We start from the raw sequence: 71,613 nt of genomic DNA on the forward strand, positions 1-71,613 counted from the left end.
AGCCAGGGCCTTGTAGGACGTAGAATTGCAGAGCGTAGGCTTTCTGCTAGTTTGTAGTACAGAAGAACGTCCTTGTGAAGTCAGTGATACATGCCATGAACTCATTCATGATCGATCACAGCCAGCAATGGCCAGCGTATGATATTCCTCTTCTAGATTGTGACGTCTGAAATTTTTGCTCAGCCCGGCCCATTCCTTCAGCCACAGCTCAGCTCCCAGTCCAACCCGCGACACCAGCTCAACCCGACCCGTCTCCCCCTCTTTCTCTCGCTGGCAGTCGGACCCACCCGTCAGCTTCAACCTCGCGCCGCACCCGCGCCCGCAACCGCCGCGCGCAGCTCGCCGATTTCGCCGGCACGTCCAGTCCGCCCGCACCCACGATCTCTGCAACGGCCTACACGTCCCGGGGCTTTAAGATACGCCGCAACCCCCTACGTCCTCTCCACCCCGCACTCTCTCATCCATTTCCCGAGCGCCATTGTTGCCATCGCCGAGCTCGCCGAACGCTGTCCGCCGCGTCCGAGCCTTCCCCGACACACCCGAGACCGTCGTCAGCTTCGCCGAAGCTCGAGGGTCCCATTTCACCACGTGTCGACACCTCCCTGCCGTCAGAGCCACTGTTTCACCAAGCACCGGTAAGACCCGCTGCCACCTCGCCGTCGATAGCGCTAACCGAAGCACCTCGTAGCAAATTGACCCCCTTTTTGGCACCACGTGTTCCCTAGGAAGCTTCCCCGGCCATCGGTTTCGCTCCTTCGTCGCCGTAGCCGCTTTTCTTCGAGCTTTGATCTCCGCCGCCGTTCTTCTCCGTCGCCGACCATCGCAGAGATCCCGCCGACCGTCGAGAACCCCCTGGTGAGACTCCCCATCACCTTCTCGTTCATTTGCGCCAAAAATCGTCGAGTTTGGTAGCCTGTAGCAGTAGATCGAGCCTCACCGGCGATGCTCCGGCGAAACCCGCGGCAGTGCCGCCGTCTGTGAAAGTGCATCTAGGCCCCCCTAAGTGAGTTTTGGCTAATTGATGACAAAAAGATTAAGGGACTAATGAGTTTATTGAAGCTATGAACATGTTTTAGTTCTATTGGTGAAGTTATACGACATTGGCGTCCCTCAAAAAGAAAAGAGAAACGAATTGTAGTACTCAATACGATTTAATTTAATTTTATTTTTAAAATTGAGTTTAGGAAAGTCGTACTACCAAGAGGGATGCAATTGATAGTTTTGATGGTGTCTCAGTGCTCAAAGTGACCTCTTAGAACCAAAAGTTGAGAGACACATTCACTCACAGACACCGGAAAATAGGCTAAGTTGTTCTGAGTCCGGAGTCTTCGGAGTACACCGGATACTCCGGTACCTAGTGTTTTTGGCCGGAGTCTCAAAGTGAGACTCTGCCAGAGAGTGTCAGTTTTGATTTATTTTTAAAGTGTCAGAGTCTTCGGTGTACACCGGATACTCTGGTATCTGGAGAGGCCGGAAACTCTGGCAGGTCTCTGGGACTATTTTTTGTGTAGCTTTAAGTGCCACCCGGAGTCTCCAGTGTACACCGGATACTTGAGTCAGTTCAACAGAAGTGTAACGGCTAGTTCTGATACTGTTCTAGGCTCGGTTTTGAAGTGCCACTCGGAGTCTCCGGTGTACACCGGATACTCTGGGTTAAGTCAACCAGAACAATAACGGCTAGTTTTTTAGGGACAACTATAAATACTCCCTCACCTCTATGCATTGAATGCTTTTGGCTGTTGCTGCTAAGCTACTTCTTGACAAAGCCTCCCAAAGCATTCAAGAGTTCCTCCAAACATCTCTAGTGCTTAGATTATTGCAAGATTTGAGAGTTAGGGTTTGGAAGAGAGATTTGAGTTAGTAAGTCAAAATCCAATCTTTGAGCATTGAGTTCGTCGTCAAGCTTTCATTTATGATCTTTTTCTCTTGGAGCCTCGTGCTCCTAGACGGTAAGGTGTCGCCCGTAGAGCACCCAAGGATTGTGGAGTGCCACAGAAAGTTTGTAATCACCCGTTGACTTGAGTAAGAACACCTAGCTTGATCTTTGTAGTCGCTAGAGATGATAGGGTTGAAAGAGACCCGGCTCTTTGTGAGCTCCTCAACGGAAACGTAGTCACTTCTTAGTGAGATGGCCGAACTTCGGGATAAATTCTTTGTCTCCTTTACTTTCTTGCAAGTTTTACTTGTTCTTGTTGTTTTGTGGGATTTTCCTAAATCCTATTGTTGGTGAGTGTTCTACTGCAGGGTGTTGTTGATAAGGTCATCATACATCTATTAGAACTTGTGGTAACACTTAGACTCAAATAGACTTGCTTAGATTCATTTCGATTTCACGCACCTGTATAGGCCGGATAATTCGGATAAGACCGGATACTCCGGATACCGGAGTATCCGAACTCTGTCTTAATCCGCTGCTGAGTTTTAAATTTCAGAAACGCCTATTCACCCCCCTCTAGACGACATCAAGTACATTCAGTCCGCCGACCCCTGTTGCCGCCCCTCCTTCCCCAAACGCCGAGAGTCGTTGGATCTCCCATCGACGGCCCAAATTAGATCGGCCAGACCCCATACCCCTTCGGTCCACCGTAGACCCATGGACCCAGTCCATGGTACTGGTCCACTGTCCCGGTCAGCATCATCGTAGGCACGTCAGCATCTAAGATGAGTCAGCAGCCGTGTGAGCCGCCACGTCAGCCCACCGAGCCCAGTCAGCCTGCTGGCGCAATAAATAGGTTTTCTAGTAAAAAATAATTCACTTAATCCCTGAAAATAGGTAATTTTACATTTAGCCCCAAACTTTTCTATTTTCATAAATATACCCTTGGTTAATTCTGTATTATACTTTTAGGCCCCTGAACTTTTGTATAATTACAAATAGGTCCCTAAATTTTACATATAGGTCCCTAAAGCTTTCTATTTTTACAATTTAGTCCCTATAATTTTTCAGAAAAGCCCCTGTAGATTAAAACTATCACAACTTTTTCATACGAGCTCCAATTTAGACGATTCTTGCTCTCACGCGATCGTAGCAGCGTGTACTGTCAATTAGTAACCTTTTTAGAGTGCTTTGCCTCAGTTTTGTGTGGTGTACTTAGCTGTTGTATTTGTTTGCTTTCCGGTGTGCGCAATTGCCACAGGAGACGAGTAGTGTGTCAGCTTGCAGGACCATGCATTCGAGGACTTTGAGTAACCTACATTCAAAGGTAAGTATCCTTGACCACTTTGATACCATTGTAGGATAATATAGCTTTTATTTTTCCTAGATGTATGCTTGTATAATATGGAATCCCCTCGTTAGGGTTTTACTAGATTTTGTGTGACTTTCTTTGTAGCCTTTGAAGGGTTATGGGAAATAAATAGGGTAGTTGTGCTAGTGCTATCATGGTTCGAGTAAATATTAATCTTGACTAATGTTTATGTAACAAGAAATTGGATATGGTAATTTTGTAGTAACATGAAATAGGGATCACAACTGGATGGCTAGTTTGAGGTGGAGCTGCAAAGCAGGGTTGTGTTTGTTCCTATGTGGGATCCTAAGGACCGGTTTGTGAAGCCTGTTACCCGACATAACAGCACAACCACGAGGCCAATATAGGTACGGCCGGGCCAAATAATTAGTTACCCTTCATGTTCTGTACGCAACAGTGGACGGTTAAGTGGCACAAGAGGGGCATCTGCAGTGGATGGAATCCCTGTTAGCGGTGAAATCTTAGTGTGTGCATATAGATTTAGAGGCGCTTTATAATGGCTTTGTAGTGAGACTCCGGCTCTACACCTCGGAAGTGTAAAGTAAAACGGGAATCACGACTCGTGGGTAAAGTGTGCAAACTCTGCAGAGTAATAAAACTAATCGATCAGCTGTGCTCACGCTTAAGAGCGGGTTTTGACTTCTTCATAATTAGTGGGGATCCTGAATGGTTGGTTTGGGTAGTCGGGTGGTGGAAACCCTGATGAGTTGGTAGCTAGATATGGAATATCTGGTGAGTCTGGTAGTTGGATAGAATCCGATGAGTTATTTCCTTTATTTTTGGAGTTACAACCTAGTAAATAGGTTGCTGTGTCTTTTGAGTCATAGTTTAGTTTGGTATAGTTGCAGTTATCCCGAGTTTAGCTTTTTCTTGTCATAAAGTAGGCATTTCATGTTTTTCCTTCACTTGTTGAGTATTCTACCTACTCACTTTTGCCTTCTCCCAACTTCAGGATGCTACTCAGAAGGCGAAGTTTTTCGAAGACGTTCGAGACGATGGTGCTGAGTTCTAGATGAAGGAATGTGTCGCTCTGAAGACCATATCCTAGGTTGGCGTTCTCTCGGACAACACCTGTGGATGGATGCAAGTATTGCTGCTGTTGGAAGATTTATTAGTGTTTTCTTTTAGGCCTGTTGGTCCTTTTGTAAAAAATATTTTTGTTAATTAATGATACAGTTATGTTATCACTGATGATGTTATTGTATGTATGAAAATTTAATTATAGCATACATGCGAAATACATATGATTTATTTTTTGAAAATCGGGTGTGACATATATCGTCAGTTGTCCATTTCGTTTTGGTATCTTTACCTAGTCTATCGTTCTTGAATGAATTGACCGCCGACAGTAAAATCTCGGCATCATCTGTAGAAGAAGCTCGATCGGTTTCGAATGGTCTGCAACTAACGAGGGCCGTTTGATCGCTCTGTAACATCCGTCCCGATCGTTGATGCGTCGGCATCACATTGTCAACGTCAATGGAGAACGGATGAGGCTGCACTGCAATGGTGCTGCGTCAACGGTCAACGCCAACCTTTTCCTCGCCTCGGTGCGCTCGTCCCAAGACAAGCGCTTGGTCATCACCAAACCAAGAGCTGACAGAGAATGACATGCACAGAAAATAAGATACATAATCCCTCGAAAAGAGAAAAGATACACATGGAAAATCACAGAAACAAATAAAAGACATTATTAGAACTTGAATGAACAGTAGAGCAGAACGAAGTTAGAGTGTTTTCTATTGATTCACTTGTTTTTATAAGAAGGGGTGTCCGTTAGGGAATATCCCCTCTCCAATGGGCAGTAAGGTAACTATGTAAAATAGTTGTTTGTCAAGATTTGATCAACTGTAACACTCCGTTTGGATCGATTTGTCCTCCGTATATTGTTTAATGAGTAACTTCTCCAAAAACCTATCTAAAAATATAAGGAGAATTATGATTGTAATATATTATTGAAAACTCTATAAAACCAAGTGGGAAAATTAAGAGGAAATGATATGGTATATATGCTTGTATTGATATTACCTTATTAAAAATCTTATATGAGAAACCTTGATAGAAAAAACTTATAAAGAAAAAGAGTACAATATGTATGATATGATGATCATGAACATATTATAATCTAGAAGTTTACTCCCCTGAATGTTGCAACTCTTAAAGTAGTCTTTGTGAATAAATCTGCAAGATTGTCACGTGATATTATTCGCAAAGTATTTATCCCTTCATTTTTCTGTAATTTATGAGGATAAAATGATTTTGGGCAATATACTTTGTGATATTGCTCTTTATATAACTTGTACATATTTCAGCAATACAAGCAATATTATCTTCATAGATAATGATAAATGATTCTGATGAATCAATACCACATAATTCTTGTATGTGGTTAATCATCCTGTGATGTTATATAATTTCACGTGATGCTTCATATAATTGTAGTTATTTAGAATGATTAGTGAACATAACCATGAGACTATTTTGATGACTTCATTTAGAAGTTTGTTCCACCATATATAAGAATACAAAGTTTATCTGTGATTTGGTATTATGGGGATTAGATAAATAGCCAATATATCTTGGGTTTTCTGATAGAATAAATCAAGATTATTTTGTACCTTAGAGATATCTGGGGATATCCTTTACTCCTGCTCAATAGCATTTTGTTTGAGTTACGCTATATTTAGTTAGCAAGTTATCTGCAAATATAATATCAGACATATTATAATTTGTAAGATACATTAGCGCTCCAAAAGTACTGAGATATGAAACTTCAGTTCTTAATATCTTTTTCTTCGTCATACCGAGATTTGAATGGATCTTTACCATTTCAAGGGATTGAATGACCAAAGATATTTTAATACATATAATATATCGATATTTAATTTCTTGAATATCTTTTGGTATATAGACTAGTATACATGTATTCCGAAGGGAATATGCTCAAGTTGTAACCTAAGCTAAATTTGGTTTTACTCAAATATTACATCTCAAATTCTATCTTAAGATGATTGCAATTTTCTTGTGTATTTCTGATGATATTGAGATCATCTATATACACTGAGATTATACAAAATCCAGTTGAGGATTTCTTTATAAACACATATGAGCAATCACCATTATTTGAGTAACACTTCTGCAGAAGGAACTCATTCAATCGGTTTGTGACATATTTTATCTGACTGTTTTAAGACATAGAGTGACTTTACAGAAGATATGTTGCGATACTTTGGAATTCAGAATTTTAAGTCCTTCAGGGATTTTTGTTTACATTTCTGAAATCAAGTAACCAGATTATGCCAATAATATTAAATATTAGAATAGATGCTATGTAACATCAAAATTGATGTCGGTTTCTACGCGAACCCTTGTGCTACAAGTATCACTTTGTATCTCACGACTTTATTGTTTTCAATCCGTTTTGATCTCATTGGGAAGGTATCTTGGTGAGTAGGTATTACTGATGTAAATACCCCTCTTTTCTTAAACGAGTATAATTCTACCTCGATTGCCTCCTTCCATTTGATCCAGTCTGATCTACCTCGAGGTTTTTGGCTATTTTGAGGAGAAATAAATGTCGACAATTAAAGTCTTTCACTTGAATCAATATAATTTATGGATATTTTATTTACTCATTTCAACTCCTTGTGATTTCCCACAACAATGGATTTAAGGTATTATGATATCCTAGCACCTAGAGTAGTGCGCACATTTGTACCGAGTCTTGGATGTAGAGCATTAATAGGCCTTGGATATTAAGTATCTATAAGGTGTCTCTATCAACTTTAGGTTGATTTGCATTTACTATTTTCAAAGTTAACTTTCTTTATTTCTACGGATTTAAGTAGTTTTATTAGGCTCCCCAACGGGCGGTAAGGTAACTACCTAAAATGGTTGTTTGTCAAGATTTGATCAACCGCAACAAGCATGAGCGAGTTAGGAACCAAAATCGATTGTCACCTAATGCCACTCTCGATGCAACATCACGAGCAAATATCTAAGGGGAAATTCCTTGTATGCCATTAGAAAAACTTCCTCTTCCCTATGAGCCACTCAAAATTTTGGACTTCCTTCATTGCCATCAATTTTATCTTTCGTTCCTTTTTACCATTCTGTTCACATTTCCATTCAATCCCCCGTCAAATTCACCATTCAACGGTTCTTCTTCTTTAAAAATTAGTGGTTTTTGTTTCTCCAAAAATCCTAGAACTTTTTTATGTGTTACATAATCCATGTGAAACCCATTTTAATTTGATTCACCCCAAAAGCATATGTAGAATTTAAATTAAAATTCTCCAAAAAAGCTACTTTATAACTTCTAACAATTGTTAGGGCCTGAAATAAAATCCCAAAAATTTGAAAAAATTTACTAATATTATTATTATGTGATGGAATTATTTCTAAAATTATTTACAACCCTAGGTTATATAGTGAAAAACTGAGTTCCTTTGTAATGCTTTATTTTTATGCATCGTGATAGAATAGATGAAAATAGAGCGTTACAAAGGAACTCACTTTTTCATCATATAACATAGGTCCCAAAAGATTTTTAGAAATTAGTAAATCACATAATAAGAATATTAGTAATTTTTCCAATTTTTTGGGATTTTATTTGGAGCCCTAACAATTGTTTAAGTTATAAATTAGCTTTTTTAGAGAATTTTAGTTTAAATTCTACACATGATTTTTTTAATATAATTAAAATGGGTTGTACATGGATTAGGGAACACCAAAAAGTTCTAAGATTTTTAGAGAAATAGAATATCACTGATTTTTGGAGAAACAGAATCGATGAACAGTGAATTTGACGGAGGATTGAACAAAAATGCGGATAGAATGGTAAGAAAGGAACAAAAGATAAAATCGATGGCAACGAAAGAAGTCCAAAATTTGAGTGGCTCCTAAGGAAGAAGAAGTTTTTCTAATGGGATACAGGGAATTTCCCTAATATCTAAAGGTTGCCACCTCATATAGATACAAAGAAAACATAAACTATTCCAATACATTGTATCTAAAATATGGTCTAAATAATTAACACACTTTATCTCTCCTCACCTCATATCATATAATACATAAGCTACCTCAATGCATGCTTATGCTATATCCATCTCTTAGATTTTAAGCATAGCTACTATCTTACAAAAGACATTATCTTATTCTCTTTTTCATTTAATTCTTTGTCACATTATCTTTCATCCTACATAACTACCTAATTAATGCTTAAGATATTATACACTATCGAGCATTGGGAATGACATAACATTGCATTAACAACTGCTTATCTATAGCCATACAGCGTTAGTTATGGATCCACGTCACGGCTCACAATTAGTCATGTCCGTTTCTTAATTTAGGCAGAAGAAAACGAGCACAAAACTTTTTTTAATAAAGAAAAAACTGAATTTTGATTCCATTTTCCATTGGTGCTCATGCGTTGATTCAACTGGGGAATATTATAATCGGGGGCTAGTTCGGTTCTTGTCTTCTCCGACGCATCATCTGCTGATCCGCCTGTGGATTACGGGCCCCATGGCTCACATGGACGCCGCGAGCTGGAGGAGCAGAGCTCACGCCGGTATGTTTGTTCCTGCACCCATGTGCGTCTGTGGCCGACCAATTTCTGTTCGTGCGGGATGGCATTGGAGATTCTAGATTTCTAACGCGATTCTGGATTCCCATCGTGTGTTCCTCAAATCCTTTACGCGAGGCCATCACGTGTTCCTTGGCCTTTGCATTGCGATGTGCATGCTTTTCGATCCCCTTGCGTTTCTGATGTGGCATTGCTGATTGCATCTTCTTTATGCAAAAGTTGGAGGAGGAAATGGGACGGCTTTTCGCCGTGATTGCATCGTCGCGTAATGGGCTCGGAACGGAGAGGTGATTGGAAGGTTGAGGGCGTTGCGATCTGTTTCAAGATCTCTATTTCAATTTTTATGCAGTTTTGTGGGGCAAATTGTGGTGCTTTTGTGTGGGTAGATGGAGTGGGGAGGGCACTTGCATGGCACTAGCTTGATGGCCTCCTTTTTACATCTGGTTCATACTTCTCTTTCCCCCTCCACTTTTGTGTCATTTTTTGTGGTTCTTTTCCTCTTGCCTTTTCGAAAGATTTATTTCCACAATGAGGTAGGATTGGTCAAATTTTCTGAGAGAGAGCTAGGATTGGGTGATTTGGTAGGTGAATTGGCCAAGTGGGCACAAAAGAAACGAGAAGGGAGAAGGAAATGTTGCTAAATTCCAACGGAGTAATGGGGGTCTTTGGTTCATCTTGTTATTGCAGCCATTGTTGCTGCATTTTGACGTGCCTTCGAGCTTGATGGAAGCAAAGAACCAACCCGGCGAGGACAGGCCGCCGGCGCAGCCCGAGCCGATGGACTCGCCGCGGGCGGCGCAGGCGGCGACGCGGCGCAAGAAGATGACTAAGCAGCTGACCGGGAAGCGGGACGACACCGCGATGCACGCGGCGGCGCGCGCCGGGCAGCTCGGCTCCGTGCGGGAGATGCTGTCCGGAAAGACCCCGGAGGAGCTGGGCGCGCTGCTTTCGAAGCAGAACCAGGCCGGGGAGACGCCGCTGTTCGTCGCCGCCGAGTACGGGTACGTGGCCCTGGTGGCCGAGATGATTAAGTACCACGACGTCGCCACTGCCGGCATCAAGGCCCGCAGCGGCTACGACGCCCTCCATATCGCCGCCAAGCAAGGGGATGTAGGTATTGATATGTCAATGCCATTGTCGCTAGTTCATGTCATCTTGACTTGAGATCGATGTGATGCGATGTCGTTGCATGCAGACGTGGTGAGGGAGCTGCTGCAGGCGCTGCCGGAGCTGTCGATGACGGTGGACGCGTCGAACACGACGGCGCTGAACACGGCGGCGACGCAGGGGCACATGGAGGTGGTGAGGCTTCTGCTGGAGGTGGACGGGAGCCTGGCGCTGATCGCGCGGAGCAACGGCAAGACGGCGCTGCACTCGGCGGCGCGGAACGGGCACGTGGAGGTGGTGCGGGCGCTGCTGGAGGCGGAGCCCAGCATCGCGCTGCGCACGGACAAGAAGGGGCAGACGGCGCTGCACATGGCCGCCAAGGGCACCAGACTGGACCTCGTCGACGCGCTCCTCGCCGGCGAGCCGTCGCTGCTCAACGTGACGGACAACAAAGGCAACACCGCGCTGCACATCGCGTCACGCAAGGCGCGCCACCAGGTGAGTTGCAGCGTGCAGGCATGCCTTTTTGACTGATGCGCCAAGTTCGTGAACAAAATCTCATTTTCTGCAGATCATAAAGCGGTTGCTTGAGCTGCCGGATACGGACCTCAAGGCGATCAACCGGTCCCGCGAGACCGCGCTGGACACGGCGGAGAAGATGGGCAACGCGGACGTGGCCGGCCTGCTGGCGGAGCACGGCGTGCAATCTGCGCGCGCCATCAGCCCCGGCGGCGGCAACCCGGCGCGCGAGCTGAAGCAGCAGGTGAGCGACATCAAGCACGAGGTGCACTCGCAGCTGGAGCAGACGCGGCAGACGCGCGTGCGCATGCAGGGCATCGCGAAGCGCATCAACAAGCTCCACGAGGAAGGGCTGAACAATGCCATCAACTCGACGACGGTGGTGGCCGTGCTGATCGCGACGGTGGCGTTCGCGGCCATCTTCACGGTGCCAGGCGAGTACGTGGAGGACCCTTCCAGCCTGGCCCCGGGGCAAGCGCTGGGGGAGGCGAACATCTCCCACCAGACGGCGTTCATCATCTTCTTCGTGTTCGACTCGGTGGCGCTCTTTATCTCGCTGGCCGTGGTGGTGGTGCAGACGTCGGTGGTGGTGATCGAGCGCAAGGCCAAGAAGCAGATGATGGCGGTGATCAACAAGCTCATGTGGGTGGCGTGCGTGCTCATCAGCGTGGCGTTCCTGGCTCTGTCGTTCGTCGTCGTCGGCCGCACCGAGCGGTGGCTGGCCGTGGCCGTGACCATCATGGGCGCCACCATCCTGGTCACCACCATCGGCACCATGCTCTACTGGGTCATCGCGCACCGGCTGGAGGCCAAGCGGATGCGCAGCATCAAGCGCTCCTCGCTCAGCCGCTCCCGGTCCTTCTCCTGCTCCGGCATGTCCGAGAGCGAGTGGATCGACGAGGAGTTCAAGAGGATGTACGCCATCTGACGACTAATGCTGCTTTAATCTCGTACATGACCATGCCGACGTTGCCGTGCCGGGTTTCAGCAGCTTGATCTGAACTATTTGCCCCGTTGCTGAATTCTAATGGGGCGTATGGCTATGGAAGCAGCTGTCACGGTCAGCGCAGTTTTTATCTTAGCTTTAACAAGAGATGAATTGTACAAGCGAATAACTAACGATTGCAACTACGAACGTACCATTTTTTTTGAATCAAGGAGCTTTATTGCTTAATTTGTAGCAGGGTTATAATCGAGAGAACGATGCGTAGTCGACGCTTGCTTTGCAAATGTGCGCAGCCTTATTACAAGAACGACTAATAAACCAAAAAACTAAGAAAAAATTCTGCTAACCCCTGATTTCATCTAGGATTGAAGAAATCTCTGATCTTTGTTGGTTTGATTTGTTGCAAAGATCTTCTGTAGTAACTTAACTAAGTAGGAACTAGGCCGAGATGGGCTGATCTATCGGGCCTTGATCAGCATATTGGCCCAGATAGGGCCCACGGCCCAGCTCAATGGCGATGGTTTTGGAACAGTAGCTACCGCCAGAATGGTTAACGTACGAAACATATACGGCCAAATCTTAATGTATACAGATAAGAAAGAATATTAATGTATATTTAAGCTGAGTCATAAAATAAAGTGCAATTGTACCGGTAAGAGCCACGCCATCTCAAAGATTTGGTGATGTCCAATAAACATTTTTTATAAAATTGGATTAGGAACCACACTATAAACTTAGGACGTCTCCAACAATCCGTATCAGCTACTACCTCTGTTCTCTTTTAGATATCGTTTTAACCTTTTACACATAGAACAAAGTTACAATAAATTCTTTCATACACGATATATTTACCGCTCTCGATTTCTCCAACATTCAATCAATAGTATATAACCTATCAATCCACCATGCTTATTGAATTGAAACTCCATTTTCTAATAAACTTTAATATAGACACTCTAGTAAAATACCACCGTAAAAACCTAAAATGACATCTATTTAAGAACAAAATAAAATTCCTAAAACGACATCTATTTGAGAATGGATGTAGTAGTTATAATAGAGGTCACATCAAATTTTTATCTATATTGAGGAGAGAATAAATGAAGATAGAGAAAAACTAGTTACTAATTAGTAGACTGTATACTCATTAAATGCAATGATATTGTAGTCTATTGCATGTGGGTCTACATTAATTTTGCTATTAAAGAAGTTGATTATTGTATTATTTATTGGTGTTATGTACATTCTTATAGATAGCAACTACCTATATTGTTAGAGATGCTTTTATAGACACCCCTTTGATTCCATATAAAGAGCTTCTTCAATAATATAGTCAACCACTAGTTATAAAAATTATCCATATCATCTATAGATAACACAATAAACAACTCATTTAATGAACTAGTTATATTGTTTCCTCCAAATTTAATACAAATACACATGTAATAGGGTATTAAAAGTTTGCATACGTATTGGAACGCGCTATAGACTAACTACACATTAGTAGCTAATTTTTCTCTTTCCTCACATTACCTCTCCACTACATAGATAAAAATATGATACGAAGATCCTTATAACTAGCTGACATGAATTGTTAGAGACGCCCTAAATTCATCTTGGTGGATACTATAGTTTCTATTATCCATTAGTAATTGCCATAACTAGGTGGTGGTACATTTACTTTATTGATTAGGCACATTTAAATAGGAGCAAAATCGCAAATAGGGAAAAAAGGAGTTAAAACGGTGTATTAAAGTTGTTGGACTTATATTTGTAAGAGGAAGACTAGATTGACTTGCTTTAGAATTAGAGGGAGTAGTTCTGTTTTGGAGACTAAACTTCATTATATACCCATAACATCTAAACTATATAATTTAAAGTTCAGTCTCGATAATAAATTCCCTCTACAGTATAAAAAATACATATATGTATATCACTAGTAAAAGCAGAGTAATAATTTAATTCTTATTAAAATTATTACTCCCTCTATCTAAAAATACAAATATTATGTTTTGAATTATCTTTTCCATAAATACAAGGCTTATTTAAACTTTCAATGTAAAAGATGTGTGTTGTTTCTATATGCCCCAAATAAATAGCTACATTTTACTTTGAATGCTTACAATGATGCATTGAATATACTCCTTTGGGGAAAGTATTTAGGGATGGTCTAGTCATTTTGATACCTCCTTAATAAATGTGCAAAGAAAATATATGTTTTTTATTTTTGGATGGAGGGAGTACAAAAGAAGGCTTGGAAAGCACCATGTTAACTCTTCATTTACCAATTGTTTAACGTGAAAACTATTAAACATATTGACTTTATTTTTTTGTGAAGTCTTACCTTAGCACAAAATTCCAAATGTACCATTCTCAAAAGTAATTATCTTAAAAAAAATATAGAATGATGATACTAAGAAACTAAAAAACGATGCATACTTTCTTCAGAATATTCTCAACATTACAAGGTTAGAATGAGAAGCATCTAAACAACTATATTCCCCAAAGATGTTTTTGAGAAGATATTTTTGCAAAAGAGCGATTGGATTGTTGCTATGTAGCAATGATGCATCGATTGACTTCGGCTATAAATAGGATTTTCAAACATTCTTGTAAAGATAAGAACAATCCATCATGTAGCATATATGAGTTGTAAGTACATATCTTGTGATTTTAATTGGTGAACCATTAAACTTCTCTTCTATCTCCAACCCCAAACATGTCAATAATTTTCTCTAAAATACAATAATATTCTCTTATCAATAACATTTATGTAGAATATGGTAGAACTAAAAGAAAATAAAAGTATGGCTTGTGTTTGTATAATGACGGATTTAACTTCCCAAGTTCAACTGCATATCAAAACTAAGCCTCTGCAAATATAAAATAATTATAAGATCTATTACGATGTAAAATTTTATACGACTAGGATTTTATGTATTCAATATTTGTGATGCACCAGACTTTAGTTGAGGCACCACATATTTTCTTGCAAATTCTTTGATCAGCAAGAGATGAGAGAATTTATTTCTGTCTATAATCTTCTTATAGTACAAACACACCTAACATAAGTTTTTTCTTTTCTTTTGTAAAATGATATTCAAATAAGAATTTCACTAAAGTATAATTTAGTTTTTGTCTTTGCTGATATGAAACCAGAACACACTCGTATGTACAAAAACCAAAATAGTTACTAGATATACACTTTACTTGAGTAGTATTAATTTTGATTAATTTGGACATATAATTGTGTCAAATGCTTTTCATCATGCTCGTGTGACCTTGCATCCGCTTACAAGTGTGGAAGTTAAAGGTGTATCAGTCACTAAGCTCATGTTATTATCTCTGTTACTTTATGAAATTGAAACTTTTTTAATCTGCAAGAAGTTTGGTAGATCTAGGTGAACTTATGTTTAAAAAAGCCTTGGAATATTTAAGGGGAATTTAATGATTATCTTCTTATAAATGATTGCTGTAAAACTATGAACTCATGTATGAGTGGGATGGGTGTCATATACAGTCATAGAACCCCCCCTCGGCATCCTCAGATTCACGCGTTCTTCCCTTCATAACCTTCAATGCCATGAGGTTACCATGTGGTCGTGGTTTGGATTCCCTTAAACGGCGCCAAATGTTGGGATCTTGATCGTAACACAGTGAACAGTAGACTCGTAATAGTGAGTGTAATAATTGTTCCTTCTTGTTATTACAACGGTCAGGTGAGGGTATTTATAGCCATACCTCAACCACTCCAATCGTTATTACATTTGTGTCTCTTATTTATAGGAATATTTCTTTTAACACTAAGGGATATCACAGGATATTCTAGGGGCGTTACTGTTAATGTACATTTGCAGAGCTCTATCATAACTAGATCCGACATGTGTCCTAAGGGACCCGCATCAGGTCCTCCTTCGGGGCTACTAGTGGATTTCCTCTTGTCATCTTCCCCCGAATTCTTGCTAACCCACAGGTTCCTCTTAGGGTATGCCTTCGTTCTCTTGTTGAAGGTCCTTGCGCCGCAGCCCTTTGTCCTTAGGGCATCATTGTACCTTTCGTCATCGGAGCTTCGTCTCATCCCTTCATCCTTCGATCCTCGCGTCCAGGCTTCGCCTCCTGGACTTTGCTCTGCTTCTTCCCTTCGGTTTCCCTTCTTCATGCACTCCCTTCGGGATCATCACTTGCGTCCTCGGACCTCCAGTTCTTCATTGTATACCCTTCGACCTAATCTCTACAGGGCATAGGTGTCGGTGACATGGGAATCAGGGGTCCTCGAGTCCCGAGGCCAGGACAGCAGTGTGCCACGTGGCGCCCTCTCTCGGGAATTATCTCCTCGAGATCCAAGAAGATCAAGTTCCGGGAGAGGGTGCTCGGGGCCATGAACAGTGGTCTCCGAGCACCCGAGTTCCTCGATGATAAAAGGAGTCCCAGTTCCGGGAGAGAGTGCTCGAGACCATAAATAGTGGTCCCTGAGCACCCGAGTTCCCTGATGACAAGAGAAGACAGTTCCGGGAGAGGGTGCTCGGGGCCACGAGCAGTGGTCCCCGAGCACCCGAGTTCCCTGAGGACCCGAGTAGCACAGTACCAGGAGAGGGCGCTCGGGGCCATGAACAGTGGTCCCCGAGCACTCGGGTTCCCCGAGGACCAAGAAAAGGGCATATCCAGGAGAGAGTGCTCGGGACTGTGAACAGTAGCCCCCGAGCACTCACAGTTCCCCGAGGGACTAAGGAGTCCTCCGCCGGTGGTCCCCACAGGGGCTCAGCGGTGAGGTGTCATCTGGTGAGAGGCCTGATGCTGCATTTAAGAGGGCGCGTGGCGTGTCACCTCCAACCACTCCTCCCACGCTTGCTGTCAGTTTCTGCCACGGTCTGGCAGGGAGGCGTGGGGGCATTTAATGCACGGGTCCCATCGCACGTCATCCGGCGCGCATCGGGATAACGTCGCAGGGCTCGAGGCGTAACACCTCCCGCCCTGCTGTGTCAGGCTTGCTCTGATCGGGCGGGCACGCGGGGCTGCTCGGTGGCTGCCCGGCGGGCCCTCCCGGCTGCTCCCGCTGAAAAGCAAAATGATGACGACGAAGACCAGACGGGGGCGCGTTTTCAACCCTCCCCGTCACCTCAAGCAGCAGCCTATGATGGTTACTTTCCATTTATGGTGTCTTGGAACTTGCGCCAATTCTTTTTGGGCACGCCACCCGCCCCGGCGGGTATAAAAGAGGGGCAAGCTCCCCGGAGTAGAAGAGGCGAACGAAGATCGGACAGAGCACGTCAGATGAACTCCGGTCGACGACGACGGAAGAAGCACGAAGCTCTAAACTTAGACAAACATTCTTGTAACACAGCAGATCCTCAGAGAGATATTCTCAGAGCATTTATAGCATACACACAGGAGTAGGGTATTACGCTCAGTGCGGTCCGAACCTATCTAAAAATCCTCCGAGCATTTACTTCCTCCTGCATCCGATCCTCCCCTCCACCTGCATCTCATTTACTCTAATTTATTTCACGTACAAAGCGGACTCAGAATCATTCCTAGCCGAATCTCAAAGGGGTCTCTTCGGATCCCTACTTGAGGAGTTCACCATCCGACAATAGGGAAAACATCTGTATCGATATTTGTCTTGCTACTTTGCCTGTGGAGTTGATTGATATGGCAGAAATCAGCGAGCATGAGTCAACATGGTAAGACTCCCCCAACTGGAAGAAAATATATGGTGTCATTAATACTCCATCAAATGAAAATGGGCCCGATTTTAAACGAAATCTAAGAAGAAAACTTCTCAAGTACTTACAACATCTCTGCGATACGCATCTATGAACATGTGGCTAGCATATGCACTTTTAGCAGTACTTGTGGGGCAGTAGGAAGGATCATTGAACAAAATAATATGTCATGTCTTCTGAAGCAGATGACTAATAGTCCCTCTAATTCCAAAATTAATCAATCGATCCTTTATTTCCAAAAGAGAATTCTACAAATACAAGGTCATCGGCAACTCAAGTGCATCTTTTTTCTTTATTCTTCTTGTTTTGCCTCTACTTAAATGCACTGTAATAAATGGATCAAGCATGCCATACATTGATTATAATAATAATTGTTGGGTTAATAGGTTATTATATGAATAAGTTTAAATAGACTTATATTTGAAAGGGGTCAGTAATATTCTTGCGCCAGTACCAGAGTCAAGAGAAGTTACTGCCATTTCAGAGCAGAACAACAACAGTAAAGACACTGCACTCCGTACAGAGACAAAACTTCTCAGTTTTCAGCGACCGGGAGGAGTTGACCTTGGGGTCCAAACACAGCTACGGAATCATGCTCTAGCTTCGCCCCTGGCTACGGTTTCTTACTCCCCTGGACGAACGGTCTCCTGCAGAGTGGAGACGCACGTAAAGCCTGGCCTGGCCCTCCCCGTCTCTCCGACGAGACTACGACCCATGCACACCAGCGTGTCGCGCATCGGTATCCTCGCGCGCAAAGAGTCTCGGAAAGCATGGCTAGTCTCGGAAAGATTGGATTGTTGCTATGTAGCAATGACACATCGATTGACTTCGGCTATAAATAGGATTTTCAAACATTCTTGTAAAGCTAAGAACGATCCATCATGTAGCATATGTGAGTTGTAGTTATTTTAAGATGTTATTGTAAGTACATATCTTGTGATTTTAATTGGTGAACCATTAAACTTCTCTTCTATCTCCAACCCCAAACATGTCAATAATTTTCTCTAAAATACAATAATATTTCTCTTATCAATAACATTTATGTAGAATATGGTAGAACTAAAAGAAAATAAAAGTATGGCTTGTGTTTGTATAACGATGGATATAACTTCCCAAGTTCAACTGCATATCAAAACTAAGCCTTGCAAATATAAAATAATTATAAGATCTATTACGATGTAAAATTTATACGACTAGGATTTTATGTATTCAATATTTGTGACCCACCAGACTTTAGTTGAGGCACCACATATTTTCTTGCAAATTCTTTGATCAGCAAGAGATGAGAGAATTTATTTCTGTCTATAATCTTCTTATAGTACAAACACACCTAACATAAGTTTTCTCTTTTCTTTTGTAAAATCATATTCAACTAAGAATTTCACTAAAGTATAATTTAGTTTTTGTCTTTGCTGATATGAAACCAGAACACACTCGAACAAAAATATGTACAAAAACCAAAATAGTTACTAGATATACACTTCACTTGAGTAGTATTAATTTTGATTAATTTGGACATATAATCGTGTCAAATGCTTTTCATCATGCTCGTGTGACCTTGCATCCGCTTACAAGTGTGGAAGTTAAAGGTGTATCAGTCACTAAGCTCATGTTATTATCTCTGTTACTTTATGAAATTGAAACTTTTTTAATCTGCAAGAAGTTTGGTAGATCTAGGTGAACTTATGTTTAAAAAAGCCTTGGAATATTTAAGGGGAATTTAATGATTATCTTCTTATAAATGATTGCTGTAAAACTATGAACTCATGTATGAGTGGGATGGGTGTCATATACATTCATAGAAAAGTAATTGAATAATATAAAGATATTCAAATGTAAAATAATAATGAACTTCGGTAACTTCATGCGTAATTTCAAAATTGAACATAGTAGGAGTATGCAACAAAACAAGACCTTTACTGCAGGGTGTTGCCTTTGTGATCCTCTTGAGTGTCTGGTGCAATTACCTTGGATGCTATAGATCCGCCTTCCGTAGCCTTACTGACTCCTTGTATCTCAACTGGGGGGGGGGGGGCTCGCCCGAAGCTCCAGCCCCTTCGGTCACCATGGCTTCTTCTTGGTGTGAGGGTGTTGTCGAACCCCCCTCGGCATCCTCAGATTCATGCGTTCTTCCCTTCATAACCTTCAGTGCCATGAGGTTACCATGTGGTCGTGGTTTGGATTCCCTTAAACGGCACCAAATGTTGGAATCTTGATCGCAACATAGTGAACAGTAGACTCGTAATAGTGAGTGTAATAATTATTCATTCTTGTTATTACAACGGTCAGGTGAGGGTATTTATAGCCATATCTTAACCAGTCCAATTGTTATTACATTTGTATCTCTTATTTATAGGAATATTTCTTTTAACACTAAGGGATATCACAGGATATTCTAGGGGCATTACTGTTAATGTACATTTGCAGAGATCTATCATAACTAGACCCGACACGTGTCCTAAGGGACCCGCATTAGGTCCTCCTTCGGGGCTACTAGTGGATTCCCTCTTGTCATCTTCCCCCGAATTCTTGCTAACCCGCAGGTTCCTCTTAGGGTATACCTTCGTTCTCTTGTTGAAGGTCCTTACGCCGCACCCCTTTCTCCTTAGGGCTTCGTTGTACCTTTCGTCATCGAAGCTTCGTCTCATCCCTTCATCCTTCAATCCTCGCGTCCAGGCTTCGCCTCTTGGACTTTGTTCTGCTTCCGCCCTTCGGTTTCCCTTCTTCATGCACTCCCTTCGGGATCATCACTTGCGTCCTCGGACCTCTAGTTCTTCATTGTATACCCTTCGACCTAATCTCTACAGAACATAGGGAAAACATCTGTATCGATATTTGCCTTGCTACTTTGCCTTTAGAGTTGACTGATATGGCAGAAATCAGCGAGCACGAGTCAACATGGTAACACTCCCCCAACTGGAAGAAAATATATGGTGTCATTAATACTCCATCAAATGAAAATGGGCCCGATTTTAAACGAAATCTAAGAAGAAAACTTCTCAAGTACTACTTGACAACATCTCTGCGATACGCATCTATGAACATGTGGCTAGCATATGCACTTTTAGCAGTACTTGTCGGGCAGTAGGAAGGATCATTGAACAAAATAATATGTCATGTCTTCTGATGCAGATGACTAATAGTCCCTCTAATTCCAAAATTAATCAATCGATCCTTTATTTCCAAAAGAGAATTCTACAAATACAAGGTCATCGGCAACTCAAGTGCATCTTTTTTCTTTATTCTTCTTGTTTTGCCTCTACTTAAATGCACTGTAATAAATGGATCGAGCATGCCATACATTGATAATAATAATAATTGTTGGGTTAATAGGTTATTATATGAATAAGTTTAAATAGACTTATATTTGAAAGGGGTCAGTAATATTCTTGCGCCAGTACCAGAGTAGAGAAGTTACTGCCATTTCAGAGCAGAACAACAACAGTAAAGACACTGCACTCTGTACAGAGACAAAACTTCTCAGTTTTCAGCGATCGGGAGGAGTTGACCTTGGGGTCCAAACACAGCTACGGAATCATGCTCTAGCTTCGCCCCTGGCTACGGTTTCTTACTCCCCTGGACGAACGGTCTCCTGCAGAGTGGAGACGCACGTAAAGCCTGGCCTGGCCCTCCCCGTCTCTCCGACGAGACTACGACCCATGCACACCAGCGTGTCGCGCATCGGTATCCTCGCGCGCAAAGAGTCTCGGAAAGCATGGCTAGTCTCGGAAAGATTGGATTGTTGCTATGTAGCAATGACACATCGATTGACTTCGGACCATTCGTTGTGTACAATAAAGTTAAGTCGTTGGAGCAACGGCTAGTTAGCGGGTTTGATGCTATAAATACCCACCCATTAGACTTTTTGAATATGTTGAAGTCTAGAGAAGCCTTTATACATTTGAGAATACATTCAAGCCATCAAAGTGCTAAAAGTGATCATCTAAGGTGATTAAGCACAATATTAGAAAGTGATAAGTGCTTCTAGGCCTAGAGAGAAGTGTTGCTAGGTGCTACAACCTAGAGAGTGGATCAATGAGTGATCCAATCATGTAACGAGAGGTACGCTAGCGCCTTGGAGTCTTGGTAACTTGCCGGTAACTTGATGACCCTCTGATTTGGTGTGGAGCGGTGGCAAGAAGATTGTGTGAGGATGTAGATACCCTTGTCTTTATGAATAAAGCTTTGAAGTGAAGACGGTGTACAAGTGATTGGAAGACATATTAGTGGTGAGACTTCACCTTGATGGCTTGATGGCTCATCATGCTTGAAGTCTTGTCTTGATGACTTGGTAGCTTAAGAGCTGTGACTAAAAGAGACTTGGCGACCAGGAGCATATCCTTTGTGAAGCTCCAACGTGGATTATGGATGACTTGTGTGCCACCGATATCACGGGATAAAAATCCATAATATCGAGTTTGTCTCTCTACCTTATTTATATTTCTGTATTTACATACTTACAATTTACATTGCTAGAATAGTTTGTAATTCTCTTGAACGGTAAAGTAGACGCACTAGATAAACTTAGAGCATATTGAGATAGAAATTAATATGTTTATCTTGTGAATTTTTTGAAGCTATTAGTTTCTAAGTGTCATAATTCACTCTCCTCTTAAAATATCACTGTTCTTCACACCTGAGAGAAACTCTACTCAAAGGCAGCTACTGGCATGCGCCTATGATCGACCTGAAACCTACACCTCAACACAATAATATAGCCATGTGAAACTTTTCAAGATGGTATGACGTTTTATGAGCTACTTGGAGAGCGTCTATTGATTTATTTTGGGAAGTTTTATGACTTATCTTGTTCCAAATATTCCACCAAAAGATTATAACTATGTCGTTGAAATCTCGTCTCAGTTGCTTATCAATTTTATTTTATATTGCCTTCCATCAACTGCTTAGAGTATGGAACTGAGAGAACCGGTAGCATGCCGGTTAGACTTATTATTTGAGATATAAGCAACTATTTTTTTTAAATGCAATCTTTGTACAGACGTATTAGGGTTTCATCTTCTTAGCACACAGAGGGCATATTTGATTTTGAGGTCAATCTCTTTTTGCTAAATTATCTGGTTAAGAATTTTATTTTACAGAAAAAACCATGAGAAAAGTTCGCAACGGCAATTGGCCAGGCAATCGTAAACCGGCAGCGGCAGCGGCAACGGCAGGCTAGCATAGTGCTCGTAATGCCGATGAAGACCAAACGCGTGGTCCTATTTTTGTTACGAACATGGCGTCATCTACGGCACTCCGAAACGTCGAATAGAGCAGAAATATTGAGATACGTACATGTCAATATGCGTGAGGTTTTCTGATGTTACGAACACAAACCATCGGGCTTTCTGAAATTCTTTTGTTTTTACATGAAGAATTTGGCTCGCAAGATGAGATGAAAAAAGGTGTGAAATGCACATGAGAGGGATTGATCGGCGTAAGCGAGAAAAGAGAGGACACCTTCACAATATTGTGATCTACTCCTATTTGGAAAGCCCTTCTTGCACACGCCACCGGTAGCAGTAAGCTACAGCTGATGAGCCGATCAGGTTGGGTTGCTAGGCCAGGAAGGAGCAGAGAGCGGCGTCGCTGACGCTCTTCCTGGCGAGTCCGAGCTGCTGCTGCGACCGCTTGCAGTAGGCGATGGCGCCCTGGATCAGCCCCTCCGACTCTGACCGGGCGCTGCTGCTCCTCTTCAGCGCCGGGCCCCCGACGCCCGCGGAGCTCCTCGCTGAAGACGAAGACAGCGGCTTCGCCGGTGCCGCGGCAGGCGTCGTCGTGGCGTGTCGCCATTTGATCACGCCGGAGAAGGACTTCCGCTGGCGGACGGCGGCTGCGGCGAGATCCTCCTCGTCCATCAGCTTCTCCTGCTCGATGCTGCTCCTCAGGGTGGTCGGCGCTGCCCTGCCACTGCTGCTGCTGCCATGACCGTTCTTGATTTGGCCGAATGGCGCATTGCAGCAGCTGCTGCTCTTGGTCTGGCCAAATGGCGTCGCCCTGGTCCTAGCCCGGACGGTAGCGCCACGGCATTGCTCGTCGGAGAAAGAGGTCCTGGCGAACAGAGACCGGAAGAAGGCCCGCGACGCCTGCAGCTTCGCGTGCACCGTCCTCGCGACCTTCCTGCGCCGGGACCCCTCCGCGCGCAGCCTCGCCGCCGGCTGCGCGTCGCGGAACCCCGCAGAATGCGAATGCTGCAGCGGAGCGACCGTCGCGGCGCTCCTCCTGCCGGCGCCACAGCCGCCGCTGCCGGCATCAGCTTCATGCAGCTTGGCCCCCGACCTCGTCACGGTCTTGTGGTGCAGGTGCGGCGCCATCGTGCCCCGGCAGAGCAGCTCGTCCGTGCTGCTCCGGCGCATCCGGAACTCGAACTCCCTGCAAGAGCTGAGATCCAGGTCGATGTACTCCTCCTCCTCGAACGAACGCGCGCTAGCAGCAACCGCGGCGGCGGCTGCTGCTCTCGCCATTGCAGCGCCGCCACCGTGCTGAGGCGTCGCTCTGGGGCACATTGCTTGCTCCGATGATGGGCCGGGCAAACGGCGGAGAGGATGAGTTAATATGGGGAGCAAGTGTCAGGGGTTTGAAATTTTTATGGGCAAGAAATGGCAGTGTGGCAGAGCAGGGAGGGATCCAAGAAAACAGAATGGGGGCCGGGTGGGGGTGGTAGCATGAATGGACCTCCCTTGTCGTGGAGACTGGCTGCGGCCGAATGAATGATTCCAGAGTTTGTCTTGTGCTCGGCCACTCCTAGATCACATCAGATGTGGGTGTGGCGGTGTGCTCTTCAGCTCCTTCTTGGAGGTGTGTAGTATTCGTACCGTGTCGTGCAGTGTGTATTGTAGTATAGTGTAATGTAGTGCAGTGTAGTGTAGTACTCCTACATGCTATCACAATTCACAAAGTAGAGACCAGAGAGTAACCAGATTTATGTACTTCAAGATATAAATAAATATAATCATGTAAACATGTCCTGCATGGCTGAAAAATGTGGTTGAAGAATGAAAAGGGTTAGTGCTGGGGAATGATGGGACACGGATCCTTGCGAGCCTTTGTGCATTACTGCAGAGGATCCTGATTCAGAATGATGGGCTCTTGGCTGTTACTAGTATTGCCACTACTGTATTGTTGCCGCGCATTTTCTTTCATAAATGATGTCAGAATCCCGCGGCGTCCCTACACCCGACGCTCCCTCCGCTGTCGTCCACCGCTGGTGCTTGAAGCAACCTGGTCACCGACCGAGCCCCTCTATCAGATCTCCGCTGGCTCGGCCTCAAGCCCCACTTCCTTTAGGCGTGACGCTGCCACGGGCCGCCCGCACTCCCCCACTGGAGCAGCCGACGACCCCTGGATCTAGAGGAATAGGGGCTGCCGTGGTGGGCCACCATCACTCCTGTGTTGTTGCCACTACTGTTTGGTTTCAGGGTCATTACTGCGCCCGATCCGTGAAGATCCGTCCCACTAGGAATATTGTTGCTGCTATTGCCCTGCTGCTACACTCTACTGATGCTGCAGACCGCTTCTGTCGTGTCGCAACACTGATGGATCCGAGTGGGCTCATTGTTGTGGACGACTCACAAGCTACACCACCACCATATCTGTGTGGCAGGTGAGGCGGATGTTTTCACACCTCCTAGAAACTCCTTGGTCATGGTCGTTTCAGGCTCAGATGGCTAAGAGTTTCCCATCGTCAATAAGATAGACAAGGCACCGAACACTTATGCTGCACAGAAGCACCAGGAGCCGCTCATGAATCAGTCCCAAAAGCACTAGGATCCACCCACGGAGCGAACGTTGCTCCAAGTTGTCACCCTTGTCAATCATTTGGTTGTCATCACGGATGATGTTGCCCAATCGACTATTGAGGAGCAATTAGGGTCCACGACCAATGCTAGGTTGCAACACCAAGCTCATACCGCCAAGACGAAAGATGGGACGAGCACACTATCTGCGACCATGACCCCTCCGGATTGCGAGCAGCACATGATGGCTTTGTTCCCTCTTGCACTTGAACCGAAGACCTTGGAGTACTACTTGACTACTCAGGGATTGACTTTCAATAGTTGGATGTGGCATCCCTAATTTATGAGTAACCGTCTGAAGCCTACCTCCTATCGCTAGCAACCACTGCCACCATGTTCAAACCGAAGACTTTGGAATAATATTTGGACTTTCCTGCTGCGCCTACCCCAGACTCCACTGAAGCACCTGAATGTTCATTATTCGTGAGGGTTAAGGATCCTCCTTGCACTCCACTGTGGCCGCCGACAGCGGCACCGGCAAGACAGCAGATGGAGGACTTATGATAGGTTGACGGTTCGCCAAAGTGCTTACCTCGCCTTGAAGTACTTGACCAAGTTCAATGGATCACCATCTCCACTACCGGAGGTGCTCTCTCGGATCATTTTGGTCGTCGGCATTTAAACTTGCATGGGGCAATGAGTCGTTAATCTTGTGAGCTGCTCCGAAGTGGTGCCATTGCGTTTTTTGTGTTTGCTTTTATAGTTGTTATGGATGTATGTTCTTGTGTTGTCAGCCACGTCAATGTAGTTATTTTTTTTTCTTTTTTATCTTGTACATAGCTTCTAAAGCTACCTAATTGTATTTATTTCTGGTTTATTCAATAAATTTTGCATTGTGTTGTGCCGTTCATTCAAAAAAAGTCAGCAAAAAACTACTGAGAACACAAGACTGTTAATTACTAATTTACTCGCAGTAGGATCAGCACATATGGATTAAAAATACAAAAGTAGAGGTTGAGAAAGCTAGGGCAAACCTTTGCGCAGAGAAAGGGCTGAGGACTTCTTTTGTACCCTTGCGTTCTTTTAGCGTCTTTGACCTTTCTGCTGTCAACTAAAGCTGAAGAAAAGAACAAAGGCACACACACACACACACAAAAAAAAAGGATGACCACGCAGACTGATAAAAGAGGGGGAGGTTGACTTTTGCAATGCCAGGATGGCATTGTACCCAAGTAAATTGTAGGCATATACACGTATGGTCAAAACAACTGGGGAGGAGGACACATCATAGGTCGCAAATTAATGGTGTTATATCTTTGCTTCACATATGTGCAGAAGACAACGGTCAAAGGACACGGCGAAAAGAATCTGAACAGAAATGAAGGTTGTAATGCACACTGGTCTGCCATACATTTCCCGGAATTGTGCTAATGATTCTTTTTTGTTTCAAGAACGTGTGCTAATGATTCTACAACAGCTACTACGGGTATGAGTCTCATTTGCTGCCTATACAGATTATTGGAAGCGAGATCTCGGCTCATCTTCAAGCTCATCAAATTACCACCCGCTGATCTCGTGAGCCTTGTACTCTTGGTCGAACTTCGCCAGCTCTGAATCAGACTCCGATGGTAGTCGTGTCCTGAGCTGAGAGTCTGTCCTGAGCTGAACCACGATCGGGGAATCGCTTCTCGAGTGGCTTGGTGAGGTGGAGACCTTGAAGGAACGGGATCACCTGTGGTACCGAGAACGACTACTAGAGGAGAGATGAGTAGACGCTTTAATAATTTCTTTAAAAATATACGGTCTTATTCTATTTTGTCATCTAATGCACCTCAAAAATAGATTATAACAAAATGCAATGCAATACACAAAAATCACAGCGGAAACAGAAGAACCTAGAAGTTCTGAGTTGGATCCGGAAGTTCCGACCTATCGAAAGTTTCGGGTTGAACCGGAAGTTCTGAGTTGAACATAACATCGTTTCAAAAATTTTAAATCCAAAATTGAAAATCCAATCAATGGTGGATCTCATGATTAGAATCGAACACTAGGTTTCACAGCATACCAATCTATGACTCATCCACACACAAGGCTTAGATCTTCAGAAGAAACACCTAAAGATCAAAACGATGAACACTGGATGAAGAAAGTCTTCAAATTGATAGATAAGAGGCTATGAAATTCAATACCCAATTGTATACGTTTGTACACGAATTTTATGCCTCTAACAACGTGAAGAATCACTCCAAAAAGATGAAAAATTTCAGCTTAAACATGAAAACAAAAATTGTAACCGAAGGATGAAAATGTGTAAACTCGCAAGAGGTGAATCCAAGCATAAGAAAGAAAATAAACTTCATTACTTTCAAAGATCAACCTTATTTTTTTTCAGATTACAAAGATTTTCCTCTCAAAAGCTCTCACATAGTATATCGACTAAGTACTCATCTTCCTCTCTTTTAAAACCCTAGCATAAGACTCTCATATGAATGGCTCAAGAGACTCAAGTGGCTGGTTCACCTTCCTACATAGCCCTATTCATCTATTTATAGGTCTTAGGAGCTTTCTTGGATGCCAAATTTTCTTATTTTCAAAATACCCCTCTTTTGTAGTATACTCCTACTTACCACTGAGGGTATTTTGATTTATTTTTTTCTCCATTCATCGGACTACTGTGACGCCTTCATGACTTAGCTTCTCATTGACGCAAGCTTCGCGATGATGCCACGTGCACTTCCATCATTCCTATGGTTTTGAGGCCAAACAGCGAAACCCCTTGCACACTTCTTAAAGCGTGATTCACTACCACTTGCTTGACCTCAAGCAAGCCTCTCGATGTCGACACGTTACTCTGTCTTGCGATCTTGACCGCCAGCAAATCTCTCCCGCTCCCGATCTCTCAGACAGCCTTGTCACTTGCACCAACTTCCCTTTCGCTTGACTTTATCAACATGTTATCTTTATCCATCTTTCATGCTTTGTTTGACTTCTACGCGTACAACTAGGATCACCCTTGACTCCACCTGACCTCCTCGATCGTCCGGCACCAAGCACCTTGCTTGGCCTCCATCATCCCGTCGTCGGTCGCTAAGTTGCATCAATTACCTACACATCATAAGATAAGCAAACACAGTTTTTCAACTCTAACTCCAACTCTAGTTAGTCCAAAATCAAAATTCTCAGTTGGAATTACATTCCCAAGAAGAACCATGACACGGGACAAACCAACTTCACCCAGGGTACCCGGAAGTTCCGGTACTTGAAAGTTCCGAGTTCAATCTGAACAAAGAGCTCTTGTTTTGGTTTTCCCGTGAAACCGGAAGTTCTAGGTCCAGGCCAACCGAAATTGAATACCGGAAGCTCCAGCAATACAAAAACTCTGAACGCTGGATAATCACCCTGAAGTTCCGGGTTCAGACCGGAAATTCCGGGTTCACCAGAATCAGCATATCAAAGCTTAAGTAAAACCAAAGATCATCAAACCAAATTAATACCAATGTCAATTACTCATCATAAGAAAACCAAAATACATTTCAACTTGGTTTCTCATCGTCTTGTTTCTCTTCCTGTTCTTTGATCTTGATTTGTAGTACTGGCCGTGGGACCGATTTGAACTCGACTCGCAGTTTGTCAATGGAGGCAAATAGGTTTTTGACCTCAGGATCATCTCTCCTGCACAAACAATAGGCACCACTCTGGCATTGTTATAGACTGCAAAGTATGCATCAATATGTAGCAAAAGAGGGATCTTGAAGAGCAATGTCACACCTAGTTTCAAAAGAACAAACCAGATGCATTCCACATGCATAACAGTGTCATAACATAATGATAAGATTCATTACAAAGGAACCGTAAGTCTGAAAGAAAACACTATGGTAACTTCTAGCGGTAGCAGGTCTTACATCCATCTACATGTGTTGTCTGGGGAGCGCCAGCCTAAAACATGGTCTTCAGGTCGAAGACTTCCTTCACCTAGAACTCAGCTTCCATCATCCGGGACGTCCTCAAAGTCTTCACCTTCTAAGCAGCATCAAGAGGCTGGGAGAAGGCAAGCGTGAGTACATGGAGTACTCAATAAGTGTGAAAAAACATGACATGAAGGCTTAATGCAAGAAAGACTTAGACTCAGGTTGATTGCATCTATCTCATCCTAATTTAGGACTCAAAAAGTACTTAGAAATTCTATTTAGTATATATGATGACTTCAACATTAAAGGAACATCTCATCGGATTCTATCTGACTACCAGACGCACCAGATATCCCATATCCGGCTACCAACTCATCGGGGCACCATCACCCGACTACCCAAGCACCCATTGAGGTTTCACCGCTAACAGCGATTCTATCACTGCAGAAGCCACCTCTTGTGCCACTCAACCGTCCAATGGTGCTCACAGAACCGGAGGTGTGGCTAATTTATTGGCCAGGTTGGACCCATATAGGTGTCGTGGTTACGCTGTTATGTCGGGTTACATATCCATGAACCGGTCCTTAGGATCTCAAGCAGGTACTCGCACATCACCCAATGCGCACACAATAGCCATACCAACCAAACCAACCTGCCTAGATCCATATGTTCCATGTTGCTAAAAAAATTACCAAACCAGTTCATGTTGCATAGACCATTAATCAAATTAACATTGATCCCACCTGACTTGACAGTACAACTAAGCATCTCTATCCTTGACACCCAACTACAACACATGCGACAAGGATGATCATAGAAAATACTAATAAACTCTAAATATGGGATTCATATTGACAAAGCATGCAATTAGAAAGTAAAATACACATTTTCCTACAATAGGATCGATGTGATCAAGGACACTTGCCTTCAGCAGTGGGCTGCTCAAGCTCTTCAAAAGTCCGATTCTACAGATTCACGAACTGCTCGTCTCCTATTGTAATTGCGCACACCAGAAACAAACAAGTATAAACATCTAAGAACAGTATACTAAACAGAACTAAAGTGCTATGAAAAACCTACTAACAAATAGTACTCGCTGCTACGATCGTATGAGCGCAAGAATCACCTAAAACGAAGCTCGTATGAAAAGTTATAAGCGTTTTAAGCTATAGGGGCTTTTTTGAAAAAGAAAAAGAGCTAATTTGTAAAAAAAACAAAAAGTTCTAGAGATTTATTTGCAAATAAATAGAACTATGAGTGGCTAAAAGTAAAATAACAGGGGCTGAAAGGGGCTTTTTTGTGAAACCCTAAAAGTCTAGAGACCTAATTGCAAAATTACCTATTCAAAAGAATTAACAAATTAATTTTAATTTAGAAAACCTAATTGTAACGTCAACACGCTGACGTGGCTGTTGACTGGCTCAGCTCAACTTATGTGGACTGACACGTGGAAGGTATATGGCGCTGACGTGGACTATGAGTGCCGACTGGGACTATGTGACACGTGGTAGCTTCCTAGTGGCTCACGAAGGGGTATTGCTGGATCTAGTCGTGGTCGTTCATCTACGATCGGATGGTGGGGGGGGGGGGGGCTACCTTGGATTTGGCTCGGGACGTTGACGGCGACGAGGTCGGTATGACGGCAGACGACCGGAGAAGGACGAAGATGATGCTGTGACGATTGGGGAACTTTGGCGAGTGGCGGAAGACAATCTTCGGGCGTTGGGGAGTCCTTTTGATGGGCACGTCGGCGTCGGAGCGCGGCGGAGCGGCTTGGCGACGACGAGCTTCAACGGCACTGCTTCGGCGGCGGCTAAAGCTTCGTGTGGTGGTCGGACTTCAACGGGAAACAGCGGGAGATGATGAGGTGTGGGTGGGGAACGTGGGCATGGGCTCGAATGGCATTGGGGTTGCGCGGAGAAGCTCAGCAAAGGTGGGGGTGCTCAGTGGAGTTTGACGGTAGCTCGGAAGCTCGTGGGTGGACGAAATCCGGCGGGATTTGAGGGTGCGGGTGCTGAGAGGTAAAAGAAGGTTTGGTCAGGGGTTTGATTTGGATTTTATAGACAGGAGGAGCAGTTGCGGAGTCGGAGGAGGTCGTGGTGGCGGTTTCGGCCGAGTGAGCGAGAGGGGAGCGGTGGCGAGCGCGGCGCGGGCGCGAAGAACGGGTGCCACAAGCAACTTCCTCGCTTTACACTCCTCATCAGAACAATATAATGCGCTGATACTATCCGCCAAACTGAATGCGGCTACAACCTGAAATAGATGAAAAGGCATTGCAGAATTAGAACTGTCAGTAAAAACCTTTTCGAAATCAGGGTTCCTGATGCTCGCTAGGAATGGAATTCCTGTACTTGTCTATTAGCAATGCATGTTTAATTTCAGCAAGTAGGGTTATCAACAAATGACCTTTTTCTCAGTTTCCAGATATTCTTCCTCAAGGTATTTACGAGGGTTTCATTGCTTAGACGAACCATTATCACCATCCGCTGCCGACACCGATGGGGTGATGCAACTAAAAGCGTTTAGTCACAGGGAAGATTCTTTGAGGAAAACAGACTAACAAATGAGATGTACCTGTCACTGAATATTTTTAAGTTATGAACAAGCGTTTTGATATGATCAATAGAAGTGCCCAGCTCTTCCTAGAACTCCAAAAGAAACAATCAGTAGAGAAACAAATAAGGCCGTGCAGTAGCGAGTAAACAGAAGTCCCTTCTTCAGAGAATATCACTTATTCAGAAAGTAAAAGTCAAATGAAGTACCATGCATGCAGAAACATGATGCTTAATAACCTGTAAGTGCAAGAAAAAGAAGGCTGTGTTGTAGCTTGTAAGTACAAGAAAGTGCTTGCATGTTTCTTATTCCTTCCCTCTTGCATTAATAACCTTTAGAACGAGTGCAAAAATTGAACTGAAATGGAGGCCATTTTTGTTTCTTTTCTTTTTTGAGAGGAATGAGGTCCACTTTTCTAGCTGCGCGTGTAAAGATATTCCCGTTTTTCGGTACTGGCGATATCACCAACAGATCGATAGATCTAGATATAATGTCATATTTGAATTTACCTCCAATTCTCCCAGAAGTTTCCTCTTGATTCTAGGATGCAAATCGAGGAATTTGCTAAGATAAACCCATGGGTCACCTTTATTGATTGGAACAAGATCGAAACACAGGTTCGTAAGAAAGCATAGGTCCAGCCTTGCCACTACACATTTGGGTAAGGCAGCGGACTGATGAGAGATCAACATACCACTCAGTGAGTTCAATATCAGTTCTAAATCTGGAGCATATCCAGTCTGACAACCAACTAAAGGCATACCAATCCCAAAAATGCCATAGGAACGTAAAACAGCGAAATACTCACACTTAGCGCCTAATTACTAAGGATATACTCTTTAAAAAATTACTAAGGATTGTTGTGAAATTAAGCATTGCAGCCCTTCAATCAAAAACAAGAACTAGAATAAACCAACAAGATATAGTCCGGAACCTATCAAATGCACAGAGCCCAACACACCACACCCATTCCTATCAGATGCATCTTCTCCTGACCGGCAAGGAGATTTTGAGCCCAAGTTAAGAATTCAAGAAAAGGATCTTGGTTTTGTCAGTTGTCACACATCCGAAACAACTTGCAACGATACTCGACACGAGTGCAGCAAGTGGACTCAAGAAGAACAAACAGTTAGGTTTCTGTCTGATCACACATTGAACATTTCCTTTTTAATTTTTATTTTCCAGCCAGTCTCTTCAAGATAATTTGTCCCTGGTAAGCACCAAACCCCGGACCAATAGCCATAAGAAGAATTTGACTTTCATCGGTATTTTGAGTTTTAACAGCATTTTCCAATGATTAAGGTTAGGGCCTGATTGCATCTTCTTACAGAGAGAACTAACTGTGTATAGATGAGTTTGAGGACCATTGCTACCCTAAGGATTTCATACTGATGATCAGGAAGCTCAAATCGCTCACATCATCTCAACGTCTCCTATAGCTGTAATTGTTGATCATCATTGAGATATCATCGAAAAGAGATATGGGACCGGCCTTATAGTATAGCTTGAACTGAATTTCAGAGCTATCCAAAATGCATACAGTTCAGGGTATAGCAAGGCAAAAGGTTAATCGAGGGCCTAAAAGTCTTCCCAGAACCTATTCTGAGAACCATCACATTTTCATCCTTGATAGTTGGTACACCAACGGTCGAAGCTCCACAATTTCTGACCCACATGGTGAGAATTATTGGTGAGGCAGTCTGCTTGCACTTGATCCGAAGACAAGATTTCCCTCGCAAATAATTTGCTTCTACAATTTTTCCACCGGACGCTGATGCGAGAGCGAGTCAAGAAAAGAAGACATGGTATGATAGCAAACGGAGGGCGGTGAGTGGCGGTGTGAAGCGTCGCTGTCCGGCACCTCCGCTCGCTCGGCTGCCTCCAACTGCTCCCAGTCCCAGCCACGGTCCACCAGTCAACTCGCGAAGGGCCACTGAAACATCGCAGTGAACTGCCTCTTGGAATCTCGGACGAGACGATGCCCCCCTCGATTAGCACTTAACAATGCCGATCACGTTTCATTTGACTGTCTTCTTCCTCTTCTTCGTATGTACGCGTGCATATCTGCACCGGTACTACTACTCCCATGATATGAGATGTCCAGGTAGTCATGGGACTTGTCAATGAACAGAGATCAATTAGAGGCGCACTTGCTTTCTGAAACTCAGAAATGATTTCGTGGCCGGCGCGGAAAGGACGACTGCCCTGGTCTGGTTGCGTGCGAGCATGGCGGACGACGGAGGCGGCTGGAGCGTGTACGGTACGGGAACGCAGAGCTTGACTTGACCTCTTTCTCGTCGTATGAATAACGTGTAGGAATGAAACTCAAAGTGTTCGTGAAACCAGCGAATAGAATGTACTTATGAATAGGAAGCACGCCGTGTTTTTTCTTTCTGAAATTCAGAGGTGAAGATGACCAATCCAACATGCCAATCAACCCAGGGGCGGAGCCAGGCCCTTGTCGGGGTCAGCTGACCCCGACATTTTTTTGCAAAATTAGTGAGAGATCACTGTTATGCACTGTTCATCAATAAGCTTGACCCCGGTATTTAATAGAGCTGACCTGGCGGTGTTATCGGCTGGCTTCGCCCCTGAATCAACCCAACTTCATAGTCTTAATTAGTAGTGCTATTCTGAACCTAGAACGTGTGCGCAGGCAGATTAGAATAAGCACGATTTCGTGGTGGCACGATCCGGTTGCGTGCGAGCGTGGCGCGCACGACCGAGGCGGTCGCAGGCTCCCTCTCCCGGCCCTTCCCGCTCGCGGCACTTCTGCATTTGAAGCCCCCGCATGGCATGTAGGCAGCGCGCCGCCTCGCGCCCATGCGTTGACTTGCGCGCGCGTCCATGCATGGAGGAGACGGAGATGGCGCTGCCAAACGACGCCCTCGCCGCCATCCTCGGCCGGCTCCCGCCATGCACCCTCGCGGCGTGCCGCTGCGTCTGCAAGGCGTGGCGCGCCGTCGTGGACGCCCGCGGGCTGCTGCTCCCGCACGTCCTCCCCCACGCGGTGCGGGGCATCTTCCTCAACTTCATCGGCCACCCGCGCCCGAGCGCATTCTTCGCCCGTCCCTCGCCAGGGCGCGCCGGGACGATCAGCGGTAACCTCGGCTTCTTGCCCGGCTTCGGCCGCAATTTCAACTCCATCCTGGATCATTGCAATGGCCTCTTGCTTTACGGAGGCGCCAGCGAGCTCTACGTGGTCAACCCCGCGACGCGCCGGTGGGAGCGCCTGCCCCCGCGCACGGATGCATCGAACTACTTGGCTTACCTTGTGTATGACCCCGCCGTGTCGCCGCACTATGAGGTGTTCTTGATCCCTCGCGTGCCGGAGAAACCAAGACTCGTATATCCGAGAGATACTCCACCAACGCCATGTCGCCTGAGCCAGGTCTTCTCATCGCTAGGTGACATAAGGGGCGCCGAAGATAGAGAGGAGGTGGAGGAGGAGCGTAGTGAGGAACTGGCGGGATCGTCATCGGCTCAAGCTGCTGAAGAAGTCCTTTGTCCAACGAGGCTGACGCCATCGTTGAGCAGGTGGGAGGGCGAGCTCGAGGACTCCTATCGCTTGATGGAATGGCCACCATCACCGTGCACACTTCACGTGTTCTCGTCAACTACAAGGCGGTGGGAGCAGAAGTCATTTGTCCGAGAAGGGAAGGCAGTGGGAACTGTCGAGGATGTGCGATTGGATTCATATCACCAGATGTATTTGGGACCTCGCCGGCGCTACTCCGTACACTGGCGGGGAGCACTTTACGTACATTGTCGCGGTGCTTTTGTGATGAGGTACACATCATTTCCTCGTCAATGAGATGTCAATTTCAGCATTGATATTGTTTTACCGTTTGTTAATGTTTCTACACACGGAGGACACAATTGTAGAATTTGAATTTCTACCCAAGAATTTCTCAACATTTCTTGTGAATGATATAATGTTTTGCAGGCTATCCTTGACAAACGCCAAGTATCAAGTGATTGAAACACCAATATCAATAGGCGTTCAAGAGAGCAAATATGGACGGTATTATCTTGGGACATCAGAAAAAGGGGTGTACTTTGCAACAATTCATGATCATTACCAACTTCGAGTTTGGATCCTCAATGAATTACGTGGCGAGATAAAATGGATCTTGATGCATGATATTGACCTCGAGACATCTGCTTTGTGGGCAGCATTACACTTGAACAATCGTCAACGAAATGATGGGCCTTGGATTTTAGATGAATACAACAATGATAATGACGATCTCAACGACGTGGTACCAAAACCGTATTTTCAATGGGATTCCGATGATGATAATGTTCTCGACTATGAAGATAGGGATAAGTACGAGCATGCATACATTTACTTACTTGGGTTTCACCCGTACAAAGAGGTTATCTTTTTTATGGCATCATTTACAGGAATAGCATATCACTTGAATAGCTCAAAGCTTCAATACTTAGGCAAATTATACCCAAAAGATTATGATCATTCGTACATAAAAGGTGTGCATGAGTCATTTCCATATACCCCCTGCATGATTATTGGAGAGCTTCCTGGAAGCAGACAGGAAACTCGTCCAGAAGATCGGCGACATGATGCTTAAACAAACATGTATATGCGACTAAATTTGTGCTATTATCCATTTGATGATCATCTTCTGAGTTCGTTGTTACGTGAACAGTGAGTACGTTCGTATTATTATTCATTCGAAGTCGGTATTTGTTTCTTCATGTATGGTTATAAGCGCAAGAAAGTGCTTCAACGTGTGTACCTCGATTCTACGGTTAATAGTTTGTTTGGTAGAGTTCTAGCTCTAAAAATTTTTGGAACTAAAAATATGTTTGGTTTGTGGTCTCCTTGAGCCAAGTCAAAATTTGGTTTATGCTCAAAGTCAGGGTAATACCAACATGGGAGTTGTTAAAATAACGTTTCGTTTGAGGCTAAGCTAAAATTTTGGCCGGCTAAAATTAGAGCGGATATTTTAGCCGCTCGGGTTTTACCCACAAACGCTATAGAAAAATTTTAGCCAAGCCAAATTTTTTCGAGGCATGACTAAATTTTAGTGTTGAACCAAACGGATGCCAAATTTTCGAGGCAGTACCAAATTTTGGCTGGGCTCACGAAGGCCACAGACCAATCACATCCTACGTATTTCTAACTTAGAAATTTATAGAGCTTTGGATACAATGATGATATTTAAGTGGGTCATCTTGTTTATATTTTAAACTAAAAATAGTAACATAAATCATTTTATTATAGCCTACGATATTAAAATCTAACGTGAAGCTGAAAGTTTGAGCTTTGCCAAACGGAATCGTGTAGCTAGATCGCATACAGATTGAGGAGGTTGTTGGCTTCGTTTCTAAGAAGTGCTCGAGCATTTCTTGCCCTGTGATTCGTGCTCAGGTGAGTGTTACATTGCGAAATCGAACTAGTTCAGCCCTAGATGATTTTCTTAATCGGAAAACTTGTTTTCGAAAAGCCATTTCGACGCCACTTGCAAACAGGATAGGCCAAACAGCGCGAACGGTGGAACCTATATATTCGAATTTAAGTCCTAAACTCATACCTGTGCTTGTATTTTTTTAATTAAATTTCGAGATGAATAATACATGCACATGTTAGTGCATTCAATTGTCAAAACGTGTGGCCTACGTGATATTATATCTTAAAATTTTGTTTAGAAGTGTACTTAGAACATACTCATATAAATGTATGTGAATATGATGTGCATGCGTCCCACTTGTTTGCAAGTAGAGATGGGAAGGCCACTTGTTTGTTGAGGTGGGAAGTCTAATCACCTCTCTTGCTTGCAGAAGCTATGCACTTGATCCAATATGTCTGACTCGCTTGATTGGTCATTGTTCACCAGTCTGGTGAGCATCTGTTGCTGAAGGAAAAAAATAAGCCAAATGGCAAAATAGGGCATAGACTTCGCCCCGTACGCCCAGCCGCAGTGTTTCAGTTCATCACCCTCACCTACTCCAAAACGGAGGAAACACGTAGCCGCAATAACAAAAAAAGAGAGAGAGAGAGAGAATATCATACGTAATCCAAAAACGAGAGAGAGAATAAACCAAAGAAACACGTCGTGTATACAGCAGAGAGCGAGTCAAGTCAAAGTGGCAAGGAAGAAGAGGAGTGGCGACCGGCGAATGCCGCGTGACGCGTCGCTCTCCGACACCTCCCCGCTCGTTTGCTCGCCGCCAGCTTGCTTCCCCATCCCATCTACCACCCGATGCGGCCGGCCCGTCCCTTCCGGCTCCCGACGCCGGCGCATATAACAATACGCTCCTACATCCAAACCCGCGCGCGCGCCCAGACCAACACCAGCACCGAACTGCCCTCGCGGCGTCGACGCGTATCCGAGTGACGCCGAACACGTCGCCGTCGCCGTGCGTTATCCTCCAGTCCAACAGCTGCTGCTAGCTGACAAGTGGCGACTGAGAAATTTGCACCCAGCTCTCGTCCTTGCGTGCACATATGAACTGCCATAACTCGAGATGTCAGAGACCCGCGGATGAGACATTTGAGAAGTCCGCAAGAGGAGCGCACGGAACTTTTTCTGAAATTAAACCGATCGAGCATGCCAATCTGGCAATAATCTAAATCCGTCGTGTTAAGTGCTGAAGAACGAACTCATGTCAGTCTGAAGGACTTAGTCCTGATGGTCCTGATTGTACTCGGTCTCGATAGTTAGCTGTTAGCATACGTTAGTCAGCACGTATTTATCATCGTCTAGATTATAGGATCATAACTATCGTGTGTGAGTTAGTAGGTGTTAGAGTAGCTAACTGCATTCTGGATTGTAGCTGGTACTGTTCCCATCCGGCAATACAACTCTCTACCTATAAATGCAAGCATAGTCGCACGTTTCATATGTGCGGTTCCACTGATTCAATCTCAATCTTCGTTACATTTTCATATGGTACCAGAGCCTATCCATCATCATTTCCAACACTAGTTCTAGCCCTAGCACAACCAACACGATGAGCTCCATAGAATTCTCCCCATGCCATCGTTCGATCAGCTCGTCACTATCAAGTTGAATAGTGAAAACCACTTACTCTGGAAGGCTTAGGTGCTTCCCTTCCTGAGGAGCCAACAACTCATTGGGTTTGTCGATGGTTCCTTGAGCGCGCCTACCAGGATGATCTCCACCACAAAAGGCATGGGTGAAAGCGCCAGGACCTTGCTTAGTCCCAATCCGGCATATCAAACATGGATCCTTCGAGACTAGGCTGTGCTCAGTGCTCTCTTGTCCTTGCTATCTCTTGAAATTATGTCACAAGTTCTGTTCTTGTCCACATCTCATTAAGTGTGGGAAGTCTTGGAACGCATGTTTGCGTCTGAGTCTCGCATCAAGATCATGCAAGTGCGCCATCAACTCGCATTGGTTTAGAAGAAGGATCATTCAATGTCTGATTACTTTCAGAAAGTAAAAGGGCTTGTTGATTCTTTGGCCGCCGCTAGTCAACCTCTACATAATGAAGAAATTATCTCCTACCTTTTCACCAAGCTTGACTCTGAATATGATCCCATCGTGACCTCTCTTAAGACCCAATCAAATCATCTTAGCCTTGATGATATCTACGCACATCTTCTCACCTTCGAGATCCGGCTGGAACACAATTATGGGGTTCCTACCGGCTCCTCAGTTAATTTGGTTATGCGCAACAGAGTAGGGGGTCACCGAGGGCATGGGCGTGGTTGCACCAGTGAAGGTCATGATCGCCAAGGAAGCAACATCAACACCAACAACATGCCCACATGTCGGGTTTCTGGTAAGACCAGCCATATTGCACTCAAATGCTAGTATCGATTTGATCACTCTTATAAGCCAGAAGATAAAAGAGTTGAGGGCTTAGCGATGATCGTGCTCACATACAACATCGACACTAACTGGTATACTGACACCGGGCAACCGATCATATAACAAATGATCTTGACCGATTGACGATGCACGAGCGATAAAATGGCAAGGATCATGTCCATGCAGCAAATGGAGAAGGTATGAACATCTCCCGCATTGGTAATTCTAAAATCTATCTGACTAATATCCTACATGTACCTAAAACCACCAATAACCTTATGTTTGTTCATCGGTATAGTAATGATAACAATGTCCTTTTTTAATTTCATCCCAACTACGACCTTTTGAAGGATCAAGTCACGCGAAAGACTCTGTTGCACGGCCATTGTAATGATGGTATCTACCTGTTCACACTAGATCATCATCTTCTGCCAAGAAGTGCTCTTTCCAGCATCACCATCACTCCTCAACAATGGCATTGCTGATTGGGAAATCCTTTCACTTCAGTAGTCTAACAAGTGATCCAGCTCAATGAGGGGAATTTAACTATTTGCCACCCTACCAGATGGCGCACTCCAAAATGCCACACTACCGGATTTGCTCTCACAAATGCCACTCGGGCCCATATTCACGCACATGTCTATCATGCCGCGCCACGTCGTCCCTTCGCTCAGCACAGGGCATGACCAGGGGCGCAGCTTAGGCATCGATAGTAGCAGCAGCACCAGCGGCATAGCCCAGCCTCAAGGCATTGGAGGAGGACCAAGGTGGTCCCACTTGAGGCAGCGCGCCAGCCGACGATGGTTGGAATCGAGCCAGCGCTAAACTTGAGCGGCAGCAGGAGGGGGCTCACGATGCGGGCTCACTGGGAGACTGCGCAAGTGAAGCAGGCTATGGAGCTGTCTTCCTTGGGCCTCCGTGGAGCTCACTGAGGCAGCGATTCAGACGGCAATGCGTTGAGACGACCAACGACAACGAGCGATGCGTTGAGAGGACCAGCGATGACGGGCGACGCGGCAGCGGCAGGTGCTCGTGGGCAGCTCTCCTCGGCCAGTAACAGCTCAAATTTGTGGCACAGGCAGGCTCCTAGCACCATGTAGATGGTGCTAGAGGAAGGAATCAGGCGGCAGAGCATCCTAATGGCCCAACGACGATGAGTGACGGCGCCGCGAGCAGCACTATGGTGAAGGCTCTCCTCGTCTATGCGCAGCCCAAATCGATGCTTCGGGGAGCATCACGGAGTCTAGGAGGTGGTGTAGGTGAGAGGAATCCGCATGATTCGCTTCGGAGAGGCACGTAGACGTTGAGCGGCGGCGGTCGCAAAAGGGTGCCGGTGCAGGATGAGATGGGCGGTGGCACTGGAGGAGATGGGTGGTGCGCGGTGCTTCTCGGGTCGAGCATGGTTGCACGAGCCGGCTGCGCCAGAGTTGTGCACGACCGACCAGCGCGGCGAGCGGCGGCACCGGCTGGTTAGGGGGCGCGTGTGAGCGATGGAGGGCGTTGTGTGGCATGGGCCAGCTACTGTGCGACTGCAGTAGGGTGCACGATGCACCTTGGTCCTCCTTCGACGCCCTGAGGCCGGGCCTCACTGCCAGTGTTGCCGATGCCTAGGTCGCGCCCCCCAGCCATTCCCTGTGCTGCGCGGAGGGACGGCTTGAAGGGGTAGTGCGGCACAGTGTAACGAACACGCACGCGAATATGGGCTCGGGTGGCATTTGGGAGAGCAAATTTGGTAGGGTGGCTTTTTAGAGTGCGGCATCCGGAAGGGTGGCAAAAAAGTTAAATTCCCACTGAACATACTTTCTTGTTCTAGTAGCAATAAGAATGTATCAATTTGTGATGCATGTCAATTAGCCAAGAGCTGTTAGTTACCTTTCTCTTTGTCTGAAAATGTGTCTTCTTCTCCTATTGAATTAGTGTACTCAGATGTTTGGGGGCCTGCTCATACATTAGTGGGCGGTTACAAATATTATGTAAGCTTCATTGACGAATTCAGCAAGTTACTTGGCTTTATCTCCTTAAAAAACAAATCTAATGTTGCTAAACTCTTTGTCTAGTTCCAATCCAATGTTGAGTGTCTCCTTAACACAAAAATTCCTTGTGTCCAGTCTGATTGGGGTGGTAAATATCAAAAACTCCATTCCATCTTAACTCCGATTAGCATCTCTCATCGAGTATCCTCCTCACACCCATCAGCAAAACGGTGCTGATGAAAGAAAGCACCGACATATTGTCAAAGTTGGGTTATCTCTTCTTGCCCATGTTGGTATGCCAGTAAATTCTTTGATGAGTCACTTCAAATGGAATGTTTTCTTATCAATAAATTACCTAGCAAGGTCATCCACTCCAAAACTCCCACTAAAAAGCTATTTGGCTCAAAGCCCTCGTATTCTTTTCTCAAAATATTTGGTTGTGCTTTCTACTTGCGTCCTTACAACTGCTATAAACTCCAATTTTGATCCTCACAATGTGTATTCATAGGGTATAATGGACTACACAAGGGATACAAGTGTCTCGATCCAAAACCGGGATGGATCTTCATTTCACATGATGTCTGTTTCGATAAAACTGTTTTCCCCCCTTTGCACATATGTCTCCAGATTCTAGCTTTATTTGATCGGAATCTCAAATCCTCCTTAATCCTATTCCTTCACGTCACTTTAGGGGTTGTGAATCCCAAACTAACCAATTAGCTGATTATCATATGCATAATCACACTGTTTCTAAACATGTTCTATATAACATTGTAGCCGATCTTGCTAGTGTCGACAACAACGTTGCACCACTCTCGTCAGACCCTGGAGTAGTCTTCCCCGAGGCTGCTAACAGTCCTGGTCTTCATGATGGATCATCTACTGAACCACTGGACATCACTGCTCTAGGTGATCATTCTTCTACCTCGTCTTCCTCGGTTGGCCATGAATCTGCATCTAACTTGGAGCTACCACCAGAACCAGCTCATACCTCTCAGCATCACATGCATACACGCCTACATGATAATATCACAAGACCCAAGCAGTACTCTGATGGTATAGTCATATATGCTGGGATTGTCATATATGAACCTCTTGCTCACAAAGAGGTTCTTCATCTTGCTCCCTGGAAGAAAACTATGGATGATGAGCTGCATGCCCTGATGAAAAATGATACGTGGCGACTGGTGGAACTTCCCCGGGTGTTCAAACTTAAAAGGAAGGCCGATGGATCAATTAATAAGTACAAAGTCCGGCTGGTGGCAAAAGGATTTAAACAAAGACACGGCAGCGACTATGATGGTACATTCAACAATTATTAAACCTGAAACAATTCGACTGCAGATGGATGTTCAAACTTAAAAGGAAGGCCGATGGATCAATTGACAGGTACAAAGTCTGGCTGGTGGCATAAGGATTTAAACAAAGACACGCCATCGACTATGATGGTACATTCAACCCAGTTATTAAACCTGCAACAATTCAACTGATTTTGTCTTTGGATGTGTCTCGTGGTTGGAGTCTCAGGCAATTAGATGTCCAAAATGCTTTCCTTCATGGTTTTCTCGAAGAAGAGGTCGACATAAAGCAATCTCCAGGATATGAAGATTCACAGCATAAGAATCATGTCTGCAAACTGAAGAAAGCATTATATGGGCTCAAACAGACCCCCGTGCTTGCTATGCTCGGCTCAGCTCAAAATTGCAACAACTTGGATTCAAGCCATCTCATGCAGATACTTCATTGTTTATTCTTCACACATCTGATGTCACCATGTTTGTTCTCATTTATGTGGATAACATAATAGTGACAGGTTCTTCAGATCATGTTGTGACAGTACATCTTCAGAAATGTATTCTTTGATATATCCAGTTCACTTCCACAACAGGGCTTTCCATCAACAAGTCGAGTTCAGATTTGGTCAGTTCATTCTCAGACGCTGATTGGGCGGGGTGCTTTGATGATAGGCGATCCACAAGTGGTTTCACTGTCTATCTTGGCAGCAATCTCATCTCATGGAGCACTCGAAAGCAAATCATGGTCTCTCGATCGAGCACGGAATCAGAGTACAAGGATCTAGCAAATGCCACAGTCGAGATCATATGGGTTAAGTTCCTTCTTGATGGTCTTGGGTTATATCAAGGAAGGGCACCATATTTTTGGTGTGACAACTTAGGGGCGGGCAACCTACTTATCTGCTAATCCGGTGTTTCATGCTCGTACCAAGCACATTAAGGTTGATTTTTTACTTTGTTCTCGAGCGTGTGGTGTGAATAGCTTTGGACATACAGTTCATTGCAAGCAAGTATCAGGTAAACCTTTGGCAGCTCATCAACTGAAAAGACTTCGCGGCAATCTCAACCTGACTGAACTCAGTCAAGGTTGAGGGAGGCTGTTGAAGAATGAACTCATGTCAGAATAACTTAGTCCTGATAGTCCCAATTGTACTTGGTCTCGATCATTAGCTGTTAGCTCATGTTAGTCAGCACATATTTATCATCGCCTAGATTATAGGATCACAACCATTGTGTGCGAGTTAGTAGGTGTTAGAGTAGCTAACTGCATTATGGATTGTAGCCGGTACTGTTCACGTCAGGCAATACAACTCTCTGCCTATAAATGAAAGCAGAGCTGCACGGTTCAGGTGTGTGGTTACATTTATTCAATCTCAATCTTCTTTAGGTTTCCACGTGAACATAAATAAAACGTGTGCACGGCTGATGAAGGAATGACACCAAATGGTCTCGTGGTGGCGAGCACGACGGCACGGAAAGACAACTGCTCTGGTTGCGTGTGAGCGAGACGAACGATCGAGGCAGTCGGAATCTTCCGCGGACCTTCCCACTTCGTGGCGCAAGGATTAGGAGGACGACAAACAAAAAAGCAGAGCACTACGGCCGCGCAATAATCGCCTTTATTTTGTTCCTAAGAAATATGAATAATCACCTTTATTTTGTTCCTAATAATATGTATGGTTAAAATTTTAAAAACTTTGATCAATAATACGCCAAAAAGTGGTGTTTAAATTTGTCACATTAAAATGGTGTTAGACTGCCTGTCAAAATTACTTTCGACTACAATAGTCTTTTTTTTTATAACTTTGCTAACATCATGGATTTAAATACTAACTTCCCTTCAGAATTGCGTCAAACAGCTACCAAATCAGATAACAAGTATTTGCCTGACAACCTGTAAACCAGGAAAATGACAGCATTACAAAGGCTCTTGATAAAATATCCAAAGCTACCCGCTACCTGTGATCCTCAGAATCATGTTCCACCCCCGACTAATCAAATATCCCACCATCTCCAAGCTCAGCTTCAGTGACCTCCGGTATTACCTCCATTCCTAAGCAAATCTCCAACCACCAAGCAGTCATTCATTTTGCTGTGCCTGTCTCGTCCATGGTTGCGCTATGTCCATGACACTCGTTCTTGACATGCTCCTGCAGCTCGTCGTCGTGTCTGTGCTGTTCGCCACCGTGTGCGCCTATACCCCGGCTGACAACTACCTCGTCCTCTGTGGCACGTCGGCGAGCGCCACCGTCGATGGTCGGACGTTCGTCGGGGACGCTAGCCTGCCCGCCTCGGTGCTGACGGCACCTCAGAGCACCGAGGCGAACACGTCGGCGAGCTCGGTCAACGGTTCCGATGAGACGGCTCTGTACCAGTCTGCGCGCGTGTTCACGGCGCCGTCCTCGTACACGTTCGCGATCAAGAAGCCAGGCCGGCACTTCGTCCGCCTCCACTTCTTCCCCTTCCGGTACCAGTCCGACGACCTCGCCGCGGCCGCCAAGTTCAGGGTGTCCGTGCAGGGCTTGGTATTCGTTGACGGGTACACGCCCAAGAACGGCACGGCCGTGGTCAGGGAGTTCTCGGTGAACGTCACCGGCGGCACGCTGGTGATCGCGTTCACGCCGACGGGCAAGGTGGCGTTCGTGAACGCCATCGAGGTCGTGTCGCACCCCGACGACCTCATCACCGACATAGCGCAGACGGTGAGCTCCCTGGGCCAGTACACGGGGCTGTCGACGCAAGCGCTGGAGACGGTCCACAGGATCAACATGGGCGTTCCCAAGGTCACGCCGAACAACGACACGCTGTGGAGAACATGGCTGCCGGACCAAAGCTTCCTGCTCGATAGCACCCTCGCGGCGCACAGAGAAGTGCAACCTTCGACGATCCAGCGCATGCAAGGCCTCGCGACCAAGGAGACGGCGCCGGACGCGGTTTACTCCACGGCGACGGAGCTGAACACGTCGATGACGGCAAGCACCATGAACGTGCAGTTCAACGTGACGTGGCGATTCGACGCCGCCGCCGGATCGGCGTACTTTCTCAGGCTCCACTTCTGCGACATCATTAGCAAGGCGGCGAACGTGCTGGCCTTCAACGTCTACGTCGACGGGTGGCGGGTACTCTCGGACTACGAGATCTCCGAAGACACGTCCAACGCACTGGCTGTGCCGACATACAAGGACTTCGTGCTGAGCGCCAAGGACGCGACGACCGGGATCACCGTCAGCATCGGGCCGTCGACGGTAGGAAACGTGGATCCGGATGGCCTCTTGAACGGCCTCGAGATCATGAGAGTGGTCGGGAGCACCGGCGCCAGTGGCGCAGGGGCGCCGCCGCGCGGTTCGAAGAAAATCACCACTGGCATCGTCGCTGGCTCGGCCGTCGCGGGGGTCACGGTGGTGGCGGCCCTCGGGTTCATTGCCCTCAGGACGCTACGAAGGAAGAAGCCGGCGAAGCAGCCGTCCAGCACCTGGGCCGCGTTCTCGGCGAGCGCGCTGGGCTCCCGCTCGCGCACTCGCAGCTTCGGCGAGAGTAACAGCGGCAGACCCAGGAACACGGTGACGCTCGGGCAGGGCGCCGGCGCCGGGTACCGATTCTCGTTCGCGGTGCTGCAGGAGGCGACGTCTGGGTTCGACGAGGGCATGGTCATCGGCGAGGGCGGCTTTGGGAAGGTGTACAAGGGCACGCTGCACGACGAGACGGGGGTGGCCGTGAAGCGCGGCAACCGGCGGTCGCAGCAGGGGATCAACGAGTTCCGCACGGAGATCGAGCTGCTGTCGCGGCTGCGCCACCGCCACTTGGTCTCGCTCATCGGCTACTGCGACGAGCGCGGCGAGATGATCCTGGTGTACGAGTACATGGCCCGGGGCACGCTCCGGAGCCACCTCTATGGCTCCGAGCTGCCTCCCTTGTCGTGGAAGCAGAGGCTGGAGGTTTGCATCGGCGCCGCCAGGGGGCTGCACTACCTCCACACTGGCTCAGCCAAGGCGATCATCCACCGGGACGTGAAGTCCGCCAACATCCTCCTCGACGACAGCTTCATGGCCAAGGTCGCCGACTTTGGGTTGTCCAAGGCCGGGCCGGAGCTGGACAAGACGCACGTCAGCACCGCCGTCAAGGGCAGCTTCGGGTACCTCGACCCGGAGTACTTCCGGCGGCAGATGCTGACGGACAAGTCCGACGTCTACTCCTTCGGCGTCGTCCTGCTGGAGGTGCTCTGCGCCCGCCCGGTCATCGACCCGACGCTGCCCCGGGAGATGGTGAACCTGGCGGAATGGGCGACGCAGCGGCTCAAGAACGGCGAGCTCGACAGTATCGTCGACCAGCGTATCGCCGGGACGGTGCGGCCGGACTCACTGAAGAAGTTTGCGGACACCGCGAAGAAGTGCCTCGCGGAGTACGGCGTGGAGCGGCCCACCATAGGGGACGTGCTCTGGTGCCTCGAGTTCGCGCTGCAGCTGCAGGTGTCGCCGGACAGCTCCGGCACCGACAGCTTGGGGCTCGTCCCCGTGACTACCTCCCAGTTCCAGCGCAACCAGTCGATCGCCAGCGATGGGACGGATGCCACCATGTCTGCGAATTTGGGGGGGACCTCGACGGCATGTCCATGGGGAGAGTTTTCTCAAAGATGATCAAGAGCGAGGAGGGTAGGTGAAGCCAACATCCTCTTGCATCGTCCCGTCAGCCCATGTACAAAACTACAAGGATATTGTCTCAGTTTTGATTCCGTATGTAAATTTCAACAAACGATGTGCATTATCACAAGTAGAAGAAAGTACTGTACTTGTCAGGAGAGACACTCAGATCCTCCTGAATTCTTAGCACAGGTGCCTTTGCTGTGGATCATCATCGTCTGCACAAAGAAGAATCTCTCACAATGAACTAACCTGAACAGAACACTGCATCAAACGTACACAGAGCAACATGCTAGGAGATTCACAACAGAACAGCAACATATGAAGAGCAAGGTTAGCGCGAAAAGCATCATCAAAACATGCTGTATCTCCAGCACATTCATAATACCGATTTTTTGTTATAATGAATAAATGCAGTCCGTTCAATTCGCAGTCTGATTATGAGTTCTATAGAGTAGCCTAACTTGCCCTGCACGGTCATATTCTCAATCTAAGACTCAGAAAAGAACGTGAGCTGAAATTCAAAAACAATGGGGTGTTACATCGAATCTCGATTCCCCGTGGCGCTGCTAGAAATCTAATACTGATGATTACTAGCATCTACTCTGCCTTCCTCTTTCCTGATTGTTTTCTGGCACGTGCGGTCAGGCAGCGCCCCACAAATTTAAGAACCTCGTCGATCAGCACCACTGGGAAGGCAACTGCTATCACCAAAAGCCATTCGTTGAAACTGAGGGGCACAATCCCGAACACTTGAGCAAGGAAAGGCACGTAGAGGATCAAGAAATGCAGCCCAAAAGACACAGACATGGCCAGAAGAAGCCACGGGTTAACCCATGGAGGCATGCTCAGAAGGCTGCCATCCTCCGACAGGGCATTCAGTGAGTTGAACATCTCAATGGCCACCAAGACGGACAAAGAGAGGGTTGTCGCTTTAATTTTGCCACCCTGGAAGTAATCACACGGGTTCGCGTCAAAGCTGAATGTCCGTGCTCCTGCAGTGAATGGCGACACCTTGAAGCCCTCCCATGAGGGGCACTGGCCCCAGTTTGAGAGCTGGGAGTACGATACAAGAGTATGACCATCACTAGCAAGGTCAATTCCCAGGAAGGAGCCATGCGTGTACCAGATGATGAAGATTCCCACTGTTGCAATCCCAACATAAAGGCCAATAACCTACACATGCAATGGAAAAGGATCTCAAGTAAGTAAAACAAGACAGTAGCACAGTAAAAAGTTTCAGGTAGTACACTATTGCATCAGCCAACTGAAAAAAAGAAGCAAATTACTAGTTTGTGGTGACATCAAAATTCACAAGGCTGATTAATGGATTTCCATGAATCCTGATTCTCTATCATACATTCATGCTTCATTTCTGATTAACCAACCAAAATTAAATTACTCCTGTACTCGCTTTGTATACCTGCATATATTCCTTTTCCCTTAAATTGCAGGTCAGTTAGAACAGCTTTGACAGGATCATACATGTACAAGTCGTTAATCTGAACACAATTTCACATGTTAATACGGATATGCAAGTCTGAAACCACATTTTGTCTTCTCTGTGACTAGACACTTTTTTAGTCAATAAATACAAATTTAATCTAACTAACTGGTGAATGTTTAAATAGCAATAATGTTGCTACACCCAAGTCATAGTCTTGCTGGTTAGAGGCTCGACAACCTTGTCCTGTATATTTGCCTTCACATCATCAATCATGTCAGAAGAGAGAACCTCAACCGTGAGTTACTACATCAAAGTCATCATATGCTGTGAAATTTCAGATACCGATTATGCTTTGGTGAATTAGAGATATTCGTTCTATTGTGCTGAAGAGCTTCAAGGCATTAGTCACATAATGATAACCTTTACAGGCTTACACCATTAATATTCATTGTGAAAATGTTTAGATAGAACTGGTTCAAAAGTATGAATATTTTAATTGCTAGACAGCTTCATGAAACAAAAAAATGTGCCCGGCTGCCTGCCATATTAACTTCAAATCTATCAACCAATCACATTATCCACTAGAAAACATACCATATACCGAAACAAGATCCAAGGAGTGATCAGCGAGTCATCACTTCTTCGAGGAGGCTTCTTCATGATATCTTTATCAGGCGGGTTGAACCCCAAAGCTGTTGCAGGAGGGCCATCGGTAACAAGATTGACCCACAGGAGTTGCACCGGGATGAGGCCTTCTGGAATACCTAACGCTGATGTCAGGAATATGGACGCAACTTCTCCAATGTTTGAGGAGATCATATATCTGCAATTTCGCATAGTTCGCATGAACTTGACACATTATGATTTTAATTTGTCCAACAATTGTATATTAAATGAAGGTTGGTCATAGCTTATCTGAAAACAGACCTAATAAAAGCCTTCATATTGTTGTAAATAGACCTCCCTTCACCAACTGCTGCGACTATTGTACTGAAGTTATCATCCGCAAGCACCATATCTGAAGCTTCTTTCGCGACCTGATACAAGTCGATAGGAAATAGCAAGGTCAGAAACTCTTCCAACAAAATGTAAGAAAATTTCAACAATAAAGCAATAAGCCGTACCTCAGTCCCTGTAATGCCCATTGCAACTCCAATATCAGCCAATTTAAGAGCCGGTGCATCATTCACTCCATCACCAGTCATTGCAACCACTTCACCATCTTCTTTGAGCAGTCTAACTATCTCCTGCTTGTGTTTTGGCTCCGCCCTGGAGAAGAGAAGGCCACCCTGCTGTCTTAAGAGCTTCTTTTTATCAGAAAGCGCCATGAATTCCTTCCCTGTGAAGCTCTTTGAACTGATATCCTCATCAGGACCAAAAACCCCAATCTCACGGCATATTGCCTCTGCTGTTTCTTTGTTATCACCTGTTATCACCATAACACGTATTCCAGCAGCTCTGCAATCTTCAATTGCTTTGTGGACTTCTTCTCGCGGAGGATCCTGGCATAGTTGAGTGTTATAAGGTACATGCATTTGTACACATGAAGAGGCTTATACAAATTGGAATAATCTTAACCAGAAAATTTCCATGAAGTACAAAAAGTTCTCACCCTTAGACCAACGAAACCGCAAAATATCATATTACTCTCAATGGAAGAGTAGAATGAAGGATCAAGCAGATACTTGTGAGCTGCATGTTCTTCTCCATCATATGTTGTGAATTCTGCCAAATCCTCCTTGTATGCAAAACCCAAACAGCGCAAAGCACCAGCAGACATTTCACGAAGTTCAGATAATATGAGCGCCTTGGCACCATCATCCAAGAGCACAACAGACCCATCAAGCAACTGAATATGGGTACATCTCTCTAGTAAATTTTCTACTGCTCCCTGCAAAATTTACTTTCACCATGAAACACTGATAGGACAAAGGAAAAGACATGGCAAAAACATTGCAGGCAGTAACAAAACATATCACTTACATAACGAAAGAATTCCATAACTTACTAAGGAAGCAAAAGGATATCTGAGTGATAAAGAAAAAGCACATCAGTAAGAAGAAAATTGTTACTACCCTTCCAAGGGAAAAGCAGGGAACAACAAAATAGCACTGCAGGTTGGACCACGATGATTCGCAAGTATACTGTTTCCATCTTTCTCATGGCTTAAACAGGACAAAAACTAGAAGCAGATAATTGATGTTCAATAGCAAACTGATGATCTAAAATCAGAAGTGAAACTAATTGCAGCAGAAATAGATCATGAATAACTCATGATACCTTGACAAGCAGCAAATTCTTCCCGGAGTCTGCTTTCACAATAACTCCCATTGATTTTCTGGTACGATCAAATTCCAGAGTCGCTACTCTCTTGGCAGAATTATTCCACCACTGACAGCACCCTTCAAAGAATAAAGAAATAGTAACTATTACTGATTCTTTGAAGAAACATCCAGACTATATTTAACAAGGCATGGAGGAATAAACATACTAAGCAAATCAGACGAATCCAGAGATGGAGTATAACCACCAGGAAGCCCCATTTTCTCAACCAAAACCTGCCACAAGTATAACAGTCATACAAGAATGTAAATTACAACCAATTTCAAGTACCTTAAAGAAAGAATTGTGTTCAGGCAATTGCCAATGTAAATTTATAATATAAAGGTAAATAAAGGTAGCTACCAGTTCTTTCATCATCTTTTCTTTTTATTGTATAAATTGCTATTAACATTTTGCAGATATATGTTAAGTTCTTCCAAGGTACATGTAAGACAAAAAAATTTGCAGTAGAAGCAACAACTTAAACTCTAAGAGCAATCCAATTTAACAGCTAGAAAATGCTAGTTGCAGCAATGTACAGCTATATAACAGAAAAGTTATCACATGAACAGATCATACCTTCAAAGCAGCTTCTGTGGGCATCCCAGTAGCAACATACTGATGCTCAGAGTGAGCAATGCTTGCATCATTGCAAACTGCAGCAATCTTTGCAATCATCTGGACATTTTCATCCATGCTCAAGCTTGGCCAATCATGTATCTTCCCATCAGTTGGATCATAAGTGGTCCCATCAACCTTAAAGCTCCTAAGTGTATCAGGCCACCTCCCAATTGCCACAAGCTTCACAGCTGACATCTGATTGGTTGTTAATGTTCCCGTCTTATCGGAGCAAATCACAGTTGTGCAACCCAATGTCTCCACACTGGGCAACTTCCTCACAAGTGCATTCTTCTGCGCCATCTTCCTCGTGCCGAGTGCCAAGCACGTGGTGATCACAGCAGGCAAGCCCTCTGGAATTGCTGCAACGGCCAGTGCCACTGCAATCTCAAAGTAATACGTGCACTTCTCAAATGAGAACTTAAAATTCCTGGGCCACCCATCTACATACTCCCAGGTGAGGAAATACTTCACGTTGATGAGCCAAACCAAGGCACAGATCACCCCAATTATGGCAGTTAGCGCCTCACCAAACTCATTGAGCTTCTTTTTCAGTGGTGTGTCGTCCTCCTCCTGAGATGCCTCCTGGATCTGCGCATGAATCTTGCCTATTTCGGTTGCCATGCCAGTGCCAGTCACTACACAGACAGCACTCCCGTTGACGATAGTGGTGCCGGCAAATACCATGCACTCCTTTCCCTGGATGTCTGTGTCCTCCAGCTCGATCTTGTGGCTGGACTTGTTAACCGAAGCGGTCTCGCCAGTGAGAGAGCCCTGCTCAACGCGGAGGGTAGAGCTGATAAGCTGTAGCACTCGCATGTCCGCAGGGACCTTGTCACCGACGCGGAGCTCAACGATGTCTCCGGGGACGAGGTCGCGCGCCGGGAGCCCATGCGACCACCGGCCGTCACGCTTGACGGTGGCGTGTTCGGACTGGATCTCCTTGAGCGCCTCGAGCGCTTTCTCGGCGTTGCTCTCCTGCCAGACCCCGACGACGGCGTTGACGATCAGGATGAGGAATATGACGAGCGGCTCGACGAATGCGGTGACCCCGACCTCGCCGCCCTCGCCGCCGTCGTAGAGCGCGAGCACGAACGAAACCACGGCCGCCAGGAGCAGGATCCGCACGAGCGTGTCCTCGAACTGCTCGAGCACGAGCTTCCACACCGACGGCGGCGCGTGCCTCTCCAGCTCGTTGGGCCCGTACCGCTGCAGCCGCGCCGCCGCCTCCTCGGAGCTGAGCCCGCGGTCCGCCGAGACGCCCAGCTCCGAGAGGCACTCGCTCGGGGCGCGCGCCCAGGCCGGGAAGGCCGGCGCGGCCGGCTCCGCCCCGGAGGAGGCGGATCCGTCCCGCCGCCTGCCCTCGTCCTGCCCGCCCTTGCCCATTGGGTCGCCGACTCGAGATTCGAAAGGAGAGGAGGCGCTCCTAGTGTTCCCGTCCGCCGCGGTCGCGAGATCGCATGGAACCGAAACCCTAGAATGGGGAAGAAGCGGCTGCGGCTCGGAGACTGGGCGAGGAGACTGGGGATTTGTGGCGCACCGCGGAAGCTAAAGGGAGGAGGAGGCGGCTTTTCCCCTTTGTTTTTCCCCCCTCTTTTTTTCTTTATGGAGTAAACTGTTTTTTTATTATGGGCTGCGCTCGCTGGGTCCTTTATCTCCTTGGATTCTCCTGTCTCTGCAGGTGGGGACACACGCCCGATGGGACCCGTGTGTCAGGGACCGGTTAAGTTCATTCACGACTTTGGTGCGATGATGAGTCGAGCGGGTTTAACCGGAAGCAACGGAGCTTTGAGTATGGAACTGGATCGATGCCTTGCTTCGCCCGGGGGGGGGGACGGCGACGTCAGCATGTGAAGCGCCGTGCCGCCACGTGTGCGCTTCACGATCTGGGCTTCCAGGCCCATCAACAGCACGAGGAAGGGTCTCCACGGGAGTGCGCTCCTGTGCTTGGGAGACTGAAAGTGGGGCCGCTGTCAGTCGGGGTCCACGCCACAGTGAGACATTAAGGCGGCATTGATCGCCTTCGAACCGCCTGCGCGGGTCGGGCCGCGAGGAATCTTTTTCGGGATGGGTGACGGCAACAGGGCCGACCGTTCCGCGCCACGTGGCCCGAGCACTGCTGGGGCCCGAGTGACGCCACATCAGCCAATCACGAGGCGCCATGCCATCCTCCGGGCCAGGCCAGCAGTCCTGCTGCTCCTGCTGCTGCAGCCTGCGGAAAATTCTTGGAAGCGTCCGGGGCGCCGGGCGACCAGGAGGCACGGAGCCGCATCGTTCTGAGCGAGCGTGATGGCTGCACGCCTGCACGGCGCGCAGATTCGCCGGCAGCGCCCTGCACGTTCACATGCCGTGCCGAGCTGCCGTCGCCGTGCGGTCTTCGGCCGGACCTGCCGTGCTACGGACAGAGCAGCGCTCGGCTCAGGTTAGATCTCGGACTTGGCAGTGTTATTTTTGAACCACTTATGGCAGGATGTTTTGATACGGCTCAAAATATGACATGGCACGATACAACATGAAATATTCTAGACCATACCGACAGGGCACGATACGGCTCTGAGCAACGTTCGGCTCAGGTTAGATCTGGCACTTGGCCGTGTCATTCTTGAACCACTTACGACACGATATTTTGGTATGATTCAAAATACGGTACGACATGAAATATTTTGAACTAGATCGGCACGACACGGCTCTCGTGTTCGTGCCGTCTTGGTATGGTGGGTCTGTCGGTACAGCACGATGGCTTAGGTCATACCCGTGTCGATATGGCACGAAAAAGACATGATACAATCTATATGATTATTTTTCCGTGTTTATTCTCTAATCTATCTGATACAAAGCGTAAGATACTAAGTTGGTAAGAGATGATAAGAGATAAATATATAAGTACGAGAGACACACATATAAGATGATAGGAGATAAATATGTATGTATTATCAGGTGATGTAGAGTATGAGAGAGATGTGTGAGATATTAAGAGATAAATATATAAATATTATTAGATGACATGTAGTAGAGGCGTGCCTGAGCTAGCACAGCACGACGATGACACGACACGACATGTCAAAGTCTATGCCTAGATTTTTCTAAAGTTGACTCGTATTGGTATGGTACGGCACAATAGACTAATATATCTAGTAACCATAGCACGATATGACACAAAACACGACGACCTGAATCCGCACAGCCCAAGTCTCAGCTCTAGCTCAGGCGCACCACGCTGTGCCCTCTCGGTTGAGTGATGGCGCAGGAAATATTCGACGACGCGCGGTCCTCAACATGTGAGATATTCCATTCAGGTCTCCTTTTGGCGGCCGATTTATACTTCCGTTTTTCATAAAAATAGTTACCACTGGTGTGTAGCAAAATGAGATAAGATCATCCATTTAGCTGGAAAAGTCAGGTTGTCTTATGATTCTTTGATGTGATAGTATGTTGCACATTCAACTTCGTTTTTGCATAACGATGTGATGTACCTTCAAATATAATGATTAGCCGGGGCAAGTTCATGTTAGGAATTGCTTTCAGAGATAAGATCCATTTCTTAACTGAAATGTCTTTCAATTTGTACCCTTCTATATCCATCAGGCAGAACCAAAGTATTCCAAAAGTTTGTAATTTGGCTAGAGTCTCTTCCTTAAATCTGTCCTCCCTCCCTCTGCCTCCTCCGTAAATACTATACTTTTCACCTAATATTAATCAATAGGGAAACCCTCTTGTTCTGAACAAAAAAATAGTATCCTTCGAAGCATTATTTTATTTTCTTATTAGATTATTGGATTTTGGAGTAGATGTATTTAGTTCATTTAATTTAACTGTGTAAAGATGGCGATGTTCAATGTTTTCTGATAGGGTTTTCGTAGCCCTAATATAATTTTCGAAGCATCTTACATGCATGCATGGGTGTGCCAGCTAGCTAGTTTATCCATCGGAACAGATCTGCATATACGATTCTCATCTTTCTAATGTAAATATTTACAAAATATAACTCAAAATCATGTAAAACACGAAAACATAAGTTCCTGTATGCCGCACTGTATCCGGTTTTGCTAGAGCCAATCTGATGGAGACTCGACATCCGCAGTTTAAAAGTTTGATTCTATTAGTCCAACTGCTTCGTTGCTTTACATCCATATCAGATTAATTACCTAGTACAAATTCGTGATGGTTCAGATTTTGGACTCGACGCAGCATTTTCTTGGTGGAAAGAAAATAGTTCCTCATCTGTATTTTCCTTATTTATTATTTGTCGTCAATAATTTTCATGGTTATATGCATCACGAAATATATGTTTAGCTTTAGAACATAATTTTCGTCGGAGATAACTTTTGGTCGCTGGAGTAACTTATTTAATTATATGTCTGATGCAGAAATCGTTGTCCATCGTAACGGTGCTCGTTCTCAACATGGAGTTCGTTGATGGTGAGGAACTGATGAAGGCTGCACGCATGTTAAGCTTATTCCGGTATTTGCAACGTCTGCGGATTTGGGTAAGTCTGATAATCAAAACGCCAAAATTTGAATTATTTACAAGAGTAGTAATAAATCATTTGATTTTGTTTTCGATCTGTATGTTGCTTATTTGCAAACCGGGGGAGGTTTTGTCGCATATTGTCTGTTCCAAAATGTAATGTTAATCAATATTTTTTAGTTTTGACTATTAAGGCATAAAAATTACCGAGATTTACAACATAAGTTTGACGTTATTAGATCATCAGAGGAGCATTGCCAACACGATTTTGGTAATATATACAGCTATGCTTTGATTTTCAGTAGATAAGGCTAATTAATTGTAGTTTGATGCATATTTCGGAACCCTCTCCTCCTTAATAGGACCGTCAGGTCTTCATCGATAGCTCATACACTTCTATGTTCATAAACGATCTTCTGCATCCTACATTATTCATCATGCTCTTTAAAGACAAAGCTCCTTGGTAGCATGTACTTGTACCTCTTCGGATCCTTATCCTCCCCTCTTTAGTATGTGTAATGTGTATTGTCAGTCCAAAGAAGAGATTGAGGCCCTGTTTGTTTCCTGCTTCTACTTCTGCTTCTGCTACTGGCAGAAGCCAGAAGTCAGAAGTCAGAACAAACAGGGTTCTGGAGAAATGGTTTCTGGAGAATTCAGAAGTTTGCTTCTGAGGAAAATGAACTAAAGCTGAGAAGCTTGCTGAGATGTGTTTTTCTGAGAAGCTATGTGCTGAGAAGCTAAAAATTTATTGTAGAAGCCAACAGTCTATTTTCAAAAATAGCTTTTCAGACAAGCCAAAAGCACAGCTTTTCATAAAAGCTCAAAAGCATAAGCTTAAATAAACAGACCCTGAGTATGTAATCACTCCTCATCGTAACAAGCTCTTATTAATGACACTAAACCCACAAGTGAGCTACCAAGATTAAGCTCTCTCCTCTCTGAGCTGTGGTCAAATATGTGTGGCCACTGGCCACCTCTGATGATCCCTTCCTCTGTAATTACCATTCCCTCCATTTCGTTTTATAAGTGCACATATTTCAAATTTTGAACATGCTGATTTTTACTAACAATTACTCTATCATTATGCCAGTTACGTTATATTAAAAAAATGGCACCGATGGACTCATACTTGACAGTATTTTTCCTATGATTATGATTTGTGTTCTTATGAACGATATTACAATATAAGAGAAATCAATGGTTAAAGTTTAGTGTTGCAAACTGCTTTCATGTCAAACCACACGCCTTATACTTCAAAAGTAATACTATGTAATATGTTATTAAATCTATTGCATCATTCATTACTGCTTGACCCTTATGTTAATTACAAATACAGTGCCTCAACTTCAGTTCCAAGGATGAAGCTGATGTTGGACAATGGCAACAACCTGAGGCCGAAACAGTTGTTCCAGCTAGAGAAGGAACAGATGTGTGGGTACTGTGGCACAAAGGGCGAGATGGAATTTGAAAGGTTCCTTATGGCCAAAACTAAACTTCTGACCACCATGGAGATGATTCATTATGTTTGATTAGGAATGGTAATGGGTATATTTTATTTGTATGCCCGGAGTAAAAACCCTAACAGGTGTGGGGTTGTGTTTCAATTATTACCCATAGGTATGGATATGGGTTTGAAGTTGAACCAAACGAGTACAAAGAGACGGATATGAAATTGGCTTACACATACCCGCTTCGCCTGTGTACCTGCTCCACTCGTCTGACAGGTAAGGCCACTTAATTTTTTATATATAACCCCAACGTCCAGCGCCCCAGTCCCAATCCTAGCCCTAGCCCTAGCCACCACACTGCCAAACACGCCATCCGTCGAAGCCCCAGATCCACTCCCAGATACGTCGTCTGCTCGTCCATCGAGGCACCGATACTTCTTCCCTGACGTCCCAAAGCAAGATGTGTCATCCGTCGATGCCCCAGATCCAGATCTAGATGCGTCGTCTATGGACTGTCCAAATACGTGTCGTTCGCGACGCGGCGTTGTAGCGAACATAATACTTTTAGGCATGTATGTGATTTTGATGATTAATGATAACACAGTCAATGAGACTAATATGTTTGTCAAGCATATACTTTAGTATATCTCATGGATGCAATAAAAAAGAAATCATCAAAGCTGAAATAAAGAGAGGAATGAATTAAATATATTTCATGAATTTTAATGTGATCAAATGGGATGGATTTATGTACAATCATATAGATATCTTCACAAGCTTTATATAGAGTCTAATATCATCAAAATCGGAGTTCGGAGCAGAAAGTTATGTCCAAAATACATATTAATGTTCTACTGAAATTGTACCTGATGGATAATCCGGTGCTCACAAATAAAAAGCTCCGGTATTCGTAAAAATACTCTGGTGTTCACAAAAAGTTTGCAGCAGAGTCTAATATACACCGGATGTTCCGGTGTTCACAAAATGAACATACCTGACTATTTTCTAGAGGGGCTCCAAAATGGCTCGGTTGGCTCTGTATGCACGCCGGATGTTCCGAAGCTCACAAAAATTAACTTGGAAGACCATCCGGTGTTCACAAAAATGAAAGTGGAGTTTCAACGGCTAGTTTTTAAAAAGTACACATCAGATAGTTTAGTGCTTGTAATGTTGCACACGTTGGACTATCCGTTGAGTAGAACAAAATGTGACCATTAGAGAAATGGCTAGTTTGTTGATGCTATTTATACACTCACTCAGTCATTTGAGTGTGTTAAAGTCCAGGGAAGCTTATAGACATTTGAGAAGACATCCAAACCACCAAAATGCTTAAAGTGATCATCGAAAGCAATCAAACACATAATTAGGAAGTGATTAATACTAATAGACCTAGAGAGAGTTGTTGCTATGTGTTGCTACCTAGAGAGAGGATTAAGAAGTTATCCTAGCTTATACCAAGTGGTACGCTGGCACCTTGGCTCGGAGTCTTGGTGACTCATCAGCACCTTGGGCCTTGGTGGCTCGAGCTTGTTGACCCTCCAACTTAGTGTAGAGTGTCGGTAAGACTCTTATATGGGGATGCGAAGACCCTTGTCTTGGTGACTCAAGCTACGAAGTGAAGACGACGGTAAGTGACTGAAAGAGAGGCTTGTAGTGAGGCCATCCCATGAGATCATACCATCGATACCATAGGATAAAAATATCTTGTGCCGAGTTTGCTCTCTCTATCTTATTTACGTTTCCTCATTTACTTTTACAATCTATCCTTGCATATTTATCTTCATAGAGTAGTTTGTTAGGATTGGCTATAGGTTGCAAATATTTTGAACGGTAGAGTAGACACACTAGATGAATCTAGAGCATATTTAGATAGAAATTGATATATGTTTATCTTGTGAAATTTTTTGAACCGATTAGCTTTAGTTGTCCTAATTCACCTCCCTCTTAGGACATCACCGATAGTATCAAAACTGGGACTCACACCCTTCACAAGGATACGTCAATTCAAGTGGCATTTGAGCCGTGTCCTCATTTTTACCGGTTAGGTTTCACCGCCTAGTGAATTGTGACATCCGAGGTAGGGATAGTTATCGGTAGTGCTCCATATTTTGACGCCACTTATTTTTCTTATTGGAAAATTCTAATGACTTGTTATTTACAAACTAAATATTTAGATGTTTGGAGAGTCACCAAAGAGGGAATAAAAGCAACATGTCACAAATAAGGAGAGACAATTCGATGCTTTAGCAAAGAGTATCATTTTATCATCTCTAAGCATTAATGCATTTAATCGAGTATATTCTCTCACCGATGCTTATGATATTTAGACTGATCTCATTGAAATACATGAAGGCACAAAGAATGTGCGCAATGAGAAATATCGTGTGCTAGTCTCTCAATTCAATAGCATTAAACAATTTCCCTATGAAAGTGCTAATAACATGTACTCATATTTGAATATTCTTATAAATAAGATCAATGAGCTAGGTTTGACACAAATTAGAGATGATCAAGTGGTGAGAAGAATACTTCAAGTTAAACTTTCAAAGTACAAGTTGATAGTCTCCATTATCTACGACAACAACAATGTTAGCAAGATGACTCTAAACCAAGTTCTCGGTAAGATCCTAGTTCATAAGATAACCGTAAACATGAAGGTTGAAGGCTCATCCTCATTCGATACCAAGAACTTTGCCCTCACAAACAAGAAAGCTCTTTACCCACATATAAAAGAAAAGATAAGAAAGCAAGAGCAAGAGTCAAGCTCAAGCGAAGATGATGATGATGAAAATGAAGAGAGCGATGAAGAATATGAGCAAATCAATTCAAGTGATGAAGAAATTGATCACAAGATCACTAAGCTCATCTAAAATTGAAGAATGATCTTAAGAGGATCAACACTAAAATTCATTATCTAATCTCCATAAAAAACTTGGTTAACACAATTGATCATATTAAGAAGAAGAAGAAGAAGACCAAAAATAAGAAGGAGATAAGGGGAAGAGACAAAGCATTTGCAAGCATAGGAAGATGAGTGAGTGAAGATGAAGATTCAAGCTTAAGTGATGAAAGCTTCACCATCCACTACTTCAAGATAAGCTCTTCCTCATGTCATCATCACGCAAGTCGTTATTACTCAAGTGCTTTATGTCCAAAGGTATAGAAAGTGATGTAAGTGATGATAAATTTGATGAGGATTCATCCTCTCAAGAAGAACTTCTTAAATTGATCAATGAGCAACAAAGGTCATTAAATAAACAAGCTAAAGAACTTAAAGAAATTCAATACCATTAATGATATCCATGCTTCTTTTGTTTCCAATTATAAATAATTGTTGAGCAAATTCGAATTGCTAAACAAGGTACATGAAGAGTTTAAGACAAAACTCGAGGGCATTGAATCTCAACCTAAAATCCATTTAGAGCAATCTATATCTCTCTTTGATTTTAATCTTAAGATAGATATTTTTCACTTCTTCTGATAATTTGATTGATCTATCTAGCTCACCCATTTGCAATGAAATATGCGTTAAGAATATTGTTATATAATCATGCAACGATCATATTGCATAAGAGAATGATGAGCTCAAGTAAGAAGTAGAGAAGCTCAAGAAGGACTTAGCAAGATTGAAGGGCAAGAATCATGTCCAACATTCTCAAGATAACCATGATAATATGGTGAACAAGCTTGCAGAAGGGTCTACCATGACATGTTTCAAGTGTCGTTAAGAAGACCAAAGTCCTCCCAATGCAAGAAAGTCAAGAAGAAGACTAAGGAGAAGAAAAAGACGATAAAGCTCTCAAATAAGATCTCCAACATCTAAACCAAGCCCAATTACAAGATCAAGATCAAGAACAACCACTACAAACTCAAGAAGAAGGACAATGGTAAAGTGGTTGTATACATAGTTGGGAGAAAGAATTTGAGGTGAAACCAACTTTTTTGGGTGCCCAAGAAAGTCATTACCAACATGAAGGGGTCCAATTGGTTTGGATTCCAAAGAAGACTCGAAATCCACATGTCGATTCGGGGGATTTGGAGACTTGACTCACAAGATGAAATGAATATTTAAGCGAAGAAGTCAAGTATATAAGATTGGATTCATTGATGAAGACCTTGATCATTATATACCTAAATCTCTCATCCAAAGGTTAAGAGGTAATGGTAACTAGATTTTTATTCATGCATTTTATTTTGAATCTAGTACCTTTAGCTTGTCTAGGATTGCATGTACATATTTTATTTCTTTGTAATGCCTAGTATAAGTTTTTTCATATGAAAGGTTACTTATGTTTCTCTAACCCATGAGCAACCTATATGGTTTATTAGTTACAGATTCTTTTCATGGTACTTATTTTTAAGGCTTTTATTTATGTGTTATAAGTCCAATCTATTTGATAAATTTTACATTGTTATCGATGACAAGTGCTTGTCTCTCATAAGTATTCGACACTTATATGCACATATTTAGGGTGATCATATCCTATAAGTTGTGACTTTGAGACTAACATGTGTTGTAAGTTGTATCTTTTGTAGTCTCATGGAATAATCTATAAGTTCCCGAAGGTATGCAAGGCTTAAAGACTTCAATTGGTATCATTGTTAAATTATTTGTATATTTAAGTTACATTCATACATAATATGGTTTAAACTTTCTATCTTGATATATTATATAGTGTGCAAGTATTGTCTCATACCTACAAATAGTTCATCATAAGTGGGTCTAATCATATGCATACACATAGGGGGAGTTTAGACCATATTATGTGAGTTTCATGAATTGTGATCTATTTTCATTTCTACAAATGGTATCATCTTATTGGATTGTGATTTATGAAGCACTCTCCTGTTTGCTCTAATATTTTTTTCTTAAAGTGAGCATGTGTTTGTAGCCTTTTTGAGATTGTTGATAAATAGGAAAAATTTTAGCAACTAAAGCGAAATGACATACCTAGGGGAAGAACAAACAAGTAAGCATAATACCTAGGGACGCCAATGTTGACAAAGAGGCAAAAGGAGATGCAAGAAGCGTGCCAGGATTTTAATACATCCACAAGTGGTATCAAGGCTACAAGTGATATCAAGAGCACGCAAAGCAATGAGCTCTTGCATGGGTCGATCAAAGAAGATAGTGACGATAGAGGGGGAATTATTTGCATGATGGTCATAATAAAAAGGGACAAAATAAAGGTAAGAATAATGTATGACAAAGATGGGATCTTTCCCTTACAATTACTATTATTGTTTGTTCTTACCATGTATCCAAGCAAATAGGTAATGCATTGTGCCATTTAAATTTGTTTTTCAATTGGTATATTTTAATATTTATCTCTTGCTTTAATTTTGTTGTCATCAATCAACAAAAAGGGAGAGAGTATAGTGAAAATGACTCTCTTAGGTTATGTATGTGATTTGGTAATTAGTAAAAATATAGTCAATGTGACTAACATGTTTGTTAAGTATATATTTTAGTAGATCTTATGAATGTAACAAAAGAGAAGTCATCAAAACCGGGACAAAGGAAGGAATTAATTTCGATGTGATCAAATAGGGTGAATTTCTGTATACTCATATAGAGCTCTTCACAAGCTTTCTATGAAGTTCAAGATCATCAAAATCGGAGTTCAGAGCGGAAAGTTATACCTAAAATACATACTGCTGTTTTGCTGAAATTGTACCCGACGAATAATCTGGTACTCGTAAGTAAAAAGCTCCGGTGTTCACAAAGACAAATAATTTTGTGTTCACAAAAATTTTGTAGCGAAGTCTAATACACATTAGATGTTTTTGTATTCAGAAAATGAACACATGGGACTATTTTCCAGAGGGGCTCCAAAATGGCTCGGTTGGTATCGTATGCACGTCGGATGTTCTGGTGTTCACAAAAATGAACTCAGATAACCATCTGGTATTCACAAAAATGAACGTGAAGTTCCAACAGCTAGTTTTTAGAGAGTACATGTCAGATAGTCTGATGCTTGTAATGTTGCACACGCCGGACCATCCAGTGAGTAGAACAAAATGTGACCGTTGGAGAAACTACTAGTTCACGGGGTTGAGGCTATTTATACCCCCAACTCGGTCATTTGAGTGTGCTGGAGTCCAACAAAGTTCAAACACAATTGAGAAGATATCCAAGCCACCAAAATACTTAAAGTGATCATCCAAGATAATTAAGTATATGATTAGAAAGTGATTAGCGCTAATAGTTGTAGAGAGAGTTATTACTATGTGTTGTTGCCTGAAGGGATGATCAAAGAGTGATCCTAGCTTGTACCAAGTGGTACGCTGACACCTTGAAGTCTTGGTGACTCGACGGCACCATGAAGTCTTGGTGACTCGCCAGCACATTGGGCCTTGGTGATTCAAGCTTGTTGACCCTCTAACTTGGTGTAGAGCGGCGGTAAGACTCTTGTACGGGAATACGAAGATATTTACCTTGGTGGCTCAAGCTCCTAAGTGAAGACAACAGCAAGTGATCGGAATAGATGCTTGTGGTGAGATCTTACTTTGGTGGCTTGACGGCTCAACCTACTTGAGGTCTAGGTGGCTCAAGGGCCGTGAGTGGGTGTCGTCCAGGAGCTATAACCTAGATGGCCCCTCCAACGTGAATAGAGGTGACGTTTATGCTATCGATACTAAGATAAAAATTCTTTATGCCGAATTTACTCTCTCTACCTTATTTACGATTTCGCATTTACTTCTTGCAATCTATCCTTGTATGTTTATCTTTATAGAGTAGATTGTTAGGATTACTATAGGTTGCAGACTTTTTGAACAATAGAGTAGACACACTAAATGAATCTAGATCACATTTAGACAATAATTGATATAAATTTATTTTATAAAGTTTTTAAAGCCGATTAATTTTAGTTGTTCTAATTCCCTAAAACATCACCTATCCTTTCAGCCAACCGTAGACCGTCCAGACGCTTGTTGTCCCCAACCCCAGTCTCATGATCTGGTGACTCGTACTCTCCACCCCTAGCCTTCAGGGTTTGATTTGCTTTGTTTTGGCATGGCTGCTTTCCTATTCTGACACCATGGTATCACACCCTTGGTGTGCTTCGCAGATGGATAGGTGAGGTGGTAGCAAATCAACGAACCGCGGAGACCATCGCACATGTTGGGTTGAGTTCCCGACCGGCCACCGTTTTGGAGTTTATTTGTTCAATCGTTGAGATTAGCTAATCGATGGATGGTTGGGGTGCTTATTGTTCCTCTCGTGCTCTTTGTGAAGTATGGGATGACGCGGTTGAAGTTGGACCCTATCGACGACGCACTCTCCTACCCGGAGCCTGTGTCGGATCATGGTATATACCATTCATTGGTTTCGAACTTGTATGTCTACTTGCGCAAGCAATGTGTGGAACTCCAAATTTGTGTCTTTGTATTTGGTTCACTCCAAAGTCTTGTGCTTTCATTGTTTGGCAAGTTACATTTAGTCATGTTAGTGTTGATTGTTAAGTTTTTTAAAATTTCAGTTGAAGGGAGCTCGGATGTAAAGCTAAAATATTAATGGACTAAGCTCAGATGTTCATTATCTTTATTTTGTTGTAGGTTCATTATTTGTTTGTACGCTTGATCTTATAATGCTTGTTTACTATATTTATGGGTAAATGAATATGCCCATGGGTGATCCGCGGGCACATGTTTTAGTTTTTACTCGTGACGGATAATAGATGTGGGCGTGGCTTTGAGAAATAGCGCACGTGTATGGATTTATATAGTTTTTACCTGCCGGTCTTATACCCGTTGCCACTCCTAATGTTGATTGGAGCAAAGAGGGCATCAACTCTTAGAAAAACTCAATATGCATCAGTGGGAAGGCCTCCTCGGCAGCTCAGATTTACTTTATGAACAGAAATAACATCGTTGCCCTTCGGAGACAAGTTGATAATTATATGCGGAAAGTATCTAAATGATGTAAAGAATCAAATTTCATTCCTTTCAAGACGAAATACAACCAACTTTGCTAGATTTCACGCGCCTTGTTTAATGAAGGAATTTATTAAACATTATTTGACAGTCTCCTACTCAAACTTGATCGGCTGGAATGGCGCATCATCTCTAGTAAGAATATCATCATTGAGCCTCTCAGATCGTATACTCTCTTGAGAAAAGGAGACCGCGGACGTATCCGGAATCATTTCCAGCTTCTCCCTACGTATCTGTCGGACCACATGCCGTACTTGTAACATTCCGTCCTTTTAATACTAATTTTATAATTTTAACTTGAGTTATACAAGCATATACGAGTTTCGTCGATCCAAATGTAATGCTTCTCATTGACCCTTTTGAGCAAAGTGTGCACATAGACATGTGGACCAGGCATTCAAGCAAGCACTAGGTAGCGGCCTGAGTTGGTAAGCAAGGTGAGGTGACGGGATTGATTAATTAATTAATAAGTAAAAAAGGGTTTCTAATAAACCTGGGTGGATAAAAAACACCCTAATAATAATAATAATAATAATAATAATAATAATAATGTGTAGTTTTATGATAAGGACTTCAAAATATGTAGCCTTGCAATAGTTTTGAGCACATAATTATAGTTCTCTTAAATTTACACAGGAAATAGAGTTTGAAGAGAGGGAGTGTGGTGCAAATAAAATTTCCCATAAGGTTGGACCTCATGTTGTTACTCTAGAATTGCTACACACATGCCATTCATAGTTATTTTTGGAGACTCGTTACTTTGTTAAAAAGGGCTTGATAGGTATTTTTGCCATATGATTAGATTCCTTTGAAATTCCTCCAAATTTCCTTTGCAAGAAAGAGGGCCTTAGACCTTAGTTGTATACTGCTGCTGCTGCTACTAGGTTTGGTACTCTCATTTTTGCCATACTCGAATGTGTTCAAAGTGCATTGTTCATGTACGCACGTTGTGTGAAACAAGTTTATTCTATTTCCCCTTTCCGAATTCATAAAATCGAATGAAAGAATCAAATGTTACATTTGATGCTAGTGTACGCACAAGTTACAACACATGCTCCTTCCATGTCGGAGATGGCTCTTGACTTAAATTTGTCTCAAATGAAAAGCTGAAATAAAAGAACCGCCAAAGCATCGATGCTCGTCTCCTCTCCAAGTTTTCAACTCATGAGCCTTACAAAACTAGTGTTAACATCCTCCAGCGATTGCAAGCTGCAACTGCCGTCCGTGAAAGAGAGACCCTAAGCAGCCTTGAGGACACTGCACAGTGAAATTATACGCATTAACGCATAGCTTAAACTTTTCCTCGGCCACGGTCTGCGCACACAAGTAAAACATGTCCTTGCATATTTATTTGCCAACGGACAACCAACTGATAAAACGACTGCATCGAGTTCTGCCTTATGCTGCTGTTTAATCTCAAGAACTGAACTAGACACCCACGTGTGAAGAGCCTTGCGTTGGAAATAATCGCACTTTATTGGTTATTTTAATTCCTAAAATAATTATCAAAAGAATGACCATAAGTCTACCAGGCCTACACAACAGAACTAGCAGCAATGTAATCGGTAGGAATATCGTGTAAACCATGGATCTATGCACTGTATCTGTCCATTAATTTCTTCCGGTGGCGACGGCCAGCGCCGGGAGGAGGACGGGACAGGACAGGTGCAGGTTGGGATCGGTGCTTCCGCTGTTGCAGAACCGCACATGCGACGGCCTCGGATCGCGCAGGGGAGCCAATCAATCAACAGGGTACGGTTTGCGTGACACGACGACAGTGCGGGGACACTGGTTCACAAAAAGGAAGGGCCGGGGGAGAGAGATGGTGCTCGCCTGCTCGGGCATCCACCCGTGTGAAAGACTGAAAGCTGAAAGCACCGGCGGCGACTAAGGAAGGGCTCATGCAGTCATGCTAGTCGGAGTCAGATGCGATCCTTCTAGCTAAAAGGAGATGGCTACTGGGTGTACATGCATGAGTGGCCTTGAGCGTGCCACCACAGCAGAACAGCTCGGCGAATCTGTTCGGCAGCTGTCCCGTCCCTGTAAAAAATGCAGCAGGTTGCCTTGACCGAAGAAGCGGATGCCTCTCAACTCTGGAAATGGATGGGATCAATAGTATCTGTGAACAGTATTATATGAGAATGCTAAACAGTATGTTGGAGGATAATACTGTAGCATTGTATTGTATCAATATTGTTTCATTCTGTATTGCTAGAGTTTGCCCGTCCATTTCTAATTCAATGGGTCGTAGCGAAATAAAGTCATGGGTACTGTTTATCTGTAACTTTACTCTATAAAGTTAGAGAATTTATTTCGCACAATTTTGCATATGAGTGTCAGTTCCTCGTATCACTCGCCAAAACCATGAGTCTGCTAACGGCACCTCCTTCCTCCACTGGAAACCACCCTGTGGAAATACAAATGTGAAATCTTACCGAGAGAATCATCAGCTCGTGAAACCCTAACGCATAGTTGCACGTAATCTCCATAGAAGTAATCAATTATCGGACTCTGATATTTATGACTGTGCAGCAGCACACTAGATTTGGACATGATGTTGCCAATACGGTGTGACCGTATACTGTATCAAGAACGATACAGATGAATCTCCTACAATAACAAAATAACGTTATTGAAGCAACCACGATAAGAACATAAGATTTTGGCAAAGCTTATTAAGCTGATCGGGAAATATAAGCAATTCACTTATACTTCAATATTTTCTCTCACGTGGAGGCTCTCGCAAGCCTCAGACATGGAAATATGAGTCGGCTGCAATTTTTATGTAATTGTACCCGCCATGACTCGAACTCGAGACCTCTGACCCTGATACTATATTGAACTACATTCACTAATCAGTTCACCTAAAAATCTAAGCTGGTGGAGAAATATGGATAATTCATTTATACTTCAACAAAACCCCACAAATCCTTTAAGCACAGTTCCAAAAAGAGTACAAGTGATTTTTGTTCTCTCACAAGCCTACTCAACCGTTTATGAACCTCAGATTCTTGTCTTATATAAGAATTTAGTGCTAAAGAATTATCTAGACTAATTCTGTTGAGCGCTCCTAGTTACACCTGCACTGAATTAAATTTCGTAGGAAAAATAAACACCAGACTCTAACCCAGGTGAGCAAGATCCCACACCAAGATCCTAACCAAGTACACCCATATCCGAGTTTAGAGTAATTAACCTCCCCTCAATTCACGGTTTAAAGGCTAGCAGGGGCACCAAGCTGCGTTTTTTTACGGGCAAAACACGAGAACTATTATTCAATCACGGCAGGATTACAAGCATTGTCAGTTGCCTCCCTAAGTCAGTCCGGAGTGCAACCGATCCAACTACAAATGCGATTAACGTACAGGTGAGCACATCCTCGCGCAGCAATGAGCAGCCGAGTTTCGATGCAAAGGAAATTCTGAAAATTAATCCGGGTAATGCTCTAGAAGAGGATGTACTGGCGTGGGCTTTTGAGCGAAGTGGCATCTATTCGGTGCGCTCTGCCTACAGGCTGCTGAAGGGTGACCAGACGCAGAGATTGGCTGCTGATAGTGACCATTCGGAGTCGTCCGATGGCGGCCATTGGTGCTTCATATTTTCTGGTGGAGAGCAATTGACAACTTCATGCCGACAAAAGCTGAACTCAGGAGACGTCATGTTCTGAAGGAGAGCCACTGCGAGGTGTGTGGGGAGCCATCGGAGACTTTATTTTGTGTGGCTATCCAATGCTCGTTCGCGCGTCGATTCTGGCGGGCGGTGAAAGACATAACCGGGAAAATGCTGCCGAAGCTATACCGGCCGGCATGGACAAAGGACTTTCTTGCACGTGATCTGTGCACTCCTCGTTGTTTGTCTGTGGCGTTTGGTCCTTATGGTCGAGCAGAAATGCGAGAAGACATGGCCGTGAGCGCGGGGACCCTACAGCAGCGGTCAAGCATGTGGCAAACATAGTGGAGGATATGTTGTGCATGGATACCGGCGCCTCCCCTACGAAGTCAGGGCCTCAAGCGGACGTGAGTACAGCCCGGTGGTTAAGGCTCCAGATGCGAGCCTTGTCGGCGGGCCGGGGCTCGAGCCTCGTCTCGTGTATCCCTGTAGTGGTCTTCAACGAAAACCGGATAAAAGGGGCTTAGTCTAAAAAAAGTCAGGGCCTCAGGAATTATGGTCAGCTCCAGTACGAGGATACACCGAGGTGAACACTGATGGATCGTTTGATAGCCGCACATGTTCAGGAGGAGGTGGGGCTGTGCTACGAGATCAATCCGGCAAGGTGGTGGCAGCTGGAGCTAGATGATACGATCACCTGCAGGATGTTCTTACCATCGAAGCGCTCGCGGCACGAGACGGCTTCAGACTGGCTGTACATCAAGGCTATGACAAGGTGCACCTGGAGCTGGATAATCTTCCGTTGGTCAATCTCCTTCAGTCGGTTGCAGGAAACAGAGCTCCCATTGCTGGGTTATGGCATGAGATCCGAGAGTTAGCCAGGTCTTTCTCTTCTTTTGTTATTTCTTTTGGCACCAAGCTGCATTGATCGCCTGGTGCTCGACGGCCCCTGATTTATGAAATATAATCTCTCTTTTCTCGAAAATCAAATGTTTTATTTGGGGACTTAATAATTAGTTGTTTTTGTTTTGAATTACAGTCGATTTTTGTGGCCAATAGCAAGTTGACATGTAACCATGCGTTTTTTTTTTGTGCAACCAGCAAAACCGACTGAAAATTTTTGGTATGGCAGACACTTTTTGGAACTCAAATAGTGGGAAAAAATATTGCAGTTTGCTGAATTGCAATCATTTTTCGACCTGTAAGAATGGTTCCTTAATGATGACGACAGAAATCAATCCGAACAGCTACAAGAAACCAATTAGAGGCTGAAAGAAGAAATCAATCCAGATACGGATGCTTCTCTAGTTCGCTAGACCGAGAAAGGAGCTCAAGTTCTCAAGGTCATCCGCCGACGCTTCAATTTCAAGCTCCGCCGCCGCCGAGCGCGCAGAGGTTCCAGATGCACCGGCGGCGAGCTCGCCGAGGGCATTTACACCAGCTCGAGATCTATCTTCGCCAAGGTGGTCGACTCTGCACACGCCGGGCTTTACTCCGAGCTTCTCAAGAGAAGAACGATGTGCATCAGAACCTTGCCGATGCAAGAGCGAGTTTAGCTCTCTTGCGTGGGCAAGGATTATGTTGCTCTCGTGGGCAAGATTGTCGAGGAAAACAAGTTTTTTTTTGTTCTACCCAACACATATCCTGGCTTGGCAAGATGCCACTGTAGCAGCCTGAAAATATCCAAATTGACCCTACGTTGCAGAAATGACACACCAATACAATTAACATAGAAAACTAGTATATATGTAGTTTTATGTTATTTAGATAAAAAATATGGAAAAGTTACGGTTTATATTAAATAAAGAATCATATAAAAATTTTATAATTTTAGTATACATAAAATGTAACTAATGAAACTGAGATTTGTCAAACTAAAAAAGGCCAAATAATTCCAACACACCACATAGAAGCTTTTTCACCTCCTTTAAAGAGTCTTCAATTCACCAATTCAAAGCAGCACGAAAAAAACACGAAGCAAAAAAGAACAAAGAAACAAAACCAAAAGGGGACTAGCTCACAACGACAAGGGTTCGATCCCTCTCTGCCTGCATGCATGCCTTAAAAACCAAATCGGGAACCGGCAGCAGGCAACCAGTCCAGAAACTTGGAGGTAGGCACGGCCACGTGGCTTGGTACGGTAGGTACGACTTAAACATCACATAGCATGTTTATAATCACGCCATGCCGGACTAAGTTGAGCCTGGGCCATGCCATGCCTCTACCGGGCTCAGGTTAAGTGCCGTGCCACCTATTCGGCCAGCACTAGTTGGAGGCATGGACGAGGTCACGGGAGCGAGGGGCGCGACGGGTAACTACGCCCATGAATAAGGCCCACCAAGCAAAGTCTTCCAGAATGCTCCTAACAATTGAACAGCCGAAAGCAAGCACAAATCCTCAAGCTGGTTTGAGAAACCAAGTTGAGATATATCTTAGTTTATCATATGTGATGAGTGATTAATATTTATGTGATTTTTGTTGGTTAACATATGCATGGTTATATACTGTAATATTGAATTTTGTCTAACCAAAGTTGAAAAGAATTAGAGTTCGTATCGTTGTCTTGGTGCAGGAAGCTTACACTCACCAGATAGTCCGGTGTGAGGGTTTTTGATCTCACTGGATAGTCCGGTATGTGTTAGGTATAAGCACCGAAGCTTTTCAGCGCAGAGGCAGAGAAAAATTCATTTACCGAAAGGTCCGGTGTGGGTGAGAGTGAGCACCAG

At 44.3% G+C, this 71,613-nt stretch overlaps 4 protein-coding genes, 1 non-coding gene and 1 pseudogene across 7 annotated transcripts; 4 read left to right on the plus strand and 2 right to left on the minus strand.

Annotated features, from left to right (window-relative positions):
* Positions 1-8,681: 8,681 nt before the first annotated feature.
* LOC133912208 (ankyrin repeat-containing protein At5g02620-like) lies at positions 8,682-11,744 on the plus strand. 3 transcript variants are annotated; one of them, XM_062354818.1, is made up of 4 exons: positions 8,682-8,823; positions 9,526-9,952; positions 10,034-10,443; positions 10,517-11,742. In XM_062354818.1, exons 2-4 carry the CDS (start codon positions 9,562-9,564, stop codon positions 11,390-11,392), a joined length of 1,677 nt encoding a protein of 558 aa, XP_062210802.1. In that variant the 5' UTR covers positions 8,682-8,823; positions 9,526-9,561; the 3' UTR covers positions 11,393-11,742. The 3 variants fall into 3 exon arrangements, with proteins under 3 accessions (XP_062210802.1, XP_062210801.1, XP_062210803.1); XM_062354817.1 differs by lacking the exon at positions 8,682-8,823 and adding an exon at positions 8,850-9,136 and having other exon boundaries at positions 10,517-11,744; XM_062354819.1 differs by lacking the exon at positions 8,682-8,823 and adding an exon at positions 8,850-9,125.
* Positions 11,745-22,430: 10,686 nt separating this feature from the next.
* LOC133910992 (uncharacterized) lies at positions 22,431-24,003 on the minus strand. Its single transcript, XM_062353226.1, has one exon. It carries the CDS (start codon positions 23,637-23,639, stop codon positions 22,692-22,694), a length of 948 nt encoding a protein of 315 aa, XP_062209210.1. The 5' UTR covers positions 23,640-24,003; the 3' UTR covers positions 22,431-22,691.
* A 9,930-nt stretch (positions 24,004-33,933) lies between these two features.
* On the plus strand, positions 33,934-36,076 carry LOC133910993 (uncharacterized). Its single transcript, XM_062353227.1, has 2 exons — positions 33,934-35,119; positions 35,277-36,076. The coding sequence occupies exons 1-2, from the start codon at positions 34,122-34,124 to the stop codon at positions 35,920-35,922; spliced, it is 1,644 nt and encodes a 547-aa protein (XP_062209211.1). The 5' UTR covers positions 33,934-34,121; the 3' UTR covers positions 35,923-36,076.
* A 2,720-nt stretch (positions 36,077-38,796) lies between these two features.
* Positions 38,797-38,935, plus strand: LOC133913901 (small nucleolar RNA Z247). Its single transcript, XR_009909138.1, has one exon. It is a non-coding gene; the product is annotated as a small nucleolar RNA Z247 (small nucleolar RNA).
* Positions 38,936-44,264: 5,329 nt separating this feature from the next.
* Positions 44,265-47,223, plus strand: LOC133912210 (receptor-like protein kinase HERK 1; annotated as a pseudogene).
* A 148-nt stretch (positions 47,224-47,371) lies between these two features.
* On the minus strand, positions 47,372-53,020 carry LOC133912209 (calcium-transporting ATPase 4, endoplasmic reticulum-type-like). The gene is made up of 8 exons (XM_062354821.1): positions 51,386-53,020; positions 50,976-51,042; positions 50,765-50,886; positions 50,097-50,375; positions 49,609-49,986; positions 49,412-49,521; positions 49,079-49,307; positions 47,372-48,213 (listed from the first exon to the last, which is right to left on the minus strand). The coding sequence occupies exons 1-8, from the start codon at positions 52,808-52,810 to the stop codon at positions 47,638-47,640; spliced, it is 3,186 nt and encodes a 1,061-aa protein (XP_062210805.1). The 5' UTR covers positions 52,811-53,020; the 3' UTR covers positions 47,372-47,637.
* Positions 53,021-71,613: the final 18,593 nt, after the last annotated feature.

Source organism: Phragmites australis, chromosome 3 (assembly GCF_958298935.1).
Source record: "Phragmites australis chromosome 3, lpPhrAust1.1, whole genome shotgun sequence".
NCBI classification, from domain to species: Eukaryota; Viridiplantae; Streptophyta; class Magnoliopsida; order Poales; family Poaceae; genus Phragmites; species Phragmites australis.

Coding starts and splice junctions, on each gene's coding strand:
- LOC133912208 (XM_062354817.1), top strand. CDS start 9,107: ATGGGCTCGGAACGGAGAGGTGATTGGAAG. Junction 9,137..9,525: donor AACGGAGAGGTGATTGGAAG/GTTGAGGGCGTT, acceptor TTGTTATTGCAG/CCATTGTTGCTGCATTTTGA. Junction 9,953..10,033: donor CGCCAAGCAAGGGGATGTAG/GTATTGATATGT, acceptor CGTTGCATGCAG/ACGTGGTGAGGGAGCTGCTG.
- LOC133910992 (XM_062353226.1), bottom strand. CDS start 23,639: ATGTGCCCCAGAGCGACGCCTCAGCACGGTGGCGGCGCTGCAATGGCG.
- LOC133910993 (XM_062353227.1), top strand. CDS start 34,122: ATGGCATGTAGGCAGCGCGCCGCCTCGCGCCCATGCGTTGACTTGCGC. Junction 35,120..35,276: donor CGCGGTGCTTTTGTGATGAG/GTACACATCATT, acceptor AATGTTTTGCAG/GCTATCCTTGACAAACGCCA.
- LOC133912209 (XM_062354821.1), bottom strand. CDS start 52,810: ATGGGCAAGGGCGGGCAGGACGAGGGCAGGCGGCGGGACGGATCCGCC. Junction 51,043..51,385: donor CCACAGAAGCTGCTTTGAAG/GTATGATCTGTT, acceptor TACTTGTGGCAG/GTTTTGGTTGAGAAAATGGG. Junction 49,308..49,411: donor AATATGAAGGCTTTTATTAG/GTCTGTTTTCAG, acceptor GCGAAATTGCAG/ATATATGATCTCCTCAAACA.